The sequence below is a fragment of the Elaeis guineensis genome, chromosome 1, assembly GCF_000442705.2.
Source record: "Elaeis guineensis isolate ETL-2024a chromosome 1, EG11, whole genome shotgun sequence".
In the NCBI taxonomy this organism is placed as follows: Eukaryota; Viridiplantae; Streptophyta; class Magnoliopsida; order Arecales; family Arecaceae; genus Elaeis; species Elaeis guineensis.
Window position 1 is genome coordinate 154,242,160 of NC_025993.2, and position 71,845 is coordinate 154,314,004.

Genomic DNA, 71,845 nt, shown 5'->3' on the forward strand with positions numbered 1-71,845 from the left:
AATATTATTTATATATATTTATATATATACTATTAATTATATACTATTAAATAGTTGTTATTTTAATTTTAATATATAATTTTCATAATTATAATTAAATAATTAGATTATCTTCTATTTTTCTATTTATATTTATAGTTTTTAATTAACTATTTTTATAATATTAATTAACTATTTAAATTAAATTATAAATTAATTAATTATTTATATAATTAATTTATTATTAATTAATTTATGATATCTGTATTAAATTAAATATTTATATAATTTTTAATATAATTATAGATTATAAATATTATAAGTTTATAGATTGTTTACTTATTTAGTATAAATAAGTATTATAAATTAGTAATAATAATATTTTTATCAAAGAATAGTTTTGTAAAATGTTTTAAAAATATCATCCACCCTTCCTTACCAAATTGATAACGGAATCCTTCATAGTGCCAAGGCCACGATCAAAAGGTCAAATGGCTTGAATGATTGGGTTTACTTCCATGTCTATATATGTGTGAGGTATTGTCTATTTTGGCTTTAAATATTTTTAGGCTTTAGTAGACTTGGCCATTTGAAGCCTCATATTTTGCCCTTTAAAAGATGCCTAAAGATAAGATTCCAATCCATATAAATCATACTCTCTCTTGACTCACAATCGATGTGGGATTAAAGATACCATCCCTCCACAATAAGATCCAATCATAGTATGACGACAAGATATGACATAAAATCATCTATAATCTGTTGATGAAAATTTTCACACTAAGATGGCTCATTTGGTTTTGTCATTGCAGATACTAAAGAAACTTCAATGCGGAGCAAAACACTGGTTTATAGATGCATAAAGCCAAATAAAATGTTAAGAAACAATCATTTGACATCGTGGAACAAATCATTGCATTCTTGGTCTGCAATAGAGGCGACCCTATCTAAGAACCTCAATAAATCACGTTCGACGATTCAATGTTGATGCTGCATGTCTACCATGCGTTAGATACGGACTTCCATTTCAGACACGCATGTAAGCCTCCACTAATTAACGTTGTATTAGACGTGATTTATTAGATTTAAGTACCATCTGAGCCGATTGCCACCCGTTGGTAGCAGTGTGACGCTACCTGGTTAAACCAATCATCTCGTGCCACGTGGCATGAGAATTGTAACGGTCACCTGCCGGAGTAATTGAGTAAAATATCTGAGAAGGGGAATTGAACATGGAACAGGATTGTGCCGGACCAGACCGGACATGTTCTCGGTTCAACCAACGGTCGGTTTTGATAACACCGTCAATTGGTCCGGACTCGCGAATTGTGGTGTAACTGGCGATAGCTGGTCCAAGAAGTTAAGGCGTTCCCCAGGCTACGCTCTTTCGGCCTCTCCCTTCCTCTCCCTGCCATGTACTCCCTCGCTCTACCCTCTTCCTCCTCCCTCCTTTTCCCTTACTTTCTACGCCCATTCCCTCCCCCCATCTTTCTCCGGGGCCCTGGAGCCCTAGGTTTTTTCCGGCCCATGGCCGCCGGAGCTTCCATGGTGAGGTTTCCTCTCGTCCCCTTCTCCGGGAACCCCCTGCGCACCGGCTTCCCGACCAAGAAGCAGTTCTCAGATCCCGAGGACGAGGACGAAGACGAAGACGACGATGAAGAGGCCGCGGAAGAGTACGAGGTTGATGGGTTCTTGGTGGAAGACTCGGAGGAGGACGAAGACAGAGAGAGGGAGACCGCTCAGCCTGCGGCGGCGGCGGCTGGCCCGTCGCCTCGGTCCGAGGAGCACAAGTGGCAGAGGATCGAGAGGCTGCTCGCTGAGGTGAGGGAGTTTGGTGAGGGAATCATCGATTTTGAGGAGCTCGCGGGCATATATGATTTCCCCATTGACAAATTTCAGGTTCGATAGCTTGTTTTCTAAATATAAGAATTATTTTCTTGGATCATGTGTTTGATGAACTGATGATGGTCGGTTTCTTGAAGTATTATAGAAATGTGTGTTTGTGTAAATTGAGTAATAGAATAGTATAATTACAGCTCGAGAATTATTCTTGAATTTTAATAACGAGTTTGGGGGAATTAAGATATACAACGAACTATTTGTGTTTGTAGAAATTATTGAGCGTGACTAATTCGTTATAGGAGTGTAATGCTGAGAAAAACATCTTTGTTAATGTGTTCATATTCAAATTGGGAATGTGCCTGCATGATTATGATGGAACCTCTAGAGATCCTACAAGGGTAAAATACAGGGCTTCGAAGAAGGTTAAACTTACCTTGCATTGTAATACAGTCCATCATGACATGTGTCTAGATTAATAAACATTTTCACAGGTCTTCCTTATCCTGCCATCTTCCAGGAGGCTACGTACAAAACCAACAAGAGTAAGCCTAGGACAACTCAGTTACTCCTGAAACAAGTAACCCAATCCAGCAATGCAACTAGGAACTCTATGGTACATGAAACCTTGAAACTCTACACCAATATTATTGCCCCATCCCCCAGTTTAAACCAAGCTTTTCACATATCTGGAGACAGTCTGATAGGATTTCTAGCTGTGCAACCTGACAATCTGATGCAAAATTTATGAAGTGTTAAGTCTCTCTCTCTATACATACATACATACATATGTGTGTGTGTGTCTATATATATATATATATATATATATATATATATATATATATATATATATATATATATATATTCTTTGGCTTGTTTACTTCACCATGTGCTTCTCATAGTAAGATATATTTTGATGTATGAAACAATGTGTAGTGTGAACCCATGTTTTATTCTGAGGGCAACCAACCTCCTATTTGGCCTTGTCATATTACTTTGGACTTTGGATTCCACTTAAGTTGCGTTTGGTAGCTGGCAATCTATTCAGATTGTTGGCAATTTAATGTGGTAATCTAGATTATTGCGTTTGGTATACTTTTTAGGTGATAATGCAGATTACTTTGGCAATCCAAATTACCTCATGGAAGGCAATGTGGATTATCTTGGGGAGGGGTGGCTATCCAGATTACCTCTTTTTTGGCAATGTTGCAATAAAAATTTTAGATAAAATTATCTTTAAAAAAAAAAAAATCACATAAAACCCATTGCCCAACCCTCCCCCCCCACCCCCACCCCCACCCCCACCCCCCTTCGCGTGCGCCCTTAGCCCGCAGCTCCTCCATCTCCCTTTGCTTGCCCGTGGCTCCTCCGTCCTTGTCCCCTACCACCTCTTCGGGGCTCCTCCATGCCTGTCCCTACCACCTCCAAGCTCCACATGCGCCTGCCCCCTCCCCATCCCCCCAATGCTCGCGGTTCCCCACATCCCTCGGTCCGTCACTTCTCCGCACCATCACCATACCCACATCACTCCCATTACTTCTCATCAGAAAAAAAGAAGAGCATCAGGATAAAATTATTGGGGGTATTTTGAGAATTTGATTTCACATTACCGGTAATCTGATTGTCATACCAAACATGTCAATCAAGATTTTCAGTAATTTTACTGCAACATTACCTGCATACCAAACACAATAATCAGCATTACTGGCAATTTAATGATGGCAATCTATCTTAAAGGCAATTCACATTACCTTTCAAGATTGTCTGGCGGTGCACCAAACGCAACCTTAGTGAATCCTTCTTCACGCTATGTTCCTTTAAAGGGCCACATGGTAGATGAGGCATTGGGGTTGGTCTGGAATTTTCATCTTTCAGGATGTTCTGGAGATTCATGGATACTTTTTTGCTCTCCTTTTCTCTCAAGTAGGCATCTTACCTGATAGAAGTCTATTGAAACTACTGACAACTTTCTAGAGTTTGGGTCATACTAGTTATTGAATACGTTAAGTCTCTTACTTTTTCCTGATAAATAAGGTTTTCCTAGATCTTGTTATATCCTTGGCTTTACTACCCTCCCATAAATATCTATGTTGGTTAAAAGAGTTGTATTTATATTGATGACATATGTTATGAAGGCAATCCACGTTACCTTCCAAGATTGCCTGGCGATGCACCAAACGCAACCTTAGTGAATCCTTCTTCACACTATGTTCCTTTAAAGGGCCACATGGTAGATGAGGCATTGGGGTTGGTCTGGAATTTTCATCTTTCAGGATGTTCTGGAGATTCATGGATACTTTTTTGCTCTCCTTTTCTCTCAAGTAGGCATCTTACCTGATAGAAGTCTATTGAAGCTACTGACAACTTTCTAGAGTTTGAGTCATACTGGTTATTGAATACGTTAAGTCTCTTACTTTTCCCAGATAAATAAGGTTTTCCTAGATCTTGTTATATCCTTGGCTTTACTACCCTCCCATAAATCTCTATGTTGGTTAAAAGAGTTGTATCTATATTGATGACATATGTTATGGTATTAACTATGGTAGAGATATTGTATTATGGTTCTATAAAGTCATTATAACTTAAGATTTTGATGACTTTAACCGTAAGCAAACACTTTGTTCACAAACTGTACTGATTCTCTTTCATCTTGCCAACCATTTTTTTTTTTTTGCATTTTTGTGTAGCATTTGGCTGTCCAAGCATTTTTGAGAGGCTCATCTATTGTAGTTTCTGCACCAACAAGCAGTGGGAAGACATTAATTGCAGAAGCTGCAGCGGTGGCTACAGTTGCTAGAGGAAGACGGCTCTTTTACACAACTCCCTTGAAGGCTTTATCAAATCAGAAGTTTCGTGATTTTCGGTATATGCATTATCAATTAGGCCCTTTTTAAGTGCCCTAGATGCATGCGTAATATACTGCTGGCTGGCAGGTTCCTTCATCCTGACATGATTGTGATCATTCAATCAGCAAATGCATGCAAGCAATGGCCCGCTTGAATTATGTTACTTTTTGGTTAGTGGGTGTATTTTAGTTCTTGTATGTGGCATGTGCTAGACTGGGAGCACCATTCTAACACAGTGGCTACATGATGCATCTAAACAGGGTAAAAAAATATTTGTTCTCTATGAGCTTTTATATATTGAACAGAAGCTGGTCTCTAAGTCCATCAACCAAAACTTATAGCTTCTTGTTATATGTTATATAGGCTTATCTGGAATCATATGCAAAATTGCTGATAACTTTCTGGAACCTTTGCTCATGGTAACAAACTTGAACTATAGTTTTTAATTTAATTTCCCAAGGTCTTTCATTTCAGGTAGCTAGCTAGCCCCTTGTACATATGTTTCTAGATAATTCTTACCTTCCCATGTTAGAGAACCAAGAGAATTTTAATCTGATTGCATGTCTTCAGTTCTTGATTTGTTTGGGGTCATTGTTCATCATACATGTAGTCTTTTCTAGGTCCAAGCTGAGAGATACTAATTTAGATTGCTGGTTTGGAGGATATTATCACTTGCATAGAGGTGGTGTTCATGTGAGATGGGTCGTTTTAGTGAAGGGCACCTTGACCAAACTTGGAAGTAATTTGAAAGCCAACATTATTTTAAAAAAAAGAAGCAAAACAGTGGGATTCTCCCATTGTCAAATTGATGAATTGACAAACAACTAGAGAAGAAAGAGGACTCATACATTGCAGGGAAACTTGTACAAAGAAGAGAGCAAGGAGAGGAGAAGATAGGGTTAGATGAAGGTAAAAAGAGGAGTGGATGGAATTTTAGAGGAGAAAATGTTGTAGATGCTAGGTATAGGTCTTTTTTTCCATAGGATAACTCACTGTAAGCAGATGTGATTCCAGCCCATAATATGTATGTCATTTAGCCCTAATTTTGCCATGGATACAGATTGAAATAAAGTCCATTTCCTCCTCTGTTGCATCTGCTTTAAATTTGCTGCACACTTGCTTCATATTTTTCCTCGGCTACGAATGAATTTCATTTTTCATTTTCTTCTTTGACTTTTCTTGAATTTAATGAAACAAAATTTTGGTAAGCTTCAACACATAGGATAACTCACTGTTAGCAGATGTGGATTCCAGCCCTTAATATGGATTTATGCCATTGGGCCCTAATTTTGCCACTGTTACATATTGAAATAAAGTCCATTTCCTCCTCTATTACATCTGCTTCAAATTTGCTGCATGCTTGTTTCATATTTTTCCTCAACTAAGAATGATTTCATTTTTCATTTTCTTCTTTGACTTTTTTTTAAAAAAAATCAATGAAATAAAATTTTGGTAACCTTCAACACATTGCATCTCAAGACTTTGCTTTTTAGCTTTTACATGGTTGCATGGTTTTAGAATTCTGTCTTCTTAAAAGTGAAAACCCCTTCGAAGAGTTGATTCCCTTGGACTGGTAATGTCCTTGTTCCTTAGATTTCAGAGGCTTGAGCAGGACTGAGCAGCACAAGTGCTTAGGCCAAAGAATCTTGTGTTATCTATATGAACTGGTTGGTCAATTAGAAGAGGTGATGGTAGATATTGGGACTTGGGATGGTCTTAAGTTTAATATTCATGATGAAATCATTGGTTGGTCTCTTTACTGGTTGATGGGACATGGCAGATGATGTTGTAGATTGACAAGATAAAGAGCCATGTCAGCACCAAACATGATGTTTCTCTCCCCAGAGTTCAGGATTAACAGATATATGGTAGTGCAAAGTGGAGCAGACTATCTGCTAATATTCATTTGTCTAAGTACAACAGTCTGGACACAACTACCATGTGTTTTGGTGTCTGGTGCAAACTTGCCTATCGATTGTTTCTTCTCTTCAACTGTGTCCAAAATTCTTTGTATCACATCACATACTTAATAGGATGCATTTTAACCATATCAAAGATTGTGAAAACAATCAAATTTTATTTTGACATCTAATATGCATAATAGCAGATTATTTGCCATTTATCTGTATAATCTAATTCTTTTCTTTCACATATGTTTTGATACCAAATATTGCTCAATTTTCCCGCAATTATTTCAGTAGGACATTTGGTGAAAATAATGTTGGCCTTCTAACTGGAGATTCTGCCGTCAACAAAGATGCCCCGATTCTAATTATGACCACAGAGATTTTGCGTAACATGCTGTACCAAAGGTACTTGGTTGAGGCTTTACTTCATGTTTTATGGGGTATGATGTAGCATCAATATGTACTACAATAAAATCAAGAGATCAAGATGCCTGCTAGATTTTTATATGTAGCAAAAGTCTTGATCTGCATTATAATTATCAGTTAGCATACAAGATCATTGCTGTAGGGAAAAAAAAAAAGCTTTGAGCAATTCTTTTTATATGGAACCATAACATAATCAAAACATTAGAACACCTTCTGCTTGCAGCTAAAATCAAGATTTGTGATATCTGCGATACATAAGGAAATGATGCAGCAGAAATATTGAGTTGGAGTAATATTTGATGGATAACTGTTTTATCATTTTTAGTTCTTTGTCAGCTCAATTATTTCTGGTCCTATACTTTCATGAACAATATGATGATGTAAATGCTTTCTTTCTTCTATTTTTTCCAGTGTTGGTATGATTTCGACTGAAAGTAGGTTGTTTCGTGTTGATGTGATTGTTTTGGATGAAGTGCACTATCTCAGTGACATATCTCGGGGCACAGTTTGGGAAGAGATAGTATGTGAATATTTGATCCTTAGTTCACCTGTCGTCAACTGTACTGTTAATTATTGGAATAAACTGGCTAATTATCATTCAAATAATACAGGTTATATATTGTCCAAAGGAAGTCCAGCTTATATGTCTTTCAGCAACCGTTGCAAATCCTGACGAGTTGGCAGGTTGGATAGGGAAGGTAATGGAATTTTTTACTGTCAAATTCAGTTTGTCCTAAAGGATAATTGATAATAAGTTGACGAAATAAGGTTTTCAATGTATGCTATAGTTCTGTCCTATCTATCTTGTTTGTGCTGCAAAATATCTGACTCATCACTGAGATAAACCTATTAATTGTTAAGTAATTAGTGAGTTTAAGTGTGCGATTTGGCTATGTTGGTAAAGTCGCTAGTGTTGGATACCAATGACCTGGGTTTGATCCCAGCCTCATCCTGATTTTGGCTGGGTTCCTCTTGTCTTAGTTCCCAAAGAAAAGAATGTGATCAGCGAGTCTCAACCAATGTTCTGCTTATGGGGTTTTAACCACCTCAGTATCCCATTATTCTCACCATTCTCAATTTCTAGTCTGAATTTAGTTCTTGCTACAAGTTCTAAATATGAAAGAAAATGATTTTGCAAAGAGAAATTTTATTGCTTACCATTGAAGAATGGCTAAAGGTTTTTCATTTCATTCCAAAACAGAAGACCTTATAAAATCTCAAACAAGTCATTTTCAATTGATTTTCTTCGGTGCTTCTCAAAAGTGCTTGATCAAGTATCTAGAGCAGGGTGGCTAACCTTTGATGGCCAGACTGCTTTCTTCTGATTATTAAAGAGGCATTGGACTCCAACTCTGGACAAGATATGAGAGCTATACTTCTAGATTTTTCACAATTGATGTATATGGAGACTATTAAATTGATAGGTAAATGGAGATACAGATAAATAGATATTTATGTTGGTCATTTAATGGAGAATCTAGATGCCTAATCATATGAAAACCAAAATGCCTAATGCCAGAAATCAAATGATTTGCCCTGAATGGTCACAAAACAAACAAGTGTCAATGACAAATGAATCATGTTGCTGATATATCATTAGAAGTTTTTGGGCTCTGGATTGTGGTCTATGGATGTTTCAAAAAGTGCAAACAAAAGATCCTGGGTGTGGATCCTGTATTTCTATATCCCACAATGACTACTGAGACTAGAGTTCTAGTGCTGCCTGTTGTAGGCATTTGAAGCATCGGTAAGAAGCCTGAATGACATTTGTACTTCTGTATGAGGCATTTTTTACTCTGTACAGCGTTAGATTCTAAATTTAGATGGTCCACTATGTACTTTTATATGAGAGGGTCTTGAGTTTGAACTTACAATATTACTAATAAGTAATAACCAAAACTCTCTCTCTCTTTCTCTTGTGCGCGTCATAAGTGTGTGCAAACAAGGCTTGATGATTCTGCTTATGGTTACTTAAAGTTTAACGGTAAGATGAGATCTGACAAGTTTGAGTAATTGAGTGATGAATATTCTTGCATGCTTTAGCCCTGAAACAAAAATTCCGATGTCAGCCTACTTCGACGATCTGATGGAGCTTACAGATTAAATTGGCTCCTTTAGAACACCTGGTCACACCTTGCTGAATATTGTATGGTTTACAACTTCGCATAGGCATCGACCTGCTACATTCACCCCTTTGAGACATTGCATTAATGCTGGGCTGCCATAAATGCTCTCTCCATCTCTCTGTGTGTTACTTTCTTTTCCTTCATTCTGAATCTTTGTGCATGTTTTCAGTATGAAACTAATCTTTCAGAATTTGTAGCAGGGGCTTTTATGCAAGAACTATCATCTATATTAGTTGTGCTAGGAATCACTATTATTAACCATGTAAATTAAGATGGAAGGAACTGTCATGTACTTGGAGAAAGCAAAAAAACAGTGTTGTTAAAACTTACCTGTGAAATATGAATTTAATAATTTTCGGAAGCTATTTCATACAACTGTCTGAAGAAATTCTATATTTTTATGAAAAAGTCGTAAAGTTTATCAATTTTTATTAATTTATGCCTTTCCTTTATTGAGCAATCGATATCAAAAAAATCAACCGTTTTCTTATTCTGAAACCTTTCTTGTCTATTTAACGAAATGATGATACTCTTAGTCAGTCAACCTGGAACAATGGCTTTACATGCCCTGTTGGCTACCATAAAACAATTCACAACACCTTTTCTTCATCAACATTTCCACTTTGTGGAAATAGTCCCTTTTGTGGCTTGATCTCATCTATATGTTCCATTATATCATGTACACATGACATAGGAGAACAATCTGTCTTAAAATTTGTTCATTTCTTTTCATTTGTTTGGTAGTTTTACATTGTACACATGCTAACTAATCTTACTCTGATCTATTTTTTGTCGTTTAATTTAGATTCATGGTAAAACTGAGTTGGTAACATCCACCAAACGACCAGTTCCGCTGACTTGGCACTTCTCACTGAAGAATTCACTGTCACCGCTTCTTGATGATAAAGGAACAAGAATGAATAGGTAATTCTTTCATTCTTTCAATACTTTCATCCCATGTCCATGTGTACCCTGCAAAGCAGCTGGGAAAGACCAGGGAGAGGGAGAAGTCACCCTGGTTGGAGATGGCTGCCTATCATGTGGTTCCAGAATTTTTGGCATACTGGATCCTTTTTGAAGGTAAATTCTGATATTCGGTTTGAGGAACGAATAGCCTCCTTCAACTGCACACTTCTCTCTCTCGCCCTCTCCCTCCTGCGCCTTCCCTCATGTCTAGTGTATTAAGACTTTCTCTCAGTTTGAGGGGCCCTACATCTATTGTAGAGTCTGGTACTTAGACAGCCTTAGTACATTTCAGTATCTCTTGTGAAGATGTCCTTGATAGATGTACAATATTATTCTAAATTTCGTGGAACTTTGTTTCTAAATTTAGTTTTATATCTCACTATATGCTGATATTTAACTAATCTTTGCTGAATTGCGATTATGTCATGCCATCAACTTGTTCCCATCTTATTGTGAAGCTATTTGCATGACTATTCTCATAATATATGTATATTTGTGTGTGCACACTGCACACAAACAGTATAGCTTGAATACTAATTCCAAAACATGGCATTCTTGGTCTTTAAGTCCATTGGTTTCATTTCCTTGTGTTGTAAACCGATATGAACTAGTGAAGTTACATTAAATTGAAGGATATGAGGATAGAAAAAAATTGATTTTCTTTAATTCAGCATCAACCTGGTAGCTGAACAAGAAAAATCAAGGGGAGGGAAAAAAAGAATCTTGAACCAGAGAAACTTTAAATGAATTGCATGAAAAAATGCATCTGTCAGTTAATGTTATTTCAAGAACATAAACACCGTTATCTGATTCATCCACAATTACCATACAAGATCCTAATATGTGGGTGGATTGACTAAAATTTTGCATGTTAAAAGATTGTAGAGTTAAGAAGATGAGGGAGAACAGGACCAATAAGTTAAGACAAGACTCTAGAAAACATGCTATAACTGGATGATCTCTTTTTTGCCCACCCATTCTAGGACAATATGTAAGTAAACACTATCTATTTGCAATTTAAATGATAGTTGTCTAGAGTGTTTTGAAGGTTGATGTGACTTAAAAAGTTGTGTACAACTTTTTGAGTAAATCATAATTTGTGTACCCACTCAAGGATATTATTTTGAGTAAAGGAATAGTGTACAACTAGAAAAGAGAATATTTCTGCATAATTTGATTTTACTGTAGTCTAAAGGAGATATTTGAAAGGTAGTTTATGTTCTAAAAAATTTTTTGGGTTAGTTGTTTGTTCAGACGATCGTTTTGAAACTCTAGTCTATTTATAATATGAATGTTATAGCAGAATTTGATTTCAGATTTAGATTACATAACACTTTGTTTTAAATTAGGTTGGGAGGGTAATTAAACAAGCAGAAAGGAAAATGGAAAATGGTTCCAAATCATGTGAGGAGTTTTCCAGCTGTGTGTTTAGTTCCAGATTGGGGTTATGTTGGGGAGGTCTCGAGTACTTAAGCTGGCCAAGGACCCCACTCAACAACCTTCTGGTTAGCCTTTTTTTTAGACGAGGTCTTGAATCATTACAAATGATTTTAAAGCAACCCATTCTATAACCCATGTGGCTCAGGATACCGCAGCACAGGACTTTGGGGCTGATGACAAGTCAGCTGTGGCATTTGTGACCGAGGCCTTCCCGGCAAAAAGATCAGGGCTTTGGTTTCTTTCTTTTTTTTTTTTTTTTGGTTGTTGGGGCGGGGGGGGGGGGGGGGGGATAACCTTTTGGCTCGCGCTTTTTGGATGACGTCCTAGGTTGTTAAAGGAAAATATAAAAATTCCAAGAAAGGGGTGGAGAAATTTGAAAGAAGAGGAACCAAATTACAGAACTCTTATTTATAGAGAAAGAAGCTTCTAGGCTTCTGGTTATGCGTAATGGCATATATGGTAGAAGGGGAGAAGGCATGGCAAGACGAGTAACCAATAACCATGTCTATATAAAATAAGAAGGTCACACTCAGTTATGTTCTCAATAACCCAGGGTCCTAAGAGGGGCAAACTAGGGACAGACCTAATATTTGTCATTTTTAACACAAAGTGGTTTCCCCAGGACTTGAACCTATGCTATTATGCTTGCCAGCCTGAGCCTTTACCATTGTACCAGGCAATGGCCCCCTTATCCCATAACCACGTCTGACTATAAAAATAACATTTTTATGTATCCTTAAGCTTGATTCTGAGCTGATATGTTATTTTTGGAAAACTTGCGTGGTCTAGAACACTAATAACATAACCGATTGATGAGTACAGCTACATTTTCATATCTTTGGATGAGTTTGATCCGACTGATTGGTAATTTGACATAAGATACAGCTCCTCATGTGTATGCTCTCCACACTATGTGAAAGGGAGGCTGGTCCAAGGAGTGGATCTAAGGAGAAAAGATTTCAATCGTATCTCCACCAAGAAAACAGCCCAATTTTTTCCAAACTTACATTTTACCATCATAACTAATCTACTTGGTATTTTGCATGTAAATCTCCCTCTTTTCTATCCGTTATATTATTTGCAAGGACATCCAACTCCAACTTATATAGAAAAAAAGGATGAAAATGTCACTAAGAGAAAGCTATCTTGTATTTTCAAGAGCGAATAATATGAAATGTTCCTTTTCTATTTTGAGGTATCAGTTTGTGAACATAAACAAAACTGAGCTTGAGCCCATCCTGTAATTACTTTTTTGGGTGCTCACAATTTCACAGATATTGCCTGAAAATGTTCTCCTTTTTGTTCAAGCAACTAACTGCAAATACTGTTGAAAGTTGAAACTCTTTCAGTTCATAGTAAAACACTTAACTAGATCCTTTCTTCATAATAACTTAGCAAATGTGATATGTGTTTGTATGCCAGTCGAATATAAAATTGTCATATGTCAGTGTTTGTTAAATTATATTCCAGGTCATGCATCTGGTTAGCATATCGAACAACAGATTTGGCTGATCCAGTTTCCTTATGAAATTAGTGTGAGGTGAATTAAAATAAAATCTGTTCATTTTTCTGTGAAGTCCGAATTGAAGCTTAGTCGATGATTCCTGTCTGTGATGATGCAGGAAGCTGTCACTTAATCATTTACAACCGACTGCCCCAAGAACAGAACCATCCAATGGAAACAAAATGAGGAAGCATAAAATGGGTAAAGTTCAGCAACGTTTTGGTGTTGCTAGCATATCAAAGCAGACACCATTGTCAAAGAATGATACAAACTCGATACGCCGTTCTCAAGTATAATCTTTATTTTACTCGGATTGCCCTTTCTTTTTTTAGAATTTTTAGTTTTTCTTTTTTAGTTTGATTGATACTTGCAAATGGTCATTGTCAGTGCAACATTTGCTCAAATTTATTCAAGCAAACAGTGAGTAATATGTTTATTTTCTATTCCCATGTTTTTATTGTTCAGGTTCCCCAGATCAGAGATACCTTATGGCATCTTAGGGTAAGGGATATGCTTCCTGCTATTTGGTTTATATTTAGCAGACGAGGATGTGATGCTGCCATCCAGTATCTTGAGGATTGCAAGCTTTTAGATGAGTGTGAAGCTAGTGAAGTTGAGCTGGAATTTAGGAGGTTCCGTATGCAATATCCTGATGCTGTCAGAGAGGTTGCTGTAAAAGGCCTTTTGCAGGGAATTGCTGTACATCATGCTGGTTGCTTGCCTCTATGGAAGTCATTTATTGAAGAGTTATTTCAGCGTGGCCTTGTTAAAGTTGTCTTTGCAACTGAAACTCTTGCTGCTGGGATCAACATGCCTGCTCGAACGGCTATAATCTCTTCTCTCAGCAAGAGGACAGAAGCAGGTCGAACACTTTTAAGCCCAAATGAACTGTTCCAAATGGCAGGGCGTGCTGGACGGAGAGGTATTGATGAAGTGGGCCATGTTGTTCTTGTTCAGACTCCCTATGAAGGAGCTGAAGAGTGCTGTGATCTTCTCTTTGCTGGGCTTGAACCTCTTGTCTCACAATTTACTGCTTCATATGGAATGGTTTTGAATCTCCTTGCTGTATGTATAATACCTATATGTTCCTGCTACAAATATACCAATTCTTCATGCTTTTTTGTCATAATGTGTTGTTCACTTCACAGGGTGTAAAACTCACTCGTAAACCAAAAGAGCCAGATGCCATGAAAGCTTTACATTCTGGGCGAACTTTAGAAGAAGCTAGGAAACTGGTGGAGCAAAGTTTTGGAAATTATGTTGGTAATAATGTCATGCTTGCTGCCAAAGAAGAGCTTAAGAAGATAAAGAAAGAAATTGAATTGCTTTCTTCAGAAATAAGTGATGATGCGGTTGATAGAAAGTGCCAAGAGCAGTTATCCATGATGGAATATGCTGAGATTTCTAATCTGCAGGAGGAATTAAGGGTAACCTTGTTTTTGCACTTGGTTTTCTAATTTCAATACTTTTGAATAGCAGTTCAGAATAAATATATATGACATATCATTTAGGTTACTCCAATTCAAAGGAACCATTTCATAAATATATCGTCAAAACAAAAACTGGATTGGTTGATTCCAGATTTGATCTCCCTATTCACTAATCCTGTTACAACTCCAATTTCTTAGTTAAGTTGTCATCTATCTGCATGTTGGACCAAGTGCCTTCATGTTGTAAGCTGTGACTTCCTCCCCCTCTGTCTGTTCTATTGGTGGTTTGGCATCACTTGAAACACTTTATTTGTCCTGAAGTTGGCATGATTATTTCATATAAATCTGTCGACTGGCTGATGGTGCCCTCTTCAAAGTTGATGAGTTGGCAGTTTGTCCTTGTAAATCATCTTTATTGTCAATATTGCGCATTCCAAAACTCCAATTGGTGATTAACTAATGACAGTGTAATGTTTATAATGACAACATGTCACATAGATGTTTTTAACAGATACGACAGAATATTAACGATGACTGTGATGCATAACAGCATAGTAATAACCAATGTTATTGAGATCATCATGACTCCAAGAGCCTGATACAGGATAATTTATTTTAACTAATGTGAGGTGTTTTTCATGGATTTTATTTTCAGCTGAAAAACTGAACCTGAAACTTTTGAATCACAGTTGGAAACTTTGAATGGATTTAAAAACAGGTTTAGTCCTTTAGTTTCAGCTGAGATTGACTTAGAGCCAAATGTAGACAGTCTATGCTTGTCATTTCAGCATTTCTTCGAGTTAAAATAAGCACTTCCTCAAGATTAAAGTGGAATTTTGTCGGTTCTGAAAAGCTCTGGAAGCAATATGCTGTTGGTCCTAAGAAACTTAGAGATTTATTTTTTAAATTTTATGGAATTTTAACTATCCTAGTGCTCAAATCTCAATCTGGTAGTTTGTCATGTGTTAGGTTGTTATTTAACAATACAATGACATACCAAAGTATAAAATAATGTAAAAGTTATTTTGATCTTTTATTTTTGAGATTTTTAGTTTTTAAATGTTTCAGCAGAAGGCCACTGAATCAATATACCTAAAGGTCCCAAACAACATGATGCATTATAAAATGTTTGATGATTTCTAACTTGCTTTCTTAAGTTTTTATTTTTTTATTTTTGATTCTTTATAGTTTTTTGGACTGAACTTACAAACTAGAGTGAAATAATTGAGATAATTGAAGCTTATTTGGCTTGGGCAAATCTGAAACACAAAACAAGTATGGAGGCCTTCATATTTGTTGTCCATCCAAAGGTTCGCAAATATGTTGCCCATGGTTTGCCGTACCGGGCCGAACCGTCCGGTATGGGGCGTACCGAGCCGGACCGGTCCCTTACCGATCCGGTTCGGGCCTATTTTTCGAAAAACGACCCCGAATCGCACCGAACCGCTCGGTTCGGTGCGGTTCGGGCCCATACCGCCCGGAACCGGACGGTATATCTCGGTTCGCTGTCGGTTCGGGGTGAACCGAACCGTACCGCCCAGGAGTTCACATGGGGGAGGGGTGGAGGGGGGAAGGTGGGGGCTTTTTCACGTGGTTGGGGGGAGGGGGAGAGAAATGGGCATGGCCCACTTCACATGGGGGGAGGGCCTGGTGCTTTAATAAACACCAGGCCTTCGGTGTTCTTTGAGAGTTCTCAGAGAACACCCATGGCCGTGGGCAACTTAATCGTTGAGACCTCCAAAAAATTAGAAAAAAAGACAAAATTTTGTGAAATTGGAGTGATTTGAGAAGAGGCTGATCTTTGGCCGGAAGTAAGATAATCTGTTATTTTGTTAGTAAATATTTTTTTTTTGTTTTTGTTGTTAGAAATAGGATAAAAATGAGGTAAAATAAAAATAAGAGAAAATAAATAAATATATGTTTGAAATTTTGGATCAAAAATCTTTGTACTGCAACCTAACTTCAAATTGAACCCAAATATGTCAATAATATGCAATATAATGCCATATTGAGGTTGTATTTATCAATTATTAACTTCGAAAATCTAAAAAAAAAAATTTTGAAAATCGAAAAAAATATTGTGTACCGGTATCGGACCGGTATGCCTAGACGTACCGTGTGTCGGTACGGTATGATACCGGTACCGGTACCGTACCGGTCCGACATCGGCACGTCGTCCGGTACCGGTACAGCGAACCTTGATTGTTATCTTTTTGCTTTAAGAATGTTGTTTTTTGGATTTCCTAATTTTACCATAACATGCCTATAGAAAATAAATCAATCTTTCTTTTGATCTTTTTTTGTAATCCTTTGCATATTCTTTTTCATTGCTAATTCAAGTCTATTAATTTTGCCTTATTTACGGTATGTTGAACGAATTTGAACTTTTGAGTGAAATCAAGCTTGTGCTAGTAACTCACTTGCAAATTCTCATAAAAACTGCATGCCTAATATTTCAGGCAGAGAAACGACTGCGAACTGAACTCAGACGAAAGATGGAACTTAAGCGAATGGCTGCATGGAAACCAATATTGGACGATTTTAAAAATGACCACCTTCCATTCATGTGTTTGCAGTATAAAGATAAGGAAGCGGTTCAGCACATTGTCCCTGCTGTTTATATTGGAAAGCTCCAGTTCTTTTCTTCTCCAAAGATCATGAATATGGTGAGTGTCAAAAGATCATCCTGACTTCATGGTATGTTATTTGCTAGAGTTAAGGAGTTAAAGTTCCATAAGGAAATTGTGCTACAACACTAGAAATTATAGTTATTCTGCACGCAATTACCAAAAGTTGCAGATATTTCTTTCTTTCCATACTAAATTAAAATATAATGAAGAACTATCAACTTTTCTTCTTGAGTGCTCATGTGAAGATAACATTGGCATCAAGGTTTTTGAAAAGGGTACGAATAATGAAACATGTGTCATGTTATCTAGCAATTCAGAGCTAAACAGTGATTGTAGAAGAGAGGCTTTCATAGTTCAGTCAGGTTATAGCAGAATATTAGATAATTCCTTTCAATTATTTTGTTGGTTGAAATTGCTTTTCTTGATTATGCAAATCTTATCTTAAGAACATAATTTTTCAGGTGTGAAGCTTACATTGTCCCAGAAAATTAGTTTTTGTTTTTTGAATAATTGTTATTTGTCATTTTATTAATTGATTTATATTTGCTATTTACTTGTACATGTGCTAATGATATTAATCTTCTGTTCTCGTGTATATTACAAGATCATCAATGCTACCATCTCCTTTTTTTTTTTGGTGTCCTTTTAACTACGCGAACTCTTTCTGTGACTTGCTTTTGCTATTCTCGAACAGGCTTTTAAACAATTTTAAGAATTGTCAGTTCCCAGGAGTAGGTATCTTGTGCTGGTGCCATGCTGGTGCGGTACTGGCATAGTTCATGCTATGCTCTGCTAATGCTTGGCATGAACTGGCATAAGCACGTGTTGGTACATATACACTAGCATCAATTTGGCATGCAGTTGTGCCGCATGCTGGTAGGACTGCGAAACAAATGAGCTTTTTGTGGGGTGTTCATGCTCAGCTTTCAGCTTCATACATGCTGATTGATTATTACGAGTTGAACGAGAGCTGGGATTGTGAGAGAGAGAGAGATCCAAGTACAAGCTAGTCTCTGCTTGCTTATGTACTGGTGAATATGGATTGAAATATAAATAAATAAATACATACTTACCTGTGCATTATTAGAAGCACTTTCATATTCATTTTAATTGTAAAATGTTTTTGGATTAAGTATTAATCTTAGCTGTCAGATTTATCCAGCAGCTGCAATGTTTGCCTACTGTATCACAGTTGCAGCAATCAGATAAGATATTGTTGAAATCAAGGGAAGAAAGGCTCAAGATCCTGATCCCAATCTATCGGTTCTCAAACCCTTGACAGTGATTGCAGTGCCAGTTCCACTTCCAAGCTCAAATATGTTTGATTTCTGCCTCCTTCATCCTCTGTTTCCTGCTCCATCACCTGAAACTTGCTTCTAATCAATCTTGTCTCATCCACCTACGTTATCCCTTCCACATTTTCCATGAAATCTCCTTCACCACCATCTTGAGCACCCGAGACAGGCTAAGCTCTATTTTTGTCATCCAGGCCTTAAAGTCCCATATCCTCTGCCAAGGTCTGATCTGGTAGAAAAGATCCTTTATTCAGTGCCGCACAAAGATCTTGCCCATATAAGCATCAGCCATTGTGGCATCTTTTGGCCATGAACTATGCCGGCTTCCCATTCCCAATATTTATGGGGGAGAGAGAAGTAGGAGGTGGATGGTTTTGAGAAGAAACCTAAGTTTGAACCTAAGCCAAGGTCAAGCTGTTTCGGCATAAAGGAGCAAAGCCCAAGTTGAGATGAGAGTTGATTCTTCTCATGTCAACTCGAGCTCAAGCTGACCATGAGGAGATCTGTGCTGGAGGCTAGCTTACTCATGTTTGGCTTGTTTACAACCTTACATGCTGGTGAGGCACCAGGCAGAGTGTGACTGTACCAGTGCCTAGGCCTATAATTGGCCAGTTTCCATGGTTAATAATGTTAAAATGTTATGGTGTTTCAAAATCAAAGCATATAATATTGCTTTGCGTTCCTTTTTTTTTTGCAAGAAGTGCGGTAGCTTGTTAGCAGGTTTTATATTTAGGAGGAACGAGATTGTCTGTTCAAGTCCTATGTATAGGATTCTGTTGGAAAAGTTGGTAATTGATGCTATTGCACATGATCCTGCATTAAAATTAGTTGGGATTTTATCAATGCTTTCTGCATGCAAATCTGCATCATCACCAAGTCACCTTTTCTAATTGCACGATGAGATGACCAAGGCGGAAAGAGAAAAGCCAAGAATGCTGGACAATCTTCTTTCATATGAACTCCTTTGCCAGCTCAACTGCAATTGGCTTTGCCTTCCTAAGAATAGGCTGAAAACAAATGTTTGAGCATCCATATTTATCTTTATTATGAACTACTTGATATTTACAACCTCCATAGAAGAGTGATAAAATATTCCTCAATATAATGATACTCATGTTACTCTTTACCGTATCTGCTGGTGCTTCTATTTTAGATATGGGTCATAAAGTTCAATATCTACACTTTAGTCTTACTACATAGATATCAAATTTTTTTCTGTGATGCATGATCATCTAACGTTGTCGTGGAAGTTTATCAATTTCATCAGCAATAGGTACTTAAAATGTTTGATAACTTGGGTGCTTAAATGAAGTACCGTCAGAACTTTTATGTTGATTTCTATATTGAGATTTTCTTTTTCTTTGGTCTCATTGTATCTCAATAGGCCTTTTCCTTTTGAAATCATTTTTTAGTTCTCATATATTGTGGATACACAGGTTCAGTCAGGTCATTCTGTTGCTGACACTATGGAAGTTGATTCTGGAGATGTAAGGGACCAAAATGATAGCAGACCAGCTTATTATGTGGCTCTAAGTTCTGATAACTCATGGTATCTCTTTACAGAAAAATGGGTAAGAATGGTGTACAAGACAGGTTTGCCCAATGCCTCATTAGTTGATGGTGATCTACTACCCCGAGAAACATTGAGGGCACTTCTTGTGAAAGAAGAGTTGCAATGGGAAAAGCTTGCAGATTCTGAATTTGGGTCCTTATGGTGCATGCAAGGATCTCTAGAGACATGGTCATGGAGTCTCAATGTTCCAGTATTGAGTAGCCTTTCAGAAGATGATGAGGTTTATATCCCTCTCTGTGTTAAATCTCTTTATTTCTTTATTCCAAAACAAGAAAACTGGTGGTGTTTTAAAGTGATTGATTAATTATATTCAAAGATTGACGGCAGACTCCAAATGCTTGGAGATGGCCCAGACAGGCTATAGCTTTTCAGAATAGTAAAGAAATTAGTTTTTCATAAAGTTTCTCATTCTCATTTGATTTGAATTATGATTTATTATAAACTACCCAAGGTTTTCTATTTAATTGGAGCAACTTTATTATATAAATTGTGATAAAATTTGAATTTTAATGATAAATAAACTTTCTTATAATTTGTCTTATATAAGTGACTAAGTTCTTTTGTTTTCTCACTCTATTTTAGAATAATCACCTAGTCTTTTAGTCTATGAACTATTTAAGTTTGATATGTTTTGGATGTTGCTGATCATGTAGATTTTTGTAGATCGCTACCTTCTTATTGAGATTCAGATAAGCATAAATTGGGAAAGATTCAAGCTCTATCTTTGATACTTACCGAACTAATTTGTTTGTTGTTTCTAGGTTAGGCATTGGTCCCAGGCATATCAAGATGCTGTGGAATGTTACAGGGAGCAAAGAAGCAAAGTTTCACGTCTGAAGAAAAAGTTAACAAATACCAAAGGATTCAAAGAGTTAAAAAAAATCATAGATATGACAAACTATACAAAAGAAAAGATTGAACTCTTGGAGGCTAGATCCAAACGTTTAACTAGGCGAATAGAGCAGATTGAACCAACAGGTTGGAAGGAGTTTCTACAGGTATATCATCTCAATAACTCTTTGCTCTATTGAGTTCTAAGTTTGCTGTTTATTATCATCGAAACTCGAATTGATGTAACAAAGGCAGATGCATTTGTATTTTCTACATATCAATCAATTCCTTACAGATATGAGGCAGTTGGAAATCATCCTAGTTACATACTATTATCTGTACCTTTGTTTAGTGGCAAGCTTCCAAAATGTGTTTAAGTTCTTTGCGTGCCTTTATTTGGCACCCCCCCCAATCTAACACATAATGGTTGTGTCAGATATAAGATATATGATGCATCCATTACTAATATGCATCAGACTTTTTGGCTGAGTCTGACTTCAATATGAAATACAACCTCTCCAAGACTGGAGTCACTCACATAGTTGCATAATGAGCCACATTAAACTTTGACTTTTGGACATCATTGTTGACAAAGGACTGTAAGGGTTGATGGCTTCCCTTCTATGTGTTGGATTCAAAAGCATCTAGGTGATCGATGAAAACCAGATTGGATTTAAGCTCAAATCATCCAATTTGATTTTAGTTCAGTCCTCACTTGTTATTGAACATAGTTTATGGCTATTGTCATCTGGAATTAATACTGCTTCGGCACATGAGCTTGTTTTCTTGATTCTCTTTATATATGGTTTCTGATACTGTATTACTATCTGTATTATGTACCAGATCAGCCAAGTAATACAAGAAGCGAGAGCATTAGATATCAACACTCATGTTATATACCCTTTAGGTGAAACAGCAGCAGCAATCCGAGGAGAAAATGAACTCTGGCTTGCTATGGTCCTTAGAAATAAGGTCTTGTTAGATCTAAAACCTGCACAACTTGCAGCAGTGTGTGGAAGTTTAGTATCAGAAGGAATTAAAATTCGGCCCTGGAAGAGCAACAGGTATTTTTATGTGCGAAACAAAGCTGAATTTGTATTGATTTGTTTTCAGGAGCATGCATTGTTAAATTACCATTGGGTATTGACAGAAACCCTTTAGTTTCATTATTGAGGTGCAACAATAACTCAGATTTTTTGCGGCAGCTTATGTCATAAATAATACAAGGCTCATAGGAGGGTAAGTGAATGACAGGATGGTGAGAGTATATGACAAGGATAGAAAGATGTCTAAGGCTTGGATCAGGAAAATCCATGAAGGATATATTGCTTGGGTAGAGGTTGAATATTAGGAATGATAGGTGGCACACTTTGACATTTGAAGACTCCAAGAAGAAAGATAGTAGCACATGAAGCTTTGATCCATAAGAGAACATCTGAAAGGCCCAGGGAAAAGCCTTTTGCATTTATCAATTGGGGAAGGAATGAAAAAATAAAGCAAAGCAAGTACAAAGGTTACTGGAAAATAAAAATAACTAGTATATATAAAATAGATGAAAGAAGGGAGCCTGCAAAACAAGATTCATACTCCCACTGGATCATGATAACCCTTTTTTTCATCCTTGATTAGAGTTAATGGTGGTTGAATGATAATGTAGGTCAAAAATTGTCAGGCCAAAAAGAAAAGTTCCAACAACCGAAAATATAAACACCTTCCAATTCCATCCAATTAAATCAAAAAGGTCTTGTAATGCCTGAATAGCGGGAAGACAAACATTCACAATCTTGAGAGCAGGGGTTACAAGCTTTCAGCATTCAGATATATTACAGTGCCAAATTTTCATCTTTATGAGAACAATTTTGGCCAGGAAAAGAAAAATGAAGACTAGTTAAGTAGTTCCAGATGCGTTTCTCATGTACTAGAATGATGAAATGAAACTTAGCAATAATCTGCAATAAGCCACCTTCTAGAAAAGTTTGCCCTCAAAATATTATGCATTAATATCTCCATATCAAAAAGAAAAACAAAAATGGTCATATACCTACTTGTTGATAATGATTGTTTATGTTCTAACTTCCTTCAGGGAAAAGAATTATTCATATTTTACATTGTATATCTGATGTGAATGCTTCCTGCTTGCATGAACTTAAGTCTAATTGTGGTTGATAATTTGAGGAGTATTCATAGATTATTCGGCATAGAATATTTAAAGCCTGACTATTACATCCATGTTTGCAGCTATATATATGAAGCATCTTCTGTGGTCATTAATGTTATCAACCATTTGGAGGAGCAGAGAAACTCTCTTATACAGATACAAGATAGGTATGGGGTACAGGTCGGTAAAGAATTTACAGTCATTTTTTTCTTCCTGTCACATTTGAGATTAGTTCTAAACATTTATTAATTTCTTATCCATTCTGATCATATTTCACAGATACCTTGTGAATTAGACAGCCAATTTTCTGGAATGGTTGAAGCTTGGGCCTCTGGTTTAACTTGGAGAGAAATAATGATGGACTGTGCTATGGATGAGGGAGATCTGGCTCGACTTTTAAGACGTACTATCGATTTACTAGCTCAGGTATGAATATTTTGTTGAAGTTTTCTTTGTGTTTTTGTTTTTCAAATTTCCAAGTCAGTTATTTATATATGTGGTGACAGGACAGCTGAAATTTACTGGCGTTTCGATAACTTAGTTTTTGATCAAACTGGTCAAGTTTCATGTAAACTTTGAGCCCGTAATTTTGATGTTGGACCCATTCATAATCTTTTCTTCTCATGATAGGAAGTCAATCTTGTTGGTGCCTCATTTTCTGTTGTTTGATGATCCTAATTACCAGTGGAGTTCCATTCAAGGCCTTAATTACATTTATGATGCTGAATCAACCCATAACATTGGAGCCAAATTCGTAAAACGTTTCTCTGAGATCTCTAGAATCTTCAGAGAGTGACAGAATACAACAACTTTTCAAAGTCCAACTCTGAAATCTTCAAAGCCAATTCTGATTTCATCAGATTCTTCACAAAGCATACTGCTTCCAAGAACCTTCTCAAAAATCTCAAGTCACACCTGAATCATACTGAGTCTCAACGTGCAGATTCCCTCCTGGCGTTTTAAGAAAACAATAAACTCTACGGTAAGAACAGATCCCATCCCAGCGACCAGATATGCTGTAGGAACCCAATTGGATGGCAAGTCCAAGAAAGTAATGCAACATATCCACCGACTGATAAAGATATGGTGCTTTTGGACTTTTAGATTGTCAGTGCTTTTGGACTTTTAGATTGCCGCCGCTGCCGCCGCCGCCGCCGCCGCCGCCGCTACTTCTCTAGCAAGCTTTTTTTTTTTCCTCCCCTCCCACCACTGCTTCTCTAGCAAGCTTTTTTTTTTTCCTCCCCTCCCACCACTGCTTCTCTAGCAAGCTTTTTCCCCCCTCCCCACCAAAAGAAGGGAGTGTGTAGCCTACTTGCTGCCACTGCCGCCGCTTTTCTAGCAAGTTTTTTTCTCCCTCTCCTACCACTGCTTCTCTAGCAAGTTTCTTTTTTTCCCTTCCTCCCTCTGCACCAAAAGTGGGGGAGCATGTAGCTCACTCACTTGCCCTAGCACCCAACCCGCTTTGGGCTCCTTGACCCGAATTAACTAGTCTATACACTTTGAGGTAGCAAATCACCTTATTTTCTCTTGTCCTCAAGCCCAGGTGGGTTAGGGTGAGAATCCCTAATCTAATTGGTAAAGATTAAAGCACCGTGAATTGTGCCCATGCTGATTAAGGTGGTGCAGTGCATGCACCATGTCATAATATATGGCATCTTGGCATGCACCAGGACAAAAAAGACACATGCTCATAAAAGGCAAGCTAAGAGACGCTACATGATTCAATATTTTATTTAAACATATCTAAGTTGCTTTTACTGATTTATAGACATGTTTAACACAAATAAGCATAACTATGAACTGATGATCAGAAATCTAGGATCCAAAATAATTCTAAGTGTCTGTCTTGATTGATATTTGACATGTGCATTGAATATTTTAAGTTTTTTCATCATAAAATAAAGAAACATGACAAATTTTTAGATATTAGTAGTACAAATAAACTCAAAATTCATGATAAAATTTGTGGCAGATTTGTATCTAGTTTACATCAACAGAGTTGTAAATATCACAAACATTGAAAAGTATTTCGGGTTGCTTATACCATGGTGAAATTGTAGGTAGATTATAAATCAAGAAATCTTAGTTTTAACCTCTCTAGGATGACAATTTTTGCGGTCAGTGTGTTCAATGCAGAAATTGGGCTTTCAAATCCTCGAGGAAAACATGGCAATAAAACATATACAATCAACGAATCTACCTACTTGTGATTTTGGATTTATACATCTTAAAACACGTATATGACAAAGCTTTGCATTTTGGTTCTCAAATGCATTTATCTTCCATAAAAACCTCAGCTGTACCAAAACCACATCAATTCAAATAAAGTTTAAATCCACTTGCGCAGAGTTTTGAGGGAAATGTAAAAATTGTACCCCTGAACACATCTGATATCAGGTGCTGTCCAGCTGCTGCTTATGATCCGCGACATGTTTTTAAACAATCCCTCTTTTCATTTTTCAGTCATCATAATTTGCTTGCCTTTATCATATAAAGTTACTCTCTGACATTCGAGTTATTTGCACAATTTGTTCCAGATTCCAAAATTGCCTGATATTGACCCACTGGTCCAGAACAATGCATTACTCGCATCCAATGTCATGGACCGTGCACCAATAAGTGAGCTTGCTGGATGAACTGCTCACTGCATATGCAGCAAATGTATTATTAATGTTTTATATATTTTAATGTTATTATGTGTTATGCTGTATATAAAAATCTTGCACACCTTGGATAAAGCAGCCAAATTCCTAGTTTCTTTTAGAGCCCAAGGGAGTATTGGTAACTTGAAGGGTGTGGTCCTTTTACTCCACCTTTACCTTTTCCCTATACGTTTACAGGTGTGGCTCATAGAAATCAAAATGACAAACATTTTCACTCTCTCTCTCTCTTTATGTTTTTTTTTTGGGCGAGCTACCTTTTCTTGCAACTGTACTAGCAAATCAGCATTTGCTTTTCTCATTATTCAACTACTTTTGGCAAACAGAAATCTTGATTAGGAGCTGTATTTTGTCTGCATTTCACGTTTATTTTCCAGTTCCTTGTAAGAAAAAAAATCCAACTAATATCCGATCTCAATCCCAAGTTTCATGCTTGGATCTTTTAAATCTCCTGTGTTAGCCTTGTTCTTGCATGGGCTTTGTCAGACATGGGCCACAGCATCGGAAGTATTCTAGGGCTATAAATGGGTTGGATTGATCTGTGACCCAATCCAATCTAATCCGCATAGATCTGACTTGAATCGTTTTAAAGGATCCATGGAGCTGGATTAGATTCTAATATTGGATTCATTTCATTTTGTGGATCGGGTTTATATTTACTAAATTCTGATTCGATCCGATTTGTGGAGATTTTTGAGTCGATTTGAATTTTAAGATAAATAATTCGAGTCGACCTGACTTGACTCGAATTCAGTATGGTTTGCATTTCAAGATAATTCTGTATATTTTTTTTAATTAATATTAATCTAACTTCTTGGTACCAAAAAAAGAAGTCATTTTTCTTTGATCTACATTTGCCTGTTTTACAGCTAGAGTCTTTATTGGATTACCTGGGCTCTTTCACCGTAACAGTTGAAGTTTTGTTTTCAGGAAAACACCTTTATAATTTTGAGTCTATTTTCATATATGATAGATTCTTTGATTGCATTTTTTTTTCTTGTTAATTGGCTTCCACTATGTCTCGCTTGCCTGTATTATCTTGCTCTTTGGAATGTTGCTTTTGATGGGGAAACCTTATTGAAGGCTTCTCTTTGGAGGGAATCGGCTTCCAATCTTTAGATAAAATCCTTTTGCCTTTATTACTTGTTGATCAAATGTATTTGCATATTTCTCAAATGATACTTCTCAATTATTATCAAGCATGAAAAGGAAGCAACCAACTTAAAAATAGCCTCTATAATCCTAGTGTTTACATTGTAAAGATTTATGGCATTGAATTATTCAGTTTGACATTCTTGAGGGGATTATGGTATGAAAGGGCTTATAAGTGATCTGGAAGTACTTCCTTATTTTTTCACCTTCGTATAAAAAGAAAAGCAGAAAGTTCATCTTCTTGAAAATTGAAAGAAAAGCAACCATTTTGAGTCGGACAAGATTCTCTAAAGCCATTCAAGATCTAACTTCAGGCCTACGGTTACTAAGACAGCAGAGATCATGCAATTCCTCATGCACAACCAAGAAGAAGCTCCATCTCATCATTTTGTTAATTTACAGGAACACTATCTAAATAACGCAACAAGAATCGTAGAGTTTGGGCATAAAAAATATAATATTTTTTTTCAGGTATTCACTTTCCATTAAATTTCAGGATCTTGGTTGTGTTTTTGATAGTACAATAGCCTCTATTAGATTGTTAATATTGCTGCTTGTTTTTATTGAGATCAGAAGATGGGCGACTAGGTCTTGCATGGTGGTGTTGGAGTAACCTGCAAAACTAGTCCAAACTGGAGGTTTTCATTCTGGTGAGGATTCTTCGACGCTCAAGTCAAATTTCAGAAAACAAAGGGAGCAGCAATGAGTTCTCTGAGAGAGATTACTTACTTGGATCCTAAGGGCTTTTGTCATTAATAGAAGATGTGGTTGGATAACCATGGGAACGTGCAGTTTTGGGATTATTAGGTTGTTGGACGTGCTATTAATGGGCGAGATATTTTAGCCTTTATTTGCTCCTGCGAACTTATCTACTCCCATGAGATCATGGGGAGTTAGTTATGTCCGAGCTTATCCACAAGATGAATAGCTGCTGCACGTGCTAGAGAACCGGCTAGCTGAGGCAACGGAGAGAGCTCACATGCCAGATAGGCCGCACAATTAATTGGATAAAAATGGGTCTGCTCCACATACCTCAGCTCGGTGTTTGGATCGGCAACCGTGAAGATAGCTTAGTGATCTGAGGCATCAATGATAGCACAATAGATTCAAGATATTCACGACACTACCGTAACGCTCCCCCTACTCCCGAGTCTGAGAATCAGGTGAAAGGAGTATTTCAAAAATTGTATCTTGGATCTAGGGATACGCATTTTGGTGGCATAATCTAAAGATTGTCCTTCCTCTATTTGTTGCTGTTCGTTTTTGTTAAGATTGAAAGATGAGCGATTGGGCCTTACGCGGTGGTGTTGGAGTGACCTGCAAAACAAGTCTAAACTAAAAATTTTCACTCCGATGAAGATCCTTCGACGTTCAAGTCAGATTTCAGAGAACAAAAAAAGCAGCAACGGATTCTCTGAGAGGAACTACTTACTTGGGTCTTCGGGGCTTTTGTCATTTATAGATGATGTAGTTGGATAACTGTGAGAACGTGCAGTTCTAGGGTTATTGGGTTGTTGAACGTGCTGTTAATGGACGAGATATTCTAGCCTTTATTTGCTCCTGCAAATTTATCTGCTCCCACGAGATCATGGGGAGTTAGTTACATCTGAGCTTATCCACAGGATGGACAGCTGCTGCACGCACTAGGAAATCGACTGACCAAGGCAATGGAGGGAGCTCACATGCCAGATAGGCCGCAAAACTGACTGGATAAAAATAGGTTTGCTCCACATACCTCAGCTCGATGTTTGGATCGGCAATTGCGAAGATAGCTCAGTGATCTGAGGCATTAATAAGTAGCACAACAAATCCGAAGTATTCTGTAACACTTAATATTAATGACAAAGATAGACCGTAATCATTTGAGAAAGCATTGGGGTTGGAGGGTGGGACTTCTTTGCTGTAGATTCTAAATCATTCAAGGTAACTCTATGTTAACCGGTGATTTGATCCGAACCCGACCCTAATCTGAACCGAACCTACATTTCATTGATTGAGGTTGGGCTATACATGGATCTAATTTAAATGATCTATTGGGTCAAAAAATTTGATCATGGACTCGATCCGATCTTCTAATAGGATGGATCTAAATTTAATATTAAGATCCGATCAAAAAACTGGATTGGATCGGGATCAATCATGATCCGATCCGATCCGACCCATTTGCACCCATAGAGTTTTCTAATATAGCAAGCAAGGAGAGGAAATGACCCGAACTGCCGTGGTAGTAGTTAAAGTGATTACTCTTGATTGTAACTCATTATCGAGAACCATGAATGAGAACATATTTCCCTAAGTTAATAGTTTTAAGGAAATGCTGTGAATTCTATAGATGTTATCAAGAAGTATATAAAGCCTATAGACACACAATGGCATCAGTGCATGATAAATATCGATTGTATCCAGGTATGCAATTAAGACCCGCAACCAATAGATATGATGATGCCAGTGCACAGAAATAAAGCAGGCTGATGACCCTCCAATTAGGTACCTTCTCAATAGCCGATGCCTGTGGCTGTGGGCATGCCGAATGACATGCAGCATTTAGTTCTTGGCGCTGTCCGACATTTAGAGAGAAGGGGCTGACTCAGGATCCCCAACTCTGTTAATTTCTTTTCCCTTTTTGGTGCCCCCACTGCAGCAGCCAAAAATGGCATCCAACAATGCATGAGGAGGCCAAAGAAACTCGGTCTATCGAGCAGCCAGCCTGATGTACACGGTGTTCCTACCACCATTCAGTCATTGCATACAAATTCAAAGAAACTGGAACTTTGTGCAACTCAGACGTAAACGGTAGCTTGATAGAGAGACTAAATGCAGAAATCATACACTTATAACTATTCCTTCCATGCTCATTGTTTGCCGTATGGTAATCACCTGACCTAATGGCCAGTGCAGTACTGCTACTTTAAATAAAATGATTAAATCCATCGAGCAGCAAGACATCCACTTCTAACCTTCGGAGAAGCCATCTCATCATATCTCAACTTGCCAAGAAACCTCTGAAGCTGCTTCTTGGAACCACCAGTGAAGCTGATTTGTATGCTCTGGAGAACTCTTGCATTTTGAAACATGAAGATCACCAACTACACCAAATGCATGCGATTCAGTTCAAGCCCACGAATGGAAGCAGTCCTCGTTCTATGTTTAACGCAGCGGAAGGCCTCCTGCTTCTGCCAGAAATCAAATCTTCTGCAGACTTGAGTCCAGTAATCTATGGTCAGCTACCTAAAACATGCATCCTCGGTTCCAAACTAGAGTTTCCAGATCGAGAAATGGCCCTAGCTGGCACTATCATATTATTTCTGGCAATGTATACCAACATGCATTTTGAAAAAATATTATTTAGAGGTCTGGTACATTACCTGCTTTTCTTGCTATCCTTGATTTACCAGTTTGCTTTCAAGCCGGTGAATGTTTAATTAAACATGTTGATTCCTACGTTATGGACTTGTTTGGTTCACAAGAAGAATTTTTCTTCTTAGAAATATTATTTTCGAAAAGTTATTTTTTGAGAATATGATTTTGATATATTTTAAGAAGTGACTTATTAAGAGTGGTTTATGTTTCATTAAGCATCCATTTTCGTAAAAAAATTATATAAAATACCTATTATACTTTTAATAGATACAAGACCATAATTTTTGCACCCAAATATTCTATAAATATTAATATTATATTTATATTAATATAATATAATATAACATTAGATTATAATAATTTAATAATATATAAGTATTAAATATATTAGTATTATATTAATATAATACTAATATATGTAAAAATATTATATTAATATAAATATTATAATATTTATAATAATATAAATATATCACTGTTTGATATTTCATCTTAACCCTACATTGGTATTTTGTAGCATTTCAATTATGAATTTTAAAAAATTATTATTGAAAAAAAATAACTATCAATTTCCATCCTATGAAAAGTCCTAAAACTCACATACCCCATGTATTTTTATTTTTCATAAAATGTAGAAAGTATATTCCCATAGAAAGAATTTTTTTTATTTTTTTTATCTTAAAAACTTTAACCAAATAAGTGGACTCTCCTTCAATTCTCAGAAATCACTTCTCCCTCTAATACCCATGAATTGGATGAGTCCTATATTTCTCCTAGCAAGAGAGCCACCCTCTCTTTCTACTGATGTATGTGACTAAGTAGAGAGCCCCTCTTCGATGGTCAGCCTACTTCGATCGACTGTCAAATCTGATAAAAAAAATTTAAAATAAGAAAAAAAAAGAACGAGACTTAGAAGGAATGAAACAACGAGATTTTTTTTTGATAGATTAATTACATTTCTTGTGCTACATCAGTGTATATATAGCTTAAATTTTAATTTAAAATATCAAATAAATAAAATAAGATAACGACCAACTCTATCAAGATAATATTCTTATTTTTATCTATCTATAACTACCCAACTTAAATTTCTAATTCAAAATTAAATTTTTAGTTCAAATTAAGTTTATCTTATCAACATCTCTCATTAAACTTAATTCTCTTCCATGAATAACTTTAAGTGGATCCTTCAATTTGTAAAATACTTCAAAGTTGAGGGGCTTTATGAAAATTTCTATAATTTGGTCTTCAGGCTTGATGTACTCCAATTCTATCTTCTTTGTCTTGACTTGGTTTCGAATAAAATGAAAACGTACATCAATGTGCTTGCTTCGTTCATGGTAGATTGGATTCTTGCTAATGCAATCATCAATTTATCAATTTGTTGTCAATATAGATTCTGGTAACATCATCTTGTGGTTGTTGTATTGCTTTCAAAAGATTTCATAGCCATATACGTGGCATACACATGAAGAGGCCATAATATATTTAGCTTCACATGTTGAAAGTACCACTATCGGTTATTTTTTCGAAACCCATGCAAATGCAGTATCACCCAAACAAAATATGAATCTGATTGCGCTTTTTTAATCTTTTAGATCTCCACCCCAATCACTATCTGAGTAGCTAATTAAATAAAAATCGTTAGAAACCGAATAGAAAAATCTGTGTTGAGAGTACCTTTAATGTAGTGCATAATTCGCTTTGCAGCCTTTAAATGTATTGACTTTGGATCCTCTATGAAGTGACTAATTAGCTCGACACTATATAAAATATCCGGCCTTGTGCATGTCAAGTATCTCAAGCTCCTAACAAGAATGTTGAAATATGTCGGATCGACTGCCGCTCCATCGTCGTGTTTTGATAATTTAGTCCTATATTCAATTGGTGTGCAAATCAGCTTGCAATCCTCCATCTTGAATCTTTTCAGTATCTCCTTTGCATAGGCTTCATGAGACATAAAAATAACCTCCTATTCTTTGCATGACTTCAATCTCAAGGAAGTATGATATAAGACCATTGTCCATGATCTTGAACTCTTGAATCATGGCTTGTTTGAATTCTTTGAACATCATCGGATTGTTATCTGTAAAAATCAAATCATCTACATATAAAAAGATTAGTAAAATATCCTCTCCATTGGATTTCATGTAGAGGGTGCTTTCATATGGGCACTGGATGCAACTATTTTTCTTAAAGTGTGCATCAATTCTTGCATTCCATGCCCTTGATGCTTGCTTTAGATCATACAATATTCTTGTTTAATTTGTAAACCTTTGATTCATGCCCCTTTATCACATAACCTATCGGTTGCTCCATATAAACCTCCTCATCAATATAGCTATTCAGAAAAGATGATTTTATGTCCATTTGAGAAACTGGTCATTTATATTATGCTACAATAGATAAAATCGAATAGTCTCCATATGAATAACAGGAATAAATACCTCATCGTAGTCAATTTTAGCCTTCTGTTTATATTCTTTAGCTACCAATCTAGCTTTATATCTCTTCACTATACTTTTTACATTTTTTTCACTTTATATACCCACTTTACTTTGATGACTTTTCTTATCTAAGAAGAGCGGTCAACTCCCATGTGCAATTTTTCTTGATAGCTTTCATCTCTTCATCCATGGCATGCTTTTGTTATTTACTTTTTATGGTATTTTCAAAATTAACAGATTTACAATCTGCAAAGAGGCAAACAAGGTGTATTTCATCTGTTACCTCATATAGTTTTTTGTGGTGCTTTTAGACTCTCATCTGATAATAAATTCGATGAAGTGGATGATGATGGTGTTGGTAAAGGTATTGATGTTGATGGCGGTGTAGTAGCGAATGAAGATTTTTTAACTTCAAGCTGGGTAGGCTCATCTCCCAAGATTTGGCCAATCTTGTTATGTCAACTCCATTCACCTTCCTCATTGAACTCCACATCTCTATTAATTACAATTTTTGAGTTGTTAAGATCAAATATCTTATAGGCTTTGGATTTAGTACTGTACCAGATAAAGGTGAGCTTTGAGCTTTTGTCATCTAGCTTGATTCTCCTCTACTCTGGAATATACGCATAAGCTACACATCCAAAAACCTTCATGTGTAAGATGTTCGGCTTCCTTTCTATCCATGCTTCTTATAGGGTTTTATTCTCTAAGCTTATTGTAGGATATCTATTCAAGATAAAGACAACACAAGCTACTACCTCGACCCAAAACTTCAACAAATTTTTGCTTTTAATCATGCTTTGCATCATATTGAGAATAGTGTGATTCTTTCTCTCCGCTATACCATTTTGTTGGGATGAGTAAGGCGCAGTCAGTTGATGCTGAATCCTATTCTCTTCGCAAAATGCTTCAAATAAATTGGAGGTGAAGTCGCCGCCTCGATTTGAACGAACGACTTTGATGGAATAGCTGCTCTCATTTCCAACAATCACTTGAACATATTAAAAACTTCTACTTTCTCTTTCAAAAAATATACCCAGATTTTTTTTGTATAGTAATCAATAAAAGTCAGAAAATATTGATACTTATCAAATGATGTGGAGATAATGGATCCGCATACATCTATGTGAATGAGTCCAAGTGGCTTTTTTGCTCTATATCTCACCTCATGTGAAAAACATCAGATGGTCGATATGAGGCAAGCCGTAGACTATCTGCTTGTTTGATAACATATCGAGATTACCAAAGTTGAGATGTCCGAGTCTCAAGTACCACAACCATGAGGCATCTTTTACATAGACTTTCAAGCACTTGGCTATATTATTCTTGATATCGAGGATGAATATCCTATTTTTTGACATCTCTACTTAGGCAATCAAGTTATTAGCATTATTTCTCAAATAAAGCTTCTTATTTTTCATCTGGATATCATAATCTTTTCAAGAAATTGTCCCAAACTTAAAATATTACTCTTCATATCTGAAACATAATACACATCAAATAAATTGATAATTATTATGTTGGAGGCAGATCAAAATTTTATCTTTTTCTTTCACCGAAATCTTCAAAGAATCTTCAAAAGAGACTTGTCCTTCTACCGATTTATCTAACTCTGCAAACATATTTTTGTGACCGCACATGTGATTAGTTGTCCCGCTATCCAAATACCAACTTTTCTATCTGCTGGCTTCATCTCTTTTATAAGCTAACAATAATGAAAGATCATTTTCTATTTTCTTAACATAATTAACTGTTTCTTCAACTTGGTTATTTTTATTATAAAAATACTCAGAGGAATAATGTCCATATTTTTTGCAAGTGTAACATTGAACCTTAGATTTACACCTCTGACCTTTTGCATCTGATCTCCTATGTCCATTATTTTGATTTGCTTTATCTCTACCTCATCCTCCTCTTCCATGGCCATGGCCATGCTCATAGCCTCTACCATGGCCTCGAACTCTACTATGGCCCTGATCGCTTGGGTTTCCATCATCTTTTGAGCTTTCCTATGCTTCTTTTAATGAGATCTTCATTTGAAGAGCATGTTCCACTGCTTCCTGTTTCTTCTTGTTGATGCGATGCTCGTGGGCTTACAATGATCTCATAAGCTCATCCACTGATATCTTCTCTAAATTTTTTGATTCTTTAATGGTTGCAACAGCATAATCAAATTTATCATCTAACAACCATAAAATTCTCCTCGCAGCATTTGAAGATGAATTTTTTTCACCTGTCAACACCTTTGAAGGTCTTCTAAAGAATCTCCCATGCTTCCTTAGAGGTTGTTGTGGTGAAGATCTTCTTGAAATTAGCTTCATCTACACCTTGATAGATAAAGAAGAGCACGTTCTTGTCCTTCCTCCTCGAATCTTGCAGGAGATTGTGTTGCCCCACCTACAGCATCGAATCATCTTGAGACTCAACATAGCCTCTTTCGACCACCTCAGGCATTCCTGTAATCCAAGTAGAGCTTTTATTTGAATACTCTAATTTTTGTAATTCTCCTTCATGAGGCATGGTACTTGAAGTTGCATGCCATTCATCATCTTGATTTGGCTCTGATACCAAATTGATAAAAAAAATCTTAAAATAAGGAGAAAGAAAGAAAAAAGAACGAGACTTGGAATGAATGAAACAACGAGATTACTTTCTTTCGATGGATTGATTACATTTTCTACGATACATTGTATATATAGCCTTAAAATTTAATTTAAAATATCAAATAGATAAAACAGAATAACAACCAACTCTATTAAGATAATATCTTTATCTCTATTTATCCATAACTATCTAACTTGAATTTTTAATTCAAAATTAAATTTCTAATTCAAATTAAGTTTATCTTATCAATAGAATCAACCTTCCTCTCTCTCTCTCTTCTCCTTTCTATATGAGGTTGGCTCTTTGCATGATGTGATTGTCGGTCCCTCCTTGCTGCTCCATCCTCTTCTTTATCTATCTTCATTTTTATGGTATGATTGTCGGCATTTTTTTCATGGATCTGGCCCTTTTGATGCTCTCCTCCGTCCTTTTCATGTTTGTTGGCCCCTCTTCTCCTTCCTTGCTTTTTCTTTCTCTCTTTTTGTGAATGCCCTTCCTCGATCAACCTCTCCTCTTTACTGGCCTTCGGGACCAAGCCCGTCACTTCTTTCCTTCTCCCTTTATCTTTCTTTCTCCATGGCACATATACTTTCCCCTAATTCAAACTTTCCTTATCCTTTCTTTGTATTATCTCCCCGCAACTCTCGATGCATGTAGGATCACCAATGGTAAGACATTGTGCTCTATCATAGCTCCATAATGCTGTCTCTCTTAGTATTTTTCTATAATTTTATCCTGATGAGTTATTCTTTAGCAAAAACTTCTGGCGTCAAGGAGGATTACTATCTGAAATTTGAAATTTAAATTTCAAAATTTGAATGGTGTTTAACGTTGGATGGAGAATGTTTTAAATTTGAATTTTTAAGTTTAAGAAAGAACTATATTGTAACCTCGAAAATTATTCTCTACAGCTTTTAGCAAATCTCTAGATTTGCTATTAACTTTTATAAGAGTTCTATCTCTTTTATTGGCTTGTCCCTCCTACAGAAATGGAATATGTTGCTTGGATCAACTATGCGGCTATCTCTCTACCCATCAAATATCTTGTTCCCCATGGGTGGCAATAAAGTTTCGAAAGCGGAGTGGATGGTACTTCTTCAAAGAGTCCAATTGAGATTGGCATCTTGGAAATCCAAGCTTCTCTCTTTTATAGGACATCTCACCTTGGCAAACTATGTCCTTACCTCTCTATCCTTATACTACATGTCTCTTTTCAAATTGCCAGTCTGGGTATCAAAAAAGATTGACTGCTATTGGCGATTCTTCATTTGGAGTGGCAACTCATCAGCCAATTATAGAATCCCTCACAAGATAAATTGGAAAACTGTATGATTACAAAAAGGAGGACTTGGTGTTAAAGATATTGACCAGCTGAACACTTCCCTCCTTGCCAAATAGGAGTAATAATTTCCATGATCTTGGTCTTTGAAGACGGCAAATATTCTTTGCATATAATAGGAAATTATGGCTTTCTAGCAGTTGGAAACTGTCTAGGAGATGTTCTAGCATATGGAGAGATATTATTCATGCCCTTCTCGCCTTCTAGAATCAAATTCGACATACGATTAGCAATGAAAAAAATATCCTATTTTGAAAAGACATTTGGGTTTGTGATGTATCTCTTCGATATCTTTTGTCTAGTTTATTCCTCAGCTGCCAAAGGAAGAAAGGTATAGTGGCTGACTTCCTCGACTGGAGATCAAGAAGATGGAAAATGAGGTCGCCCAGGAGCCCCAATGCCAACTTAAGGTATGAATTTTCTCAACTTCGAACTTTGTTAAATACCTTTACCTTGACTCAGGAGGTGGATAAAATCGAGTAGAATGCCGAATCAAATGGGACTTTCACTACATTTTTCATATATCAATTCCTCAATTCTATGGGAGTCAAGTGAGTTTTGCTTTTGCTCTTTGAGAGTTCTACACGCCCCTGAAGATTAAATGTTTCATATGGTTGTGCTGGAGAAATAGGCTTAATACTAGGAAAGTTCTTAATAAGAAGCTTGGTTAAAATCTTAGAGGTTGTGTTATTTGTAATCAGGCGCTTGAATTATTGGATCACCTCTTCTCAAACTACATCCTCTTCTCCACAATTTGAAAAAAAAATCTATTTAACCTTAGGTGTTTTGCATCCTCTCTCATCTTGCATATTCTTATTTCTTGATTGGATTCATCAAAACTTCTACAAAAGATCTCCTTGCATCATCCTTACACTCCTATTTGTTATGGCGTGATTTTGCAAGAAGGGGCAAAATGCTAGGTTGTTTCTCAAAAAGGAGTCCTCTGCTTGAATCGGTAATGATCATTGCCATCAGCTACTTTAGAGATTGGTCCGTGCTTTATAAGTCTTTTTTTCTAGGCAAATTAATTTGAAAAAATTTGGCGGAAGATTAGACATTTAATAGTTTAGTGATCGAATCCTTCTTTTTGGTTTTCTCTTTGCTTTACTCCCTTATTTTTTTATCTTGTCCTACGTTGCTGAATTTTAGTTATCTTCAACCTCTGAATACAGCTTCGTTTTTGTTCTTCTGTCAACTATTGTAACCTTGCTCCTATTATTATTATTTTTTGTTTAATAAATAAAGGTTGGATGGCTGTATCCTATCTCCCGTATGGTCAAAAATTTTTTTAATTTTATAATCTATGTTAGATGAAAGGATGGGGATTTTCAATTTTTTATATTATTTTCTCTTACTATACCTTTCTTTATCTTAATAAAGTACAATTCATCAAAATAGACTCCTACGATGTCTTCAAATTATTTTTCATTCCTAAATAGCTTTATATCAATACCTCCTAGGCAGAAAGAGACATCCATATAATTAGCTCCTCGATGACTTTTTCCTTTTATTTTAAATAGATGTGATTATATTCTTGAAAACTTAACAAGGTCAAGGAGTCATGGACAAATTATGATTTAGGTGGAATTTCGAACCGTTCAAGAATGTGCATATATATATTGCGGTCTCAGAAATAGAACGTACATTTTGCTTTATGTTTATAAAAGAGAGACAAGCAGCTAGGTTCCTACACTGTAGAGACAAGTTGACAATCTCCTTTTGAGTTTATAAAAGAGATCCAAGAAGCTAGCTGGTTTCCTAAACTATAGAGACAAGTTGACAATCGGAGATAATAGAGAAATAACCGGTTGCAATTTGCACGATTACAGCATGCATGCATGATCCAAGTTGCTGTCCTGGTCACTTTTAAACCTACTCAAGTTGCTTTGCCAATATTTTACCCGCCATGGCCAAGTACTTAATTAGCTTGATCGATTCAAAGCACAAAGCAAGAAGATGACTAAATTTGTTTTTGAGGAATTATTCCATATTCACATTCGGAACAAAAATTTAAAAAAAAAAAATGAAATAACAATAAATCGATTCACTGTCCACAATGCCTACTAATTATCCTAGGCAAATCGATCGCTCATATTACATCATACTCCCCATCTTCCTCTCTTCAAGACCCATCTTCCTCATCGCTGCTGGACTCAGACCTGGAATTATCCGAAAAGAAATGGGCTGGCAAGTTGGGGAACCTCGCTGTTGCTCTCCTCCCCCTCTCCGGCGACGCTGCCGCAGCACCCGGCGGCGGCGGCAGCTTCTTCTTCTGCTGATTCCTAGCAATATCCACACAGGCCCGATCCACCATCCCTAAGAAATCCCTAACTATTGTAAACAGCTGAAGTGGATGAGCTCCTTTATCCTTGGAGGCCCCTGGTTGGTAGTACTCCGTAGTTCTCTTAACCAGCTCCATTACCCGAACCTGCTCCCCTCTCAATACCTCAAGCTCCTCCTCGGCCGCCTCCACGAATCCCCTCATCTCCCTCAAGAACCCACCACTGCTGCAGCTCTCCAGGAACCGCCGGATCTCTTTCACACGCGCTTCAAGCGAGGAGCATGTGGCTACGAGCGCGTCGTAGTCGATCCCCGCCGCGTTCTTCACATCCGCAAACTCCACACTGAGCCCCCCAACAATGGGCAGCCCGAGCTTCATGTACTCTTTTTCCCTCTCTTCCCTCCCACCGGGGTGGCTCGTGGACTCGCCGTCGTCAGTCTTGTCCATGCTGCTGCCGGATCGCCGGAGGCTGTAATTGCGGTTGACCGCGCAGCGCTTGCCTTCCGACCTGACGACCTCCTGCACGACGAAATGGAGCAGCGTCGTGGTCCCGTCGGTGCTCTTCACGTCGGACAGCTTGCAGAGGGCCTTGAGGTTGAAAGCCTGGGCGTTGCCCCGTGCAGTCCCGGCATTCATGCGGTTCCCGGCCTTCAGGACGGCCTCCAGCAGCTTCAAGAAGAGTCCACGCTTCTTGAGCTCCTTGCAGGCCAGCTCGAGAGTCAGGAGGGACTCCTTGACGTGGGCCACCTCCGGGCCGTAGTTGGACCTGAAGAGCATGGCATCGAGGCGGGCGAAAGGGGAAGGGACGGCGCGCAGGAGGTGGAAGAGGAAGGACTCGGCGTCCGCAAGCTTGGAAGGGTTGCCGGAGAAGTCCCGGATCATGTCCTCCTCTTCCTTGGTGGGGGCGAGCCGGGAGAGCTTCTCGAGGGTGTCGGCGCTCAGGCCTCGGCCCTCGAGAAGGGCGTCGAGGATGTCTTGACGGCTGAGGGCCAGGGAGCGGAGGACGATGGCAATGTTCTGGGACCTGCGGGAGTCGAGCAGGCAGATCTGAGCGGCGGTGCCGGCCAAGGAGGTCGGGGAGGGGAAGGGTTTGGAGGGGTTATTGGTTTCTCTCGGGGATTTACGGTTGGCGAGGGTGCCGAAGAGGGCTTCCATGATGCCTTCATCAACCCTGTAGCACACGAGCATTGCAAAAAGGCGTTAGCGCTAATAATGGGATGATGAAAGATTCTCTAATATCAAACCAATGAAGTAATTTCAGCAAAGCAAATAAGAGTATGTGAGTGGGACCAAGGTTTCCAGGAGAAAGCAATGGCTTAATTTCAGGCATAAAGGATGCCAAGATTCTGCTCAGAACGGATGGCTTTTATTGGACCGATCGTTAAATGTTCGTTCTGAAGAGAGAGGTACTTGCTGCTCACGTAACAGCACAGCAGTTAAAAAGCATGGTGATAGCGAGCGAGGATTTTATTTGAGAGAGACTGTGACAATGGTTCGGTCAATCTAAAATTAACTTTAAAACCGAGATTTAGCTTGTGGTGATATTGACACTAAGGTTCAGGTTAAAATCAAGCTACAACTGAGATAGAAGTCAACTTGAATTAGGTTGAACCTGTGCACCAACTATTGAACAAACAATTAATAAAGACACGATCTCAATTGCTAAAATTCAGCGGGCTACGTACCATATCTTGGAAGGGGTCCATCAGAAGAGACTGGAGAGCTTAGTTTGACATAGTACAATATTGGAATCTTTGAAAATGATATGTAACAAGTGACATTTTGAGTTTAAATATCAACAATAACCGCAGGAGAAATGAATTATAGGTGGATTCCCTCCCATCAAACCGAAGCCTTAAATACCGGGATATGACTCGGTGATACCCGACCCACGGGAGCAGGTGTAAAATTGTTAAATGACAGGCAAAAGATAGAATAAGTTAAAGGACAAAATTGAATATGTCTACCAGAAATTGAATAGGAGAGGTTTATAGGTTAGGTTACAAACATCAAAAATCGAGTTCATCTACCCCCAAAAAAAATAAAAAATAAAAATAAAAAATAAATCAAGTGAGATGTTAGGAACTCAGAATGATCAAATCAGTTAGTTCGTATGTCCAACTCGGCTGAGCTCCGAATTTGGACCTCTTCTACGAAAACCAAAGGCCGGCCTACCAGCACTGTCCTATCTTAGCTGCTTAAATGGCCGCTCCGAGTTTCCAAAATTAAAAATAACCTGGGTTTCAGAATGCTATTTATTATTATTATTTTTTAATTCTACCATCCCATTCTTTCCGCGCGTCGTGGTACGGCGGTGAATTAATCTATCGCGCAATTCTCTTGTGAATTGTGACAAACTTATCTAAAAGCTATGCAAAAGCAGTGACAACTTGAGGCAATGTCCAGCTTACCTAAATGAACCGCCGCTGATCTTGTCCCAGACCATTGAATGTTCGGCGTTGCTCGGGTTCACCTTATCCCAGTGCAATGGTTTCAGCTTCTTGGGCCCGCCGTCCGACGCCTGTGCCGGTGCAGCTGGCGGCCTGACGGATGAACTGGCGGCCCCGCTGCTGCCACGGGGTGGCGGCGGTGGAGCTGGCGCCCTTGGCGGCGGAGGCGGCGCATTTGCCTTCATTACCGGCGGCGGGGGTGGTGGTGGTGGAGCCGGTGCCTTGGGCAGCGCAGGCGACGCATTGGTCTTCATTATTGGCGGTGGTGGTAATGGTGGTGGTGCCGGTGCACTGGGCAGCGCAGAAGACGCATTTGCCTTCATCCCCGGCGGTGGGGGCAGCACCGGTCCGAGAGGAAAAGGTGGAGGCCGTGGCGGCGATGGGGTTGAGATATCGGGCGGCGGCGAAGGCGGACTAGGTGAACGGACAGGCCTCGCACGTGCCGCCACCGAATCGACGGCGACCACGGACAGCGTCGAGGACGAGCTCTGACTCGAAATTCTCTGCTCATGGAAGATCCGTGAGGAGGAATTGACGGAGCCAGGTGGAAGAAACGGGGCCTCTTGGATTCTACGGTCGTTTCTTGGGCGCGGACCGGGGTTGTCTTCTTCTTGTCGGCCCGATGGTTCCAGCGCGTAGTTACAGTGGCGGCACCTCTTCTGGCCCTCTTTATTGAATTCCCTCCAATAGATAGCGTCGAGGCCATTCTCGTCCACGATCACGCCCTTGAGCGCCAGATTCGCCCTCGAGCGCTGCCGGTCTGCGTGAAAGCTTTTACCGGAGTCGATGACGTCCCCCTCGCGGCGCCGCTTGGCAGAGAACCGGAGGAAGGCGAAGAAAAGGAGCCCGGAGACGGCGAAGCTACTGGCTGCGGTGGCAACGACAGCAGTGGTTACTTTGTTGTCTTGGCTCCTCGGGGGAGGCGCGATTGATGGTTGGGACTTGGGAGGCTGTGGCAATGGCGGAGGTGGTGGGGGTGGTGGAGGTGGTGGAGGTACCAAATTGGGGAAGGCCGGCGAAGGGAGAGAGGGGAAGAATGTTTCAATATTCCTATTTGAAGGAGGAGGAGGAGGAGGAGGAGGCGAGTTGGATTGGAGAAGACGTCTCTGTGGAGACGCTGATGCCGCTGTAGAGCTTAGAAAAGAAGAAGAGAAGAGGAGGAGGGAGAGAGGAAGCCAAGCCCCAAGAATCGCAGCCATGAAAAAGGAACTAAAGACGGCCGGAGGATTTCTTCGATAAGGGAGAGAAGGGACGATCTAGTCGGTGATGTGTGCTTATTTGTTTTAGGTGAGGGTGGAGGTTGAGTGTCTCGTTCTCTTACTCGCTTTGGTTGACGGGTTCAACGACTGGAGTGGTTGCTTCGACGCGGGTGGTGGGTCGGGTTTATCCCACTTCCTGGCTGGGTCCTTTGTTCAAAAGACCAAATAATCCTCGTTCCAAGCCCGGTATTTGAGTAGAGTTGGGTAATGCGGCAATAACTGAAGAAGACGGTAGTGTTGCAACGAGGAGGATCGGCTCTGGCGGTTTACTCCGTCCAACCCTCCGACTTAGTACTCAACAACCCTCGATAAACCATTATATAAACCAAACACAGCTATATAATGGTAATGCTAAAAGGATGTTAACTATGACAGACTTAATATATGATAAAAGAAAGGCTAAACTAACATTGAATAATACAAGTTAACACTAATCCTGGGTTCTCTCGCTTTTCTTCTATTTTCATAAGATCAGTGTGATGGACAGAAATTAACATCAAGGCTGGCAAAGCACCTAACTAGACATATTAGTCCTAGATGTTCTATATTCTTTTGCTTTCATGTTAATTCACCAAGTAATTTTACAGGTGGCATCGTAACAATGAGAGGTCAAAAGACACCATGTTATATGGCACAATGAAATTGATGCAGCGTGCTGAGATTGATGAAATTAGAGCTGATCATAAGTTGGGCTTGGGCAATTAGAGCTGATCAGCTCTAGATGCAATCGACAGTGGGGATGTAATATAAATCACCAGCCCCCAACTACCTCATAGCACATTGCAGAGGAGATATTATTAATATCATTAGGTTGGATGCCACAGAAATTTTATAGTATAGCACCACGCTTGCATGGGCATGATAAAGTTTCTACTAAGAGAAAGGGAGAAAGGCACCATCATAAAGTCAACTAAACCCATTGTTTCCCTCGGAGCCGCTGACTTTATCTTCTGTTACTTTTCTATTCTACATGTAAAAGCCGGGACTCGTTAAAAGCGTCTGTCGTTTAGGTGCAAGCCATTAGATAAAAAAGCATAGAATGCTTCACCTTTCCTCTTGTGGGAGCCTCCATGACACAAACATTTCGAGGCTGTTATCCCACGCTTTGCATGTTGAACTCTTCAAATATTCAGATTTGTTACGTCTCGTATGTAAACCATTGTCTAAGTCATGACTCAGTAAAACATGCAACAACAAATTATGGTTACTAGAACATTGCACCCATGGAAGCAAACATGCTCCAAATATTCATTGACATACTTTACCTTTTCTGAAATTGGTAGCCTAGTCATCTTATCCTCCAAGTAACACTCAGCCAAAAATGATTTCATTGAGAATAACCCTGCTTTTACTCCACTTTAACCCCCAAAACGATGCCTAGGATGCCATCCATCAGCAATGTCAAAATTGATGATAGAGAAAATTATCAACAAAACAATTATCTGAATTAGTACCATATTGAAACTCTTCAACCATGATTCAAAACTTTTTTGAGCAAAGCTATGATAACTTGCACTCCTTTTCTCTCCAATTTCTTAATCTGCCTTTTTAATATGCACAACTTTCTTATCATTACAATGCATTGCCCCTTGTCTTTCTGTTTAGGAAATCAGAATTAATGGTGACTTTTTGCAGGGGAGGGGGCAGGTAGAACTAGTTATGTGCTCTCAAACTAAATCAACATCTAAATGTTCCTTGTGCAACAAGCAATTAGTCACACAAAATGATAATGAGGTAATCTGCAGATAAATGGCTTTCTCTAGTTAGATTCTAAACTACTTGATTAAAGGATCCTAACCAGAAACTTGTTACTAAAGGAGAAAAAATGAAGGCAAAATGGATGAGAATGCAGGTAAAGACTCCGGACCACCAACAGCAAACGCATGGAAATATCTGATGTTATGAATATATATTCAAAATGGCTTTTAAGTATAAAATGAGATACGTTGGAAAGTAGCAAATTGAAGTATCCAGCACTTTAGCATAGAACTGGCAAAAGAAAATAATATTAAATGGCATTCACACCTTTCAACTTAATAAGGGTCGGAGCCAAGAAAAATTGAGGGCTTGAATTGAAAAATAATAACAGTGGATCAAATAGGCAAAATATATCAGTATGCAAGCAATTCATTGATAAAAATGATACAGAACCACTACTGACATAAGTCTGCATGCAAAATACTCTCAATTAGAGCTGCTATCCAACAGGTAACTGACCACAAATCCAATTAATATATTATATATAATAGAAGAAATATGTTATTCATACATAAAAGAACACCAAAAAATATAAAAATATACATAAAAAAGAAACTAATTCATTCACCACTTAAAATATTGGGAGGAGCAAACATAGCTCTTACAAAAAACATGACATAGTAGATTCTAAGATAGGAGTATATATAAAAAGAATGCATGATAAAAATATTAGACAACAAAAAAACCATCCATCACTACCTTAGAGGACACTACTGGAAACAAATTTTTTTTTTCCATTATCTAACAACGTGATCAGAGATAGTTACTTCAAATGCAATAAGCTAGAACACCAACATCAGCTCAGATGAATGGCTTAATGCTTAAATTTATCACAAGAAACCCACATAATGAAATCATAAAGCTGTTTTCACACATAAACGACTGATGGGTATTTAAATTGATTGAACAGAGATCATCCATTAGTTAGAAAATAGTGCCAGTCTGATAAAGGCATACCATATTACACTTAATTCCTATATCTCCCCCCCCCCCACCCCCCCCCCCTTTTTTTTTTTTTTGGTATTTGCTAAGTTGTGTATGACAAAAGAACTTAGGGCCGGTTGGACCCTCCATGGGTGGAACCAGCAGAGCATCACATAAATGGAGGATCATAAAACCTCAAGATGCTGCGTATATCTTGACCTAAAAATGTACAAAGACATGATGACAAAAGCAAAGGACAAGTATAGATTGACTGTGAAAGAAAATCTTAATTAACAGTGTCCCAAAAGCTACAAGATTATCACATAAACAAGGGAAAAAGAAAAAGAAAAATAGCAGGACTGCTTCAGAAGACAAGTTAAACCAGGAGTAAAATGCTCGCCGCAATTCCTTTTCACTTCAGAGAAAAACCTTCTATTTTCTTTTTAAGTTCAAGCTAGCCTTCAATTTATATAGGAAAAAAAAAAATAAACTAGGTTTTCCAGAATAAAATGTAGCCTTGATGACATTCAGTATCTATCAACATTCAATATTAAACAATAACAACAAAGAACTCACAGCACAAGATTCACAATTGCAATCTTATGAACGGTCATCCCAGCACAAACATGGTATGGATAATATTTCATGTCACACTAGCTAAAAGCAGCAAGCCCGTAAATGGACTCAAACCATAAGACAGCAAGTAAATGGAGAAAATAAAAGATTATTCCTTGAGATTTTGTACCAAGAAATTATCCCATTCACTACTGTAAACAATTTGAACAGATCAATAATATCATGGAACACGCAATGGACATTAGAATACCACCATAGAGGATTCAAACACCAGCAGCTGGATAAATACGACCGCCAACGTTGGAAGCTCTCCCAAACCTGCTCTATATGTAGAAAGACGGGGGAGTTGGGGTCCAACAAGAAAAAGGGGGCATTTGAACGAAGAATGGAGTTGAGGAAGGTTTCGGATTGGGATCTGTTACATGCTTCCTGAGTAGAAGAGGCCAAGTTGAAGCGATCTTCGAAGAGAGAGATTCGGAGAGGGGTCAAAAGCAAGGGAGACGAAAGGATTATAAGAGAGAGAGAGGAGCCCCGCTGTTCTCGTCCCTATCTTCCGATATACCCAGGGAGATATTATACCCGACACGTCGTGCACCAAGGTAGTGGTGCACCACGGCAATCACCGCGTTTCCCTCCAAGGAAGGAGCGCGGTGATCGGCGTCCACAGAAAGAAGACGCGGTGACCTACGGGGTGCACGGCCATACGGTGCATGTAGGATATTACTGCCCATATTTAGAGTTAAAATTGAAAATAACTTAGCGGACATCCACCAGTCCACGAAGAAACGATATCTTGCCCCGAATCTATCAGTTCTAAACCTAATCTACAAAGAAGGTGTTTGGTTTGCAATTTGAATTAAAATTGAAATAAATTAAAATTATAATGATCAAATCTCTCAAATATTTAATTCATGAATAAAATTAAAATTTAAATTTAAATTTAAATTTATAGAAGAGAATAAAGATTAAATTTTATATGGATTAAATTATTTTCATTTTTTTTGAAATCACAATTGGAATGGGACACCTCCCAACCAAATGATTGGAATGAAAATCATCCATTTTCATTTCAATTCTAGCCCCCCACTCTTTCCAACTAAATATCTAAAAAATTAATCAGTTGAAGCACAGTACATAAAAAAATAAAAAAATAAAAATCAAAGAGATCCAAATATTGTCATTAAAAAAAATTAAAAAAAAAAATTAAAAATATCTTAAGAAATTTTAGCATACAATTGATGTACCAGCTCAACTGTGCATCAAGCTAATAAAATACGGCCACGTGACAAAATCTCTGTGATAAACATAAAGTGGTTTTGTCTTCACTACATAAATCAACAAAACAATTTAATTGCATAGCGATCCCCATACTTAAAGATTTATATTGTATACAGTGATCCCAAAAAAGTTTCATATGTTGATGTACAAACTTTGGAGACGGATATATTAGTTGATTGTAAGCTTATTTAAATTTTTTAGATAAAATTTTAGTTATTTAGAGCTCTTTATCTTACAAGATCCATATAGCAATTGTGAAATATTTTGTGGGCACTATTTGGATTGTTAGACAATTAAAATTAAATATAAATTTAAATTTTTAACCTATATTTTGATTACTTGACAGCCTCTTGTAGTAGAAGGTTTATACAGTGACCGCACGATAAATTTGTGGTCATTACATAATTACTTTCTTGATTAGAGCTTCTATCATTTATGAAGTAAATAAAATATTTTTTAATTTATATAAAATATATATATCTAACATATGTCACTCATCATCCTAACCCACTGTAGCTCAATTGTGCTTACTTTTGGGGCATCTCAAAAATTATATTACAAAAAAATTTTGTTCTTAACAAAATCCTATAACATACTTCATCAATTTCCGATTCAATGCAATTTTCTTTATCAAGAGAAAAAAAATTATCCTTTTTTTCTATCCAACCATAAATAAAAGGAAGGTTGAGAAACCATGTCCAATTCCTCTCTCTCTCTCTCTCACATTCCCATGTCTTTATATCTTTTATTTCTTTTTTAGGATATGACATTATTCTCAAGAATCATGGTTAACTGGATCACAATCATTTATCTATCAAGTATTCTTTTTTCATCCACACATACCACCATCAAGTCTTCGCTCTATGTGACCTTTCACACATATAATGTTGCTACTTGCTAGTTAAATAGATAGAACAAGTTAGGCCTTCAAGTTTGAGGACTATAAGAAAGTCATTTAAGCTAAAGTTTTGAATAATATCAATAACCACTGATATAACAGAGATTGTTTCATTTATTACATTTAAGATAGACATTTTTTATAATTTCGACCTTTAGTTCTTTTAGTATTTTTTTTGAAATATTTTATTTATTTGAAAATGAAATAATGATTATTATGATAAATGCTATACATCTTTATGATGGAAAGCAACATACAATAGTGGCAGGGAAAATCATCACCTGCCTAAGTCATTATTTTATTTTTCTAAAAAAAATTAGCTAGCACAGAGATTTAAATTTATAAAAATATATTTTTTTATTCAAATGATTTAAATTAACCAATTCATGAAAATAAAAAAAAATAAAATAAAAAAAAGGATAGATAGATAGATAGAAAATCAATCATCACTTGAACCAAACCACTGAACCGGCACCAGCCGGCTTGGGCGCAATCTCCAGTTTGCTCTCGAGCGTCAGCATTGGTTGGTGGTGGACGCACACCCGTCAAAAACAACACGCAAGCACTACGAGTCCAATCTGACTGCCTCCTCTCTCTCGGGCCATGGCGGCCTCCCCGAGAGCTCTCCTTCTCTGCCGTTTCCGCCACCTCTCCACCGCCTCCTCCTCCTACCCACCAATTCCAAACTCCCTTGTTCTTTCCTCCCGTCATCACCCCCATCTCCGCCGGACCCGGGAATTTCACCTCCTCTCCTCCGCCATCACCCTTCCTCCCGCCGTCGTCGGCTGCCTCTTCTCCGGATTCGACGGTGGCGGCGTCGCGGATGACTTGGTCTCCACCCGGCGGTCCGGCCGCCACGAGTTCTCGGCCCTGGCCAACGTGCTCCGCCGCATCGAGCCCCTCGACACGGCCGTCATCGGGAAGGGCGTCTCCGCCCCCGCCAAGGACTCCATGAAGCGGACCATCTCCACCATGCTCGGATTGCTCCCTTCCGACCAGTTCGACGTCTCGATTAGGGTTTCCAAGCAGCCCCTTTACCACCTCCTCCTCTCTTCCATCATCACCGGGTACTCCCATCTTTGTTTCCCGGCATGAATTTCCGGAGAAATTCGGCCTAATTTGGATCTAATTTTTCTTTCTCTTTGCTCTTTGAAGGTATACGTTGTGGAATGCAGAGTATCGGGTGTCGTTGATGAGGAATTTCGACAGTTCTCCGGGGAGTAGGGAAGTGCTGGAGGCATCCCGTGGTAGGTTTGAGGTGTTGGGGGATGGCAGCAAAGAAAGTGATCGCATGGACGAGGATGAGGATGAGCTGCGAGGAAGTGAAGGTGGCAAAGGGAGAATTGCTCGCGAGAGTCTTGAGAATTTGTCTCCTGCTGCTTTGAGCTACATACAAGAGCTGGAGTCAGAATTGGCAACTGCTCAGAAGGTGAGAATCTCAATATCCCTTCGCTTGTTCAGTGATGCAATGTCCTAATGTTCAATTTATATTCTTGAATTTTCCATGCAAACACTTCTCTATTTCTGGATGTGTAAGGAGATTTTGCCTCCCTTCTGCTAGAGAGAATATCTTGAACTCACAACTCTACGTGGTGTTTTCTTTTCTTTTCTTGTTGTCGTCCTTTTCTTAGCAAGTTTTATCGTCATGATATCCTGCAGTTAATTTCCTCACGGCAAATGATATAGACCTTCAATGAAATCAACGAAAATACAGATTTTCCCATACACGTTGCTCTTATATTGAAGGATACTAATACTTGCCACCCTGTTTTAGTCCATCCATCTCATATGACTGTGGATCAGGATCCAGCAGCTACATATCTGAAGGAATCCCAGTAGTCTTGTCCAATGCAATCTATTAGGGTTGTTTGATCCTTATCCAATGGGGAATGAAATGAACAGACTGCGGCTTCCAGTCTGCTTGAGGGTATGGGATCATTTCCCGTTTGTATCATTTCATTTTAAACATATGGCATGGTTTGTCTGAACTTGTTATTTGTTTTTCTAGAAATTGAGGAATGATTTGAGCTTGTTATGTACCTTCTTAGTCTTAGGTAGAGAAGAATACACTGCCAACTTCAGTTCCTAGTGCCCAAGGCACATATTTCCCCATTTGAAAAATCAATCATACTTATAACCAAAATTATGTTGATATCATACTTGAAAATAAGTGCAACCATAATCATACTTCTCACCATGATCATAGCAATATCCATATCTCTGTATCTATATTTCTAACCATACTAAACACCAGCAAGCTCAACTAGTATTGTAAAATTGATACATGTGCACCTAGATCTTGAAATACATTGTAAGAAATGAGGAGGTGATAAGATGTAAAGCTGAAGGTTGCTTTGATGTGAATATATGGATGAGACACTAGAAATTATGAAGATACAACAGATAAAGTGGAGAAGGTAACCCTCTATGGATGAGCATGAAAAATGTTTTTTTTTTAGATGGTGTTTGAGCAAAAGTCAATAAACTAACCTACAAAAATGTGTGCGCATTAAACTGTATACATGCCTGTTACCTTTAGTTATTCTTCCGTTCTTATATGAGTCTACTTGTGGAACTGCATGTATTTGTATGAACACGTTACATACAGTAAACAGTAGTGTTGTCCTACTCCGTGAGGTGCAAATTCTATACAAGCATGTATTTCCGCTCAATTGAGAATGTCATTCACTCTAGCATGTGCTCCATAAAAGGATGGTATTAGAGTGCAGGATCACTGTTTTATGGCCATTGCAAGAACTGAAAAGCTTAGTATATTAGAGTGGCCTGTTATTTCAAATGATCACTCTTTTTCTGGGTTGATGCTTTTGCCTACTAAAGCATTTGGTATTTGTCAATCTTGTCAGCTTGATCACCTTGTTTAGAGCTTTTTGCACCTGGATCATTACCTGGAGCCTAATATTTTTTAATATCACATATTATTTTGTGAAATATGTGGGAGTCTGCCAGGTCACATGCTTTCAATTCATACACTATGATGCAACAACATTCATCAATTTCCTGAAGTTCCCAAATTTCAATAAAAGCTTAATAGTTGTTCATTTAGTTTCTGCCATTGATTTGATGTTTCATTGTATCCTCTGATTCTATTAGTGCAATGTGGGCACATGCATGTTTCTACTACTCTGGTATTTATATGGTTAAAAGCTATCCGCAATATCGTGCAATATGTTTATTTCTGCTTGAATCCAAATGGTTATAACATTATTTCTTGCAGAAGAATTTATTGCATTTTAACATAATATATTTGTTCATTGCCATTGTATACCATAACAGTTCATAAGAGTTATATATTATCTCAGGAATTGGACGCAGAAAAGCAGGACAAATTTTACCTGGAACACAGCAAAGAAAACAACAATGACCTTTTAAATTATCTGAGGTCTTTAGAACCAGCTATAGTAAGCTTTTGAATCTGGAGAAATATCTCTAAATTATTTTACTCATCTTCATTAAACCTCTATTGCTGACCAAAATTCCTCTGGCAGGTTTGCGAATTATCTCAACCATCATCATCAGAGGTGGAAGAAATCATTAAACAACTTGTTCAGAACATATATATCAGAATTTTAAATGGAAACACTCCTAGCTTGTTGGAAGATTCATCAGAGACAGCATCTCGTGCTCACCCAAAAAATGATGCTAATCAGGAAGAGGCTATTACTACTCGGGATTATCTAGCAAAGTTACTCTTTTGGTGCATCTCTTTTCCTGAATCTGAAGTTCATTTTATTCATTAACTTACATGTTGTTATTGTCCTAGCTACACCATGAACCAAAATGGATGTGCAATTTAGGTAGGGATCTATATGAGTTGCTAGTTTGTGTAACCCAGCTCTTGGAGAATATATAATATTGGATAAAATTTTTTATAAGCAACAAAGGAAGCCAGATTGTATCCAAAAGGAAGAAAAAAGTTGGAGCGGCAATCTGTAAGAGCAGATACACATACATGCATTTGATTGTTTACCACAGGCTGCAACTGCTTATAGGTAAAAAGGAAATGCTTTTGTTAGTCCAATGGGGCATAAGATTGGGAATAGACTATCTACTTGCTTGCATAAAATGCTTATGGATGGAAAACTCTTTAGGATGGGGGCTGACTTATTTGAAATCTCAATTTTAATGAACAACTGACCTCACCATGATGGTTACAGAAAAAGAAAACAGCAAAAGAACAAAATGTTTGAGACACGAATGTTGCTGGGGGTTCAGTTAACAAAATGAGTAAAAAGGAGAATCAATGCGAAGAGGGAGGAAGAGGATAGATAATTAACCAAAGGGGTCATGAATTTATAAATGTTCTCTACTTTACAGATTAGAGGGTCAGAATAACCGTAGAAGAGCATAATATAGAAGTACACCCTTACCACTTTGTTGCAGATAGTGTATCTTGTTGTTAACCTCTCTAAGACTTATTTTTGACCTTATTAATATATTGAACCGAACCAATGATAAGGCCTTCATATGTGAAGGAAAGAAATGGATATGTTAAATGAGTTTGAGTTGGCCATAGATGGTCTTAAGGTAGATTGGCAGTCTGTCTGAGTATGGAACTAGTGTATATAAGTTCATCTTATGGTAGGACCATGTCCTATGTGATGATTTCTTACTTGGTGAACAACTTCCAATATATATGTATGCATGTATGTATATATAATTGATTATTTTGTTTTGTTTTCTTGTTTGGATATGCATTCTTGATCTTGAACTCAAGCATATTATGGAACTCTTCTCCTGCATGCAGCTCAAACCTGTAGGCATGCATGCATGCATGTATGTATGATCGATTGCTTTGTTTTGTTTTCTTGGTTGGATATGCATTCTTGACCTTGAACTCAAGCATGTTATGGAACTCTTGACCTGCATGCAGCTCAGAAACCTTTAGTCCCTTATGAAGTATGCCGTAAAGAAGGACAACCTCCTCATAAAGAAACTTAGCTACCTAAAAGCTAAATTTTGTTTCAGTGATAGGGTAGATCTTTCAATCTTAGCATAAGTGATTGATTATAAGTAAAATTTTGGCCTTCTAAGTAGTCGCAGGAAACCTAGGCAGAATCCGCATGGACTATATTCCAAACAGCTTATATTCAGCAGGAGTGACCTTTAAATAGTTGGCAGGTTTCACAAGGTTCCAAGTAATGGAACAATTTCTGATGCAACTTGGCCAGAAATTTTCTTTCACAAGTGTAAAAATTTTATTGAATTAGCATGTAAATTGCAATTGTGCATTTAGTGGGTGAGTTTCTCATGTTAAGATTCTTTAGTGTTCCCTATGAAACAAAATTCCTATCAATTGCCGGTTCTATATTGGTTTTCCTAGAAAATGATTTCTATACAGGACTTGCGCATAGGTTATGGAAAAGAAACAAGGAAGCAAAAGTAGCCTTCTGAGCCCCTGAACCACCTCTAGCTTTCCAACCTAATGAAGGACCCTATTTCAAGAAATGACACCAAGCTAATAAGATGGCTAAGATAGGAAGACTGTGTCAGAAGCTATAAGCTTAGTCTTGGTCATATGATCATCTGGGACCATCCTAAGCTAGGAACTTCTCTGTCTTGTCTCGTACTAAAAAATTCCTTGATACTTGGGTTTCTGAGATGGGAAATATTGGAGATTGGAACCTTCAGATGTTTTCAATAGTAAAGTTTGGAATCAAATTTTCATGATAAGCCACAAAACATTGAAAAGTTCAAGTTGGATAACTAAAATGTCTGAGAGAGTTAGCACGAGGGGAGAAGGGATTTTTCTTTTTTTCTTTTTTTTTTTTTTGGGCCCCCCAGGGTGGGGGTGGGGAGGGGGGTTGGGTGTATGGAAGCATTAAACAGTACCTAATGCTTCTTCGTGATATGTTTTTTTCAGTGGCATGCCCACTTAAAGAGCCCTGCTATTTCCCTAATTTATTGGTTTTGGAAGTCAAAGCATGTCCTGTCTGCTTTGAAGTCTAAACTAGATGACCATAGTACGCATTCAACATTGCCTTTGAAAAAAGAGATTCATGTAATTAGAGATTGCCGCCTTAAGGGAGAAAGTACCAATCTTAAGTTCTCTCACTTGAAAGAATTGGAATTCCTAGCATACCTACTCTTGCTGCTCCTAGTAGAATTTCGTAACTGAGGTAGCTAGCAATATAATGACTTCCACTCTTGTTCCACACAATGCAAGAAATTAGGAGCAGAGTTGGGTTTTTACATGTAATCTGCCAGATGTCAACCTTCTTTTAGAAAGAAACGGTTAGAATCATAAGACTAGAAACATGTAAGCAATTGGTGTTTTTTATTTGTTCTTGAACTAATTACTATAACCCTCTTGGTTATGCAAGTCTAACCCTTTGAGTAGTGTATGTTACCTATTCAAGCTTATTATTGCTGATTTTAAGCAGTAGCTTAGTTTATTGTCTTTCATTGTTCTTTGAGTCACCCTGGAATTGATTTATAATCTAAACTTGCTGACATGATGCCCTCTTCTTTTTTCCCTTCTGCCAATTGCAGGTGTATGCTGTTGGGTCATCACTTGAGAGGCTTAGAGTACAGGTTGCACCTAAGCTTTGCCGTTGGATCAATATAAGAAGGAATGAAAGAAGCGTACATCAAAATTGTTGGTCGTAATTGTTGTTGTTTTTTTTTTTTTTTTTCCTTGTCTGGAAACCACCCTCCTCCCTTCGATAGCATTTCCCCACTTAACATGTATAATTTTGCATGTGACTTACATTTTTAAAATCATGCAATAATTTTCTTTTCCCCCTTTAATTCTGGAATATATATGTTCAGAAATTCACTGAATTCTTGCGCTGATGTTCAAAGAATGCATATTAACACTACATAGTTCCAACCCACGCTTAGCATTGGTATGTATCCATAAACTTTGCCAACAAATTTTGACAGTGATACCTTTCGACTTTACTGAACGTTATAAAATGTGTTCATCATTATTGTGCTCCAACTCATTTATTATTATTGGAGATGTGTCTTCACGTATGTTTCTTTATTTTGAGCATATACTTTGTAGATTGAAATCTGAATTTGGGAAATCAGTTCATCAAGAGGAACTTGGGCGGTAACTTTGATGGATGTTGGAAAACAGACCTTTGCTTATTTTATTTTGGGAATTTTTGTTCCATAGTAACGAGGCAAGTGTTCTTCTAGGTAAATAACTGGAAAAAGATGCAAAAAAATAATTAAGAAGCAAACAGAATTCCATCAATAGAGGATCACAAAGCCTGAGGTTGCATCTGGAAAGGAAGTTATTCATATAGGGAGCGCAACTTTCTTTCTTGTGTACTTGTTTCTGCAAGGGGCATTGAAGTAAATCAATACATTAATGTCAAACATATCTGATATTTGATCCTGCCAGGCAGCATAATATCTTTTGATCCTTTTGAGATCTCTCATTAATTGCATTTGAGCTGAACTCTTTGGGATATAAGTAATGGCTCGAGCTTATGTCCATATGTGATAACACAGGCTGAGCTTGTCATAAAATTTTGATTCTGACACCGCTGCATGACTATGATGTGCAACTGGCTTGATTAAGAGACTGGTTACAGGTGTTCGTTTTTTTGTGATTGTCACCCAATAATCCTGGTTTGTGTTTCTTTTCCTGCAAACTCATTAAATAATTCGTTCTATTTTCTTGCCCTTAAGCGACTTCCAATTTTAGAAGATACGGTTTGAAATGGGACAATGCATAAATTGTTCTTGGGAGTTTTAATTTTCATTTTATTGTCAAAGCTGGTAAACCCCCAAGTGGTCAGAAATAAATGAAGACTTGGGAGACAGTGATTCATGCTAACCTTGCCTTTTCCTAAAACATTACGAATTTTTTTTAAAGCGCGCATTATGGATCAAAACTATCCTACGTGGAGTATACCTATTAAATTGTGACCTCCTTTCAAAAAGCAGAACCTTTTACCAGACTGGCTGCAGACTTGAAATACAGAGTCACAATAATTAGTGGAAGCTTTCATGAATTAAAGATAGCTCAGAAGATGATTTTTGCGTCTTTTTCCATTTACCAGTGCAAGCTAAGGTGACTGGATTTGGAATTATATAAATGTAACAAAGGAGTATGTGGAAGACTTTCATTGTTCCAGATCCGCTGTGGTAATGATCGGTAGCTCAACTTTCTTGGTCTTCATGTTCACCATGGATATCCTCTATTCCCTTGCAGATCTTAGTAAAAATGATCTGTCCCGACAATAGCTGATTTACGAGTATTCCAAACCAGAAACCCAAGGCGTCTTTCTAGAGAGAGAAAAAAATAGAAAAACTAAAGTATAGAAGAAGAAAAATAAATAAATAAATATACATTCGAAAAATCATCAAGGAATGGAAATTTTGTTTAGCGAGTAGTTTGCTAAACATAAGCCATGGCCAGATTTTCCTTTTCTAACCTCCACGGTGTCCTCAAGGGCAGATGAGTTGATGCGGTGACAGCTGGGACGCACTAGAACAACACCAGATCACCTAAATGACACCATGCGTCCTCGTCGGTCGCATCGCATAAGACGACATTTCCGCTCCACTTTTTATTCGAATCCGGCAGACCATCGCCAGCGTTGTTGCTTAACGCGTCGGGCATCACTGGAATCCAAAGAGAACTTTCCAGATTATGAAACCAAGGCCAAACCTTTTTCTTTTTTTCTTGAAGAAAGAAAAGGAAAGTATCTGAAATAGATGGAAAAAAATAATAATGCAATTCGGTTATTCCATTATTATTATTATATATTATTCCAAACACCAGCTCCTCCGATCCATCACCAAGATTGTACAAATGTAACAAAATAATTTGCCAACGGTCGTTGGCGAACATCAAATTCCATCCTCCCCCAACCCATTACTCCAATCATCAGAACATGAAAAGAGTACTTCCTAAAGAATTCAACAAAAGAAAATTAAGAAACTCTGAAATTGCTATCGACAAGAAATCTGGAATCAATCCCTCAGAGGAAGGGAGGGAAAAAATGAATGAAATATCAAGCAATGCCTATGGAGATCCAAATCGAAAAAAATCCCGTAATGGAACCGAACGAACGAGATTAATGCCAGTCTCTGCATGTATCCGAATAGACTACTCCAATGCGGCTCTCTCTCTGCTATACAGCGCCGGCGGCGGTGACGGGATCGCCCATAAATAGAACTAGCAGAATCTATCCATAGGCATAATCTACAACGAAACGACGACAGTGGCGGCGGAGGATTAGGAGTCGGAGGCGGAGGTGGAGGACGAGGGCGGCGGGAGATAGAGGTCGTATGGCGCCCAGAGGTGATCGAGAGGGCAGGGCTTGCCGGCGTCGAGGCGGGCCCAGGGCTTGCCCTTGCCGCTCCAGTGCATCAGGCTCACCGGCCCCGGGTGGAGCGGCCGGCAGTTCCCGGACAAGTTGTCGCCGCCGAGGCCGTGCTGGTTCCAGCGATGGTCCACCCCCTCCACCTCGCCGGCGAACACCAGCAGGAACGGCGGCAGCGATCCCAGGTCGTAGATCCGCCTCATTCTTTGCACCTTCATCCAGTGCTCGATCTTCTGGCGGTACTCCCCGGCCCGCCACCGTGCCAGGTCCATCACCATCACCCCGGTATTAAAGTAGCACGGCGGCCTCCGCCGCCCGTAGAAAACCCTCTGCCCGTCCCAGCTCTCCCAGAACTCCTCCGTGAAGTAGCGGCTGAAGTTCGCGCGGCAGTACTCCGGCGCGGCGATCGCAGCCGGCTCCGGGAGGCGCGTGTCCCAGAGGCGGCGGATGTCGTCGACGACGATGACATCGGAGTCGAGGTAGATGACCCGTTCGACGCAGGGCTCGAGGAGGTCGGCGAGGTAGTTACGGGCGTAGTTGAGGGGGTTCTCCAGGGCCTCCCGGACAGAGGCGGAGATGAGGCCGCGGACCAATTTCTCCCGGAATGGATAGATCTTGAAGCGGAGAGAAGGGAAGACAGAGCGGACGGTGCGGTGGAGGTCGGAGGAGGAGGGGCCGGCGGAGGCGACGAAGTGGAAGAAGAGAGATTCGGGGCATGAGGCGTGTTTGAGGATGGAGAAGACGGCGGCGACGGAGCCGCGGAGGTAGTGGGAATCGAGGGTCATGGCGATGTGAACGTGGGAGGAGTCGCAGGTGGTGGCGCCACCGTGGGAAGGGGAGGCCGGGCAGGCATCGCCGTTCCGGAACTGGGGCGCCTCCGCAAACCGCCCGACGCCGGCGGGGAAGGTGCGGACCGCGTCGGAGGGAGAGAAGAAGAGGAGGATGGCGAGGAGGAGCGCCGACGCCAAATTTTCTAGGAGAAAAGAACGAGGCATGGACGCCGCGGCGAAGAGGAAAGAATGAATCGCCGTGTTATTTTGATTTTTTTCTTTTTTCTTTTTTTTTCTTTTGTTTTTGCCGATGGAGAGATACACAGATAGAAGACTGCAGGGTTTAAAAGGGGGAAGGGAAGGAGTCCCACGAGAACACGGGTAGCGTACCGAATCCTTGCCCTTGGCTTCTTCGAGTTCGCTACGATGGTACGCGTTCGAGTTTGACGAGACTCGGAACCGTCGCGCGTCGGGTTGGCGACGGGGGAACACGAGCTGGAGGGGTTGAGCCCACCGGGGGTTAAGATGGATGAGTCCTAATGTCAGTAGGTTTTCTCCGTCCGACCTGGGTTCTTTCACCCCGATATGGATTTTTTTTTTTTATTTCTTGTGTGTGAAAAGGAACCGGGCGGAAGTTATGGTAGGGTGATATTTTATTGGTTATATATTGTGTTGGACTATTTTGTTATGAAATTATAGTAATAACTAGAGGATGGGTGGCCAACTGGATAGCGGCGGTGGCAGCCAATTATTTTGCTGATAGTGATGGTTGATGGAAAGTGATGGAGGACCAACTGGGCGGTAAAGATGGGCAAGAGTAGCCCTTAAGCATGGCATGATTTTAAAAAATGACTAAAATAAATTCTTCTTTATTAAAAAATAAAAATAAAAAATTTGAATATTTTCTCTTGCAGTTTTTTATAAAGAGTAATAATCTTATTATTTGATGAACATCCTACAATATGTCGCATAAGCTGATTTAAAAATAAAAGATGGGGCAGCTTGCAGCCAAGCCATTTCGTTGTTTGATCAATTAAGTAGTTTTAGTCGGCATATGAGCACTCTTGTTCCTATCCCACTTCACATGTGAATTTCCTAAATTTTTATAAAGCAACTTTGACACCTTCTGTTATTACTCCCATATTAGAATAGTTAGTTCTATCTTACGTAATTGCAAAAGTAATCTTTTTTGAGTCTGCTTTTAATGTAATATTAAAACTTCAGTACTAGTGCAAAAGAAGATTCAGGATTTTTGGCGATACGTGGTTGGTTGCGTATGATGTCATGCTGTCCTCAATAATCATCATCAAGAGATGGACAGCTATCAACAACAATGCACATATATTACGTATATTATGTAAAGTATCTTATTTAATAAGTATTTATCTCTTAGTAGTAGCCATCGAGCCTGCATGCCACTCTCCATACCTCTATTATTCAGCTTCTTTCCATGAAAACTAGACGTGGGATCTTCTCTCTTGACTAGATCAACGATACCTTTAACCGACCACTGTTTCCCAAACTTTTGGCAGTTCCAACTAAGAATCTTTATAGCTTTTTATAAGGCTGATTTGGACCAATCAATGTCGTGTAAAGTTTTCATTTAAAACCTTTTGCACCTTAATGTTTTGCCCCTCCCAATTATCAGTTGCTGCCATGTAGTCTTTCTTCAGACCAACTATATTCCACCACGTTGCTCTTCCCACAAAATTTAGTGAAATTTGAATTCTCAAGTATTTAGTTGCCAATCTTTGCTCTTTCAAGATTTTTGGATTATTTCATTTTCATTAGATGTTTCTGAAATTTCTCTTTTACAGGTTCCGATGCATAATATTTTGTGTACAAACATGTGCGAGTTGTTAGCGGTCACAAAGTTTAGACAAAGGTTTACAAAAACATGATATAGAAAGAGATCTTCAATATTGGGAATTAAGTGCAATTATTCCGTATGAGATTTTTGCATTACTAAAGCACTTCTCTTTGGATATCCAACTTGTATGTCATTGTCCAATCTTTTTCCATTTCATCCTGCAAGGTCTCCACCCCTTCACGTTTCAAATATTCACTCTATATCTTCAAATTAAGGATCTAGAAGGAGATGAAAAAAAGGCAGAAAGGCAATTCCAGCACAAGAAGTCAAAATCAACATCACATGGTTCGATAAGGACAGGAGGACAACATCGATTTCCTTTTTGACATCCTTAAATCATGCTTGTATCTTCGTGCTTTATTGTTCTATACTTGCATCATAGGAAACACTTATCAGATAAAAGACAAAGTGGATAATAACCGACGGAAAAGTAAATCTCACTTACGTTAGCAATTGTCTACAATATATTAACAATTGATCCACGTATCTTCTTAAAAAAATAAGGTTTTTCACAGAGTGGTCAACAGTCCAAAAGAGAAGATTTCACATAATATTGAAACTTTATACTAGCAGCATCCAAATTTTTCATGAAATGTAGAACTTGTAAACAGGCGTTGCTAAAGCATGACACTGGCAATACATTACACACGCTCATCACTGTTAGTATGATCGATGGGTTTTACGGTCGCATCCATTATGATCGGTGTGGCACTTTCTTGTAGGTATTAATGTTTCATTATACATAATTTCAACTCTCACTATTATATCCTGCTACTTCAGTGCTTCACTATCTTTCCATTCTTAAGTTCCTAAACTAATATTATGTATCAATTACATGTAAAATATTATAAATATCTTATAAGATTTCTCTTGCACTTCCACTGCTGCTATTATGATCCTATATTTTCTTTTATAATGGTAGAAATTAACAAAGCAGCTCCATAGACTAGTTTTTTGGATTTGTACGAGTCAGGTAACGTTCTGGTCTAATGTAATATTACAATAGCTAATTAACACCAATTCTAGTTTATACGTTCACAAAGACATTATTCATTTCCCTCAACAGTCATCATGGTATTGTTGGGATCTTAATTTCGTGAGAAAATGGTCAATGCATGATATATATTTTTGGTCCTTGACCAGTTGCATGTGCAACCATAACATTGACGGGGCTATTAAAACCTGATGGCATGCATGCAAGTGATGGTGGATGTAATGGATTCAGCAACCACGTGTTTTTCCTGGGTCAAAACTGAACGGGACGGTAGAGCAATGCAGCATAGAATAAAAGCGGCGCAATAATATATGATCAATATGCACCCTCGAATCTTTTGTTTCCATGCATTATTACTGTTGACCAGTTTTACATAGAAGAGGAGAGATTGTTACTCAAGAAAACTGACCTTCCTCTTCGCCTTCTTCACGGCGATCGCGATACGGTGGCAACAATATACTAACTTCATAAACTAACTCTCGAATTTCTGATCGTTAGATAATACCTGACTGCAATTTTATGGCTAATAGAAGTTCCAAATTATACATTCATTGCAGCATAATATTGGTTTCTGGATCTCAACAGTGATAACAGCATCATCCAAATCATAATTGTTACACGAAAATGGTGCATATAATTGTTTTCAACTATGACTTGTTGCAGCCGTTTGACTGGTCAATAAACCGCAGGGCCTGCAACTGATGGCTGATCTCTTGGATTTAGCGAACACATGCGTGCTGTTTTTGGGTTAAAGTTGAACGCGGCAGTGGAGAACACGAAGCGTCCTTTGTCTCTCTGTATGGCCGTTTGACTGGTATTCGTTAAAGAATTCAGATAAGTTATTCACGAAAAACGAACCTCGCTGTCTTTTAATTCTTTGCAGCGAGATGTTCCTTGAAGCTCCGTTGGCGGGGGGGGATTCGTGAGCAAGTTGACATGTTCCGCTTGGGATGCTTCTCGCGGCAGGTATGTGCACCACATGGATGCTTCGGGCTACCCAAAGCGGTAAAAGGGGCTTGCTTTCGTTGACCAACCACGTGCGACCATGCCGCCCTCTCAAGGATCTTTTTGCTTTGTTTATTCAGAAATTCTTTGTGCACCGCAGGTGGAATAGAAATTTCGATACGAAATACCCCATCTTATCGAATTGATCTACATAGCTACTATTTTTTAATATATATTTATTATTTATAATTTATTATTTAAATTTTTTAGTAATAAAAATACTCTTTTCTTTAGAGAAAAATTATGACATCCCATGACATATTATGACATCCTGCATCAAATTATGAGTGTTATAATATGGCTCAGAATGTGATAATATGAGAGAAATATTTTTGTCCAACCACATTCCAATACACATTTTGTTTAATATAGTTCCACTTTTTCATTTGAAAATTTTGAATAATGAAAATATCTCTATTCTTTAAAAAAAATTATAATATTCTGTCGCATATTACGACATCCTGCATCAAATTATAACTTTCTGTATGCAGGATGTTATAATATGGATATAAAATATCATAAATTTTTTCAAAAAATAAAGATATTTTCGTCATTCAAAATTTTAAATGAAAAAATAAAATTACAGATATTAAATATGTATTGAAAAATAATGGTTATGTGAACTAATCAGATAAGACGGTACATTCTATGTTAAATTTTTTACACCACCCACGATGCATAAAAAATTTTTCTTATTTATTAGCATTGGTTATGACTTCTTTCTCTTGTTTATTAGCATTGGTTATGACCATGGACTATATGATAGCTGGTTTAGTTGCGGCCAACTTTAACACTATAACTACAACCATGATGGTCGGCATAACTCGTTTTTTTTTTTTTTTTCCTTTTGAACCATGGGCATATAAAATGGCGTATAATTATTAGAAATGAGTTATGAATATATCTGACAACATCCTTACGCAAAAAATCATATTATGTTTAGCAGCATAAAAAATAAATAAATAAAGGTTCTGTGCGGCATGCCCACTATGCCAGCTGTACCTGTTTGGTAGTGTAATTGTCTAATATCTTGGTGTCAACACTTTATATTGATGCCTCAGATGACGCCCCTCTAACTAAATTACAAAGCATTTGGACACCCTGATAGGGTTTTATTAGGCATTAATATGTCTACTTAATTATGACCATTGATGTAAAGTAACACTTGAATTCAAAAATTATTTTTCAGATTTTTATTTCTTGTTGAGGGTGGAGGAGGACCCTAGCCCACCTGTACTCTCTGTTTGTTCTTAATGCATTACAATATTGAGTAACGCTTACGGCAAATTATAGTAATCATGGATCAGTTATTGTTAATTGCAAACAGTTACCTTGTTGGCTACTTGAAAGTTAGGCCTTTAGGCTACAAGACCGTATTCCATAAACATCAGAAACCAAACCGTTAGCTTATCAGGCAGATTAGCCAGAAGGGAGAGGAGACAGTTGAATCATGGGATTTCAATGGACAGGCCCCTACTTTTCTGTCATGACTACTTCCACCATGTCTATGTATATTTTATATATACATTCATATACACATACAATATGCACGCACAACTAGATATCGCCCATGTTTGATTTACCAATCGACCAGCCAATGCTGATCACTTTGTTGGATTTGTCCTTTGCACATGAGCATGCACCGGCTATTTTTCTACCTGCAATATATATCGCCACCGAGGGTCCTCTCCTCTCGGAATAATCGGCACAAGCATTCCAATACGCGAAGCCTAAGCTATGTTTGCCATCGAACCGATCTTGAAAGCTGAGGCCTGGGCATGGTTGCACGTGTTAACAATGACAAACTGCAAGGATTTATATTGAAATACACGGATAACCACCACCTTGCGTGGCAGTGGTGAAAATGTGATGAGGTGGCACCACGACCAAGATTGCTAAATACAAGGCACCACCTGCATTGCTCAATATAATGCAGGTTCCGAGACATCAAACCAGATGCTCGCAGCAAGCACCACAAATTATACATGTATTGCCTATTTATGCTAAACGCGGGAAAGGCCCGATTACTCATGGCCAACACCAGCTTCTTGGAATACACACATTGAATTGAATCGAGCTCACTCCCATTCACTGCATTCTTTACATTTACTTGATTTCATAAATTATTTAAAAATATTGATTTTTTCATGAGTCAAAGATACATAAAATAAATTTCTTTACAAATCATTATTTTTATGTTTGATGGTAGATTGTCATTTTTAATAACTATTTTTATGATTTACACATGCCATGCACGTCTCTATCCTAGCTTATACTACAAATAAGTGAGATGGGACTGATATCAGCGGAGTTCTTCAGAGACATCTCCAAAAGCATGGATCAGTCTCTGCCGAATAAAAATTTTCAGGCATGCCTCGAAAATGTAAGAATTATACAATGCTGCCAATTTTTATCACCATAAATTAGAGCACACCATGTGGTCCATGTCTTTGGTAGTGATGGCCTCTAACAAACAAAATTTAGTGGTCTTATTGATATACAAAACAGAGCCGGCACATTTAAAGAGGAGTTTTTCTATAGAAATTTGAATGGTGCAGAACACAGATTTAACAGATCTAAACCATTCACCTTTATCTTTTTTCTGAACATCAGTGAGTCATCTCCTCGCAGAAGTACAGAGTGTTCAATGAATGTTCTTACAGTGCTTCATGGAAGAACAGCTTTCACCTCCTTCCTATCTGCACCAAACGCCTGAAACAAAACAAGTTCAGTTTGATCATAATGTACGAATAGTTCTTTGCATATCGCACCAATCAATGTTCCTCCTAACCCACTACCTCATACATAGTCAGCCTAGGAGGAAAACCTCCAAGCTGCCAATCATACTGACCGCATAACAAGCTTGGTGTAGGAAGTCAACTTGCAGGAAAAGGCTCGCACTAGTTCATCTATGTACTAATACAAACTGCGAGGACCACAAGCGGATGGTCTAGAATCTCACACAAGGAAGAACCAGATAGCTTATGTTTTCCATGAAGCTGTCAGACTGCCTAGGTAGCCCAAGACAGGGAGCCGCTTAACAGCCTGGCAGCTAGGTGGGTGCTTGGACGCACAGATCCATTCTCAGCGAGACTGAACGTATATACAATGACATGAGATCTGAGCTATTAGTAGAATTGGCCTACTGTTCTTCTAATATACTTCAGTACAAAGTTGGGCCTCCATGACAAACATGAAGGCTTGAAAATCATCATGATTTAACAGCCTAGGCAGCTAGGTGGGTGCTTGGATCCACGGATTCATTCTTCGCAGAATCAGAAATGTATATCTAACTAGGTGGGGGTGCTTGGATGCACAGATTCATTCTTCGCAGTATCAGACATATACCTAAACTATTAACACAGTTGACCCACTATTTTTCTAATATACTTCAGAATAAATTCAAGCCTCCATGACAAACATGAAGGCTAGAGCGCACACACACACAGGAATTATCAAATACTGCTTCAAAAGATTTCCCTTTTAAGGAAAAAAGTAGAAAAGGACAATGAGAATGAAGACAGAATTAAAAGATTTTCTTTTAAGGGCAAAAGTACAAAAAGGATGAACAGAGAATTTGTGGAAATTCATTTACCTCAACACCAAAACCTTTTACGTAAACATTTGTAAAGAGCTCAGATGGATCAGGCATCGGGCTTTCCTGCACATGGTGAACGAGAAAACTTGTGACGAACATAAGCATGATGAGCTTAAAGAGCAAGACATGAAGAAATGTTGAAAATAATAAATCCCAGTGCAGAATTAACCTTCGCTTGTCTGATGGCTTCATCTACTTCTTTTCTGATTCCTTTCTCAATGTCCTACAGATAATAAAGCGATCAGACAAAATATGTCTGAAGGAACTCACATGTCACAATAGTGCAGATAATTTCAGTGCTAGGTTATCCTTCAGCGAAAGATGCAGTTTTAATTGATTTTGGAACCACATGGAACTAATTCTATTGACCAATAATACCTTAAGTTCAGAGGCAGATGATATCTCATAGGTTAAAATCAACTTTCTGACCCTTTCTATTGGATCACGCTCCTGTCAATTTTATGACATACCAAAATTAGACTTCTTAAAAGTGAATTTCTATGAATATAACAATTACTAGTTACTGCTTGCAATCAACCAACCTGTCTTACGCCACTGATCTCATCGCGAGTACGGTAGGTGCTCCCAGGATCAGACATAGAATGCCCATGGTACCTGTAGGTATCCATTTCAAGAATCTGAAGAACAATCATTAGAACAAAAAATATATATCAGAGTGCTAACTGATTTCCTCATCTGATGAAGAACTGAGAGCAACTTATGCAGTAATTCTAGAAAACAAGAAATCAAATATGCAACTGTTTTGAATACCCAGCAAGAGTGATCATTTAATTTTCTGACCAAAATACAAAAGAGAAGCTCCAAAGAAACAAAACATAACCAAGCATCTAAGAAATGTGAGAACAATAGCATTAGGCAGGTCAAGGTTCGCAACTTGGTAGAAATCTATATTGAAAGCAAAATATTGATATTGATAAGAGGAGGATTATAAAACAAATCAATTGACATCACTGATACAAGATATTTGAGAATTAACAAAGTGTAGCAGGTTAAACAATTATATCCCCAATGTAAAGAGGTCAGCAAGAGGAATCTGTCAAAAACTACAAGTATTTAGTTAGCCCTAGAATCTATGTTTCAGCCAGTGACATCAGGAAATTGTCAAAGTGATATTCTTAGCAAGATATGCAATTTTAATAATATTATAAATGGATTAGGTATCAGAATTGTGACATTAACTAGTTTAAAAAATAATAATTGTTGGCATCTTATCAACATTCAATTAACAAATTTAGGAGTACATATTATCTGACATTTCTTTTTAACAATATCTAAATCATCATTTTTATGCTTCCATTCTTTTCTTTTCATTTTTTCAAGTGTCGCAAGCAAACTTAAGTTTCCTCAAGAAACAAGTAAACTCAAGTTTACATTAAAAGGCTATAACCTGATACATGAATATTACATGGTTAAAACTAAATGTCGCCTCTTCAAGATAATCAAATTATGTTTTATTATTTAAAATAAAAAACTAAATTAGCAGATCAGTTGATGCATCTTAACAAGCCGGAAAATCTGATCCAGATACAAGTCAAAAGTGCCCTACTTATGCATCAAAGATCTTCATGTAACTGTTTTTGTGGTAGTCCTTTTTTTTTGGATGACTTTAATTTGTGGCGGTCAACTCATTATTTTTGGCATACTAGTTCAGCCCAAAATCAAGTATGCTAGTACCTTAGGAATAATAGGAACACATGCAACAGTCAAGTTGTTATTCCACATATAAATGAGCAGCAATGCAAACAGAAGGAAAAATGAAGCATGAATAAACCTAAAGGCTGCTTAGACACTCACAATGGGTCCATTCTTCAGAGCGTGTTCCTTGGCAAATTTGCATGCCTGCTTCACAGCGAGAACATCCATTCCATCAACCTGTTTTAGGAAAAAAAAAAAGAATTATGATGAACATCACTAACAAGTAACTGATAATTAAGAATCACTATTTACAACGTGCAATTCATAGCCAATTTGTACTCTTCTGAATCTGCTCAGGGAGTCAGAAACACACCACACTACCAAAGACAAGACTATATTTTCATATACAACTAAATTGCAAACAAATTGTGCTTGCTCTGATCAAACCAGCCCTTATCATGCGCAAGAAATGCAAAAAAGTAATTGCTGAAACAATCTGCTTTATCTTCTTAGAAAAAGTGAAATATTAACAGGATCCTAAAAGCATGCATCAACTTATTAATTTATTGTAATGTTTTCCACAAAAGCATACATAATTGGCTACTTCAATATTTTTAATATAATAGACAGCCATAAGCATAAGCATTCCAGGTCTTCATATATATCTTTGTTGTTTACATGGATTTTTTTTTTTTAATTACTCAAAACAAGGTTTTTTAAAGGGAAAAAAATGAAGAGACTTCAACTATCAAACTGCCAAACTATGGGATTATTGGTTTTGGTTAAAAGTGAAAATTTAGGAAAGTAAAAGTGAAAACAAAAAAGCATGAATAGTAGATCTAGGCACCTTGTACAAGAATTCTGGAAAAAGGGTACTTCCTTGATATACAGATATAAAATGTTGTAATAAAGCATAGCTACACTTTCTCAAACAAAATTTTGCATGCATACATATATACATAAGATCATATGAATGTTTCTGTGTATGTATTTGTTTGTGTATTATTATTTATTTACACTTAAGCCAAACATTTTATATAAATGGCATCAAAATTGTTCATTCAGCTAGACTCTCTCTTCCCTCTCTCCTCTCTCCACCTTCTCTCCCCACTTTCTCTCTCTAGATTCCTTCTATATCTTCATGGATTTCTCTCTCTAGGAATCTTATGGACCAATAAAGGGTCCAAGTACTTAGGTAACTTGGACTTCCGATGTTTAGGTGTTTTTCCGTAATTCCTCCATCTTTAATCGCATATGATTTTTATATTTGATCCTGATTATATAGAAAAGAAAGTGGCTACTCAAGAAGGTAACAAGCGAAACATCTAGTTTCCGAGTTCATAGATCGAAGAGTTCATCAATTACTATATTTGAATCAATCACCGGTAGAGGTAAAGATTCTTGAACATGAACACCGATATATATATTTATTTTTGCACTATATGATTTTTGGTTTCTTCTGGTTGATATTTGTTTTATGATTGATGACATGATTATTTATATATTTGGTATCATATGTTTATATCAAATACCAATGGTTTTTCAAATGGTTTGGGTTATGATACCGACTATTGAGAATTTTGAAAAGAACATAATATGATATGATATTTTTTCTGACATAATTGAGATTTAATAAATTGATGATCAAGAAAGAAATGTTTGGACTAGCCATGTTAAATTGCAAATAGCCTCATTAAGAGCAAAAATATGATACTGAGAATAGTCCGTCATGGACAGAAAATGGCACTAGGAATAGCCCCGCCACGGACATGGAACATGGTACTGAGGATAACCCCACCATGGGCAAGAACATGGTACTGAAAATAGCCTTACCACAGGTAGAAACATGATACTAAGAATAGCCCCACCACAGACAGAAATGTGGTATTTGAGTTTGCCAGTCATGGGCTAGAGTGTGGCCATGATTAGTTCAAAATCCTAAAAATAATTGTTGATTGATCCAATCATGTTAATGAAATATAGATGATAAGATATGAAATCACAATTAAGAAAAAAGAATTTTACTTAATGATATATATGTAATATATATCAGTTTTGAACAAGATGGATACACGATGGTATATGATGCATATTTTTGTAAATATCGATACTCAGTTATACTGGATACTTGACATAAACTTTCGTGATTTATGTTGTCTCTTTGATAATATTTATTTGTTATTTTTAAATTATATTCTTATATGAGTGAGTGCGGGATTCTTACTGGGTTCTAAAGCTCATAACCCTCCTCTTTTTCTTTCTTTTCAGAGTTGCAGGATATTCATGATTGGCTATGATTTCGATTCGTGGATGAACGGATGAATAGATAGAGCGTTATTAATTTCTGATCGGATGATTAAAAGAACTGAATTTGTTATGGTACAAATTTTGCTAATTGTTATTAGATCATTATAATTTATGGATTTTGAGATTGTAATAAATTTTAAGGCCTTGCATATTCTTTAGGTCCTTATCCTAAGGAATGTGCAGCCATCACGTATCCAACCCGAATGCTAGATTCAGCACGTGACACGAAATATGCTAATACAACAGCCATGGCCCTTTCATAATTGACGCAATACACAATATACATGACTATCAGAGTATATACACATAGTTAGTATGACTTTCGATGAATCCAATAGCTCCTTCAAACTCATGACAACTCATAAACTAAGGACTCGTTTGGTTCGCGGGAAAAATTTTTCTTCCCAAAAAGTTATTTCCTGAGAAGTTATTTCCAGAAGGTTATTTTCAAGGAATAAAATTTTTATATGTTTGGTTAATCATAGAAAAGTAACTTATTGCAGAATGACTTATGTTTAGTTGAACATCCATTTTCTTGAAAAATTGTGTAGAATATCTATTATACCCTTAATAGATATAAGACTACACAATTTTGCTCCTAAACTTATATAAATAATAATATTATATTTATATTAACATAAATATAATATTAATATATTATAATATAACATTAGATCATAATAATTTATTGTATTAATATAATACTAATTTATATTAATATTATATTAATATTTTAATATAATAAATTTATTAATATAGATACAAATATAATATTATATTAATGTAAATATTGATATATTGATATAAATAGTTAAATACTATATTGATATTAATATTATAATAGTATAAATATTAAAATAATATTATATTATAATATTAATATTAATATAAACATTATATTATATTCATAAAAATATTAGGATAATATTAATATAATATTATATTAATAAAGATAATATTTAAATGATATTTTTTGAGAATTTGTATGCTCTACAATCACATATTTATAAAATCACTATCATCATGACCATCCATTGATATTTTGCAAAATTTTAGCCATAGATGTTAAAAGAAAATTTTTGAAAAAAAAATGTACTATCAATCTTCATCCAGTGAGAAGTCCCAAAACCCACCTCTCCCATAGATTTTCACTTCTCATAAAATATGGAAAGTATCTTCCCATCGAAAGAGTTTTTTCTATTTTCTCTTCTCTTAAAACTTCAATCAAATAAGAGGCCGCCTCTCTACTTCCCAAAAACTGCCTCTTCCCCCTTCCACTTCCCATGAACCAAACGAGTCCTAAGAGTTTTCGCAGCGCAGAGTGAAAGAGCATGGCCGGACAAATCTTTACTGATAAATTTGTGAGATTACTAGTAGACCACTTACAAAGAAACAGTTGTACATGGCAATAAAATGTCAAATGCAATGGTTGTCGGTCCGGATGAAATCAACCCTCATCTAATAGACTCATTGGATAAAGACATTTTTATTGCACTTCAATAATCAGTGAAGAGCTTATAGCATACATGATTGCAACACCCAAGCAGGAGAAAAATCATAGCCAAAGAACACCTAAACCAGTATGGACCATAGCTTAACCCACATCCTTGACACCAAAGCAGGAGAAAAGTCATAGCTAGAAAATAGCCAAACTAGTATGGACAGTAGCATGACAGCTGAGCTTGACGCTGCAGCAAGCGAGAATCTCTACCATGCCTCAACCTTAGACTACAACAATTTTCACCACAAGGCAAGCCAGCTCTCTATTATGTAACCTTTAAGCATGCTAGCAAAGTTCAGGTATTAGCAACTAGGGTAAACCCAATCACCTCGCATAACCATTTGCCCATCTTCTCCATCAGCCATTCTCTTCTATCTATCATTCCCTTCCTGGTCATTTTCAAACCTCGAGCAACTGTCAATTTTGAATTGATAGCCCTTGTGAACAACATTGTGCTCTTCTTATTTCATCCCTACTGTTATTCTTCATAGTCAATCCCCAATTTGCAACAGGAACTCACAATGACCCCTCTTAATTATATGTGCTAGATGATATTGAAAACAACAGAAAGCTTCAGCAGAAGCACCAAAATGACTCGTCACCTGCCATAGCAACTTGAACAAGATTTTCCACTGACCAACACAACATATTTAGATAGAAATGAATGATGGATATGTGAATAAAATTCAAAGATACTACTAAAAGAATAAGATTAGCACGATGAGGGTATAAACCGGAACAGAAACAATAACCTGTCCTGAAATCCAGGTAAACATTAGATGCAATAACTTTCGGATGGAAATAGGACAGAAAAAAAAAAAAAAACTTAAATTTTCCTTCCTAACCTTCAGACCAGGAACATAGTCACCACGCTTGTAATACGCAGGGCTCTTCGACGCCCTC

General features: G+C 37.7%; 5 protein-coding genes across 9 annotated transcripts in view; 2 read left to right on the forward strand and 3 right to left on the reverse strand.

Moving 5' to 3' along the window:
• Positions 1 to 1,343: 1,343 nt before the first annotated feature.
• Positions 1,344 to 25,830, forward strand: LOC105039113 (DExH-box ATP-dependent RNA helicase DExH15 chloroplastic). 5 transcript variants are annotated; one of them, XM_010915117.4, is made up of 16 exons: positions 1,347 to 1,878; positions 4,506 to 4,681; positions 6,863 to 6,976; positions 7,409 to 7,517; positions 7,609 to 7,695; positions 9,929 to 10,047; positions 13,152 to 13,323; positions 13,499 to 14,098; positions 14,182 to 14,460; positions 16,923 to 17,129; positions 19,825 to 20,181; positions 20,723 to 20,959; positions 21,636 to 21,856; positions 23,031 to 23,130; positions 23,230 to 23,376; positions 25,488 to 25,830. In XM_010915117.4, exons 1-16 carry the CDS (start codon positions 1,393 to 1,395, stop codon positions 25,584 to 25,586), a joined length of 3,510 nt encoding a protein of 1,169 aa, XP_010913419.1. In that variant the 5' UTR covers positions 1,347 to 1,392; the 3' UTR covers positions 25,587 to 25,830. The 5 variants fall into 5 exon arrangements, 3 of the variants coding, with proteins under 3 accessions (XP_073100552.1, XP_010913419.1, XP_029118558.1); XM_073244451.1 differs by lacking the exon at positions 25,488 to 25,830 and having other exon boundaries at positions 1,346 to 1,878; positions 23,031 to 23,117; XM_029262725.2 differs by lacking the exon at positions 6,863 to 6,976.
• Positions 25,831 to 38,469: 12,639 nt separating this feature from the next.
• On the reverse strand, positions 38,470 to 42,520 carry LOC105039114 (formin-like protein 16). Its single transcript, XM_010915119.4, has 2 exons — positions 41,205 to 42,520; positions 38,470 to 39,964 (listed from the first exon to the last, which is right to left on the reverse strand). Exons 1-2 carry the CDS (start codon positions 42,440 to 42,442, stop codon positions 38,635 to 38,637), a joined length of 2,568 nt encoding a protein of 855 aa, XP_010913421.1. The 5' UTR covers positions 42,443 to 42,520; the 3' UTR covers positions 38,470 to 38,634.
• Positions 42,521 to 48,495: 5,975 nt separating this feature from the next.
• Positions 48,496 to 54,737, forward strand: LOC105039115 (uncharacterized). Its single transcript, XM_010915120.3, has 5 exons — positions 48,496 to 49,003; positions 49,092 to 49,365; positions 51,257 to 51,355; positions 51,443 to 51,651; positions 54,447 to 54,737. Exons 1-5 carry the CDS (start codon positions 48,540 to 48,542, stop codon positions 54,520 to 54,522), a joined length of 1,122 nt encoding a protein of 373 aa, XP_010913422.1. The 5' UTR covers positions 48,496 to 48,539; the 3' UTR covers positions 54,523 to 54,737.
• Positions 54,738 to 56,644: 1,907 nt separating this feature from the next.
• LOC105039116 (probable galacturonosyltransferase-like 9) lies at positions 56,645 to 58,341 on the reverse strand. Its single transcript, XM_010915121.4, has one exon. The coding sequence runs from the start codon at positions 58,234 to 58,236 to the stop codon at positions 57,154 to 57,156; it is 1,083 nt and encodes a 360-aa protein (XP_010913423.1). The 5' UTR covers positions 58,237 to 58,341; the 3' UTR covers positions 56,645 to 57,153.
• Positions 58,342 to 64,262: 5,921 nt separating this feature from the next.
• Positions 64,263 to 71,845, reverse strand: part of LOC105039117 (pyruvate dehydrogenase E1 component subunit alpha-1, mitochondrial) — an 8,457-nt gene continuing 874 nt past the window's right edge. Inside the window, exons 2-8 of the mRNA XM_010915122.4 lie at positions 71,788 to 71,845; positions 67,294 to 67,371; positions 66,021 to 66,116; positions 65,857 to 65,928; positions 65,648 to 65,701; positions 65,476 to 65,541; positions 64,263 to 64,592 (exon numbers count right to left, since the gene is read on the reverse strand). The exon at positions 71,788 to 71,845 is cut by the window's right edge and continues 22 nt beyond it. Coding sequence (XP_010913424.1) covers positions 64,548 to 64,592; positions 65,476 to 65,541; positions 65,648 to 65,701; positions 65,857 to 65,928; positions 66,021 to 66,116; positions 67,294 to 67,371; positions 71,788 to 71,845 — 469 coding nt within the window. The 3' untranslated portion in view covers positions 64,263 to 64,547. The remainder of the gene's footprint in view (positions 64,593 to 65,475; positions 65,542 to 65,647; positions 65,702 to 65,856; positions 65,929 to 66,020; positions 66,117 to 67,293; positions 67,372 to 71,787) is intronic.

Bases quoted from the DNA above. Each gene is read 5' to 3' on its own strand.
- LOC105039115 (XM_010915120.3), top strand. From the start codon at position 48,540: ATGGCGGCCTCCCCGAGAGCTCTCCTTCTCTGCCGTTTCCGCCACCTC. The intron at 49,004-49,091 runs GTACTCCCATCT...TGCTCTTTGAAG, and splicing joins CTCTCTTCCATCATCACCGG to GTATACGTTGTGGAATGCAG. The intron at 51,652-54,446 runs GTGCATCTCTTT...TGCCAATTGCAG, and splicing joins CTAGCAAAGTTACTCTTTTG to GTGTATGCTGTTGGGTCATC.
- LOC105039113 (XM_010915117.4), top strand. From the start codon at position 1,393: ATGTACTCCCTCGCTCTACCCTCTTCCTCCTCCCTCCTTTTCCCTTAC. The intron at 1,879-4,505 runs GTTCGATAGCTT...ATTTTTGTGTAG, and splicing joins TCCCCATTGACAAATTTCAG to CATTTGGCTGTCCAAGCATT. The intron at 10,048-13,151 runs GTAATTCTTTCA...GTGATGATGCAG, and splicing joins AAAGGAACAAGAATGAATAG to GAAGCTGTCACTTAATCATT.
- LOC105039114 (XM_010915119.4), bottom strand. From the start codon at position 42,442: ATGGCTGCGATTCTTGGGGCTTGGCTTCCTCTCTCCCTCCTCCTCTTC. The intron at 39,965-41,204 runs GTAAGCTGGACA...CGTGTGCTACAG, and splicing joins ATCAGCGGCGGTTCATTTAG to GGTTGATGAAGGCATCATGG.
- LOC105039116 (XM_010915121.4), bottom strand. From the start codon at position 58,236: ATGCCTCGTTCTTTTCTCCTAGAAAATTTGGCGTCGGCGCTCCTCCTC.